The sequence below is a fragment of the Emys orbicularis genome, chromosome 2 (genome assembly GCF_028017835.1).
Source record: "Emys orbicularis isolate rEmyOrb1 chromosome 2, rEmyOrb1.hap1, whole genome shotgun sequence".
Lineage (NCBI taxonomy): Eukaryota > Metazoa > Chordata > Testudines > Emydidae > Emys > Emys orbicularis.
Genome location: NC_088684.1, coordinates 257,578,302 through 257,639,249, shown reverse-complemented (window position 1 = coordinate 257,639,249; position 60,948 = coordinate 257,578,302). Strand labels below are relative to the sequence as shown.

The 60,948-nt window shown below is 42.5% G+C and overlaps 2 protein-coding genes across 3 annotated transcripts; one reads left to right on the top strand and one right to left on the bottom strand.

Moving 5' to 3' along the window:
- The first annotated feature begins 9,474 nt into the window (after positions 1-9,474).
- On the top strand, positions 9,475-16,060 carry C1QL3 (complement C1q like 3). Its single transcript, XM_065399822.1, has 2 exons — positions 9,475-10,062; positions 15,881-16,060. The coding sequence occupies exons 1-2, from the start codon at positions 9,475-9,477 to the stop codon at positions 16,058-16,060; spliced, it is 768 nt and encodes a 255-aa protein (XP_065255894.1).
- Positions 16,061-18,537: 2,477 nt separating this feature from the next.
- On the bottom strand, positions 18,538-52,884 carry PTER (phosphotriesterase related). Of its 2 annotated transcripts, none has more exons than XM_065398900.1 (5): positions 52,846-52,884; positions 30,434-30,915; positions 27,879-28,144; positions 24,087-24,227; positions 18,538-19,939 (listed from the first exon to the last, which is right to left on the bottom strand). In XM_065398900.1, the coding sequence occupies exons 2-5, from the start codon at positions 30,863-30,865 to the stop codon at positions 19,729-19,731; spliced, it is 1,050 nt and encodes a 349-aa protein (XP_065254972.1). In that variant the 5' UTR covers positions 30,866-30,915; positions 52,846-52,884; the 3' UTR covers positions 18,538-19,728. The 2 variants fall into 2 exon arrangements, with proteins under 2 accessions (XP_065254972.1, XP_065254973.1); XM_065398901.1 differs by lacking the exon at positions 52,846-52,884 and adding an exon at positions 44,762-44,835.
- Between the last annotated feature and the right edge of the window lie 8,064 nt (positions 52,885-60,948).

Here is a 60,948-nt window from a genome sequence, read left to right as displayed (position 1 = left end):
GTGAGAGAGAAAAGGCCTGCTAAGTTCATCCCTGATGTACCTCAGCTGAAGTCAATGGAGTTATCTGAAGGAAGAATTTGGACCAAGCTATCTTGAAAGCACCAACAATCCACCTTTGCCTGCAGTACTGCCCCATACCCCAAAATACTAATGATCCCAGTGGCAGGCTGAATCTCTGCACTGTATTGTTCCTCACTTGGCAACTCCTCTCTAATAAATAAGTCGCAATCATCACCGCAACATCGTTCCTAGAAAAGCTGCTTTCCAGAGCCAGAACACCTGGCAGTGACCTAAGCTCAAAACATTTCTATCTCAACGAGGGAAAGGTCATGGAAATCATCATAACCTCCCTACCTGATGGTAACTGTTTAGAGGAGATACATTTCCTTCCCCAAGGTGCACTTGTTTCGGGGCTGAGACTTACAGTTGACAAAGAAAACTGGCATTTATCAGAACTTGTATGATCAATGAAAATTCTGCCCAGTTCATGCTTCCTCTGGCACACATTAAACTTGTCAAACAATTCTTGTCTGCTAAAGTTAGTTGAAGAATCACATAAGTGATTTAAAGCTAATGACATTGCAGAGTTCAGGTCATATTCTGTTCTTACTTACACCGGTGTAACGCTGTTGCACTAATTGATGGTGGTAAGACAAGACCTAGTGGGCTTCTATTAGAGTAGTAGACTTGCTCTTGTGCAAGTGGAAACAGAAACTGGCACACTATCAAGTAATTCAGTGAAGTGACTTCACATTCACACCAGTGTACCGGAAGGCAATCACAATAGTGTAGTTACTATATTGTACAGCTTGTTTTTGGTTATAAATAATACTACAAGACAAGGTGAGTAGCTATTTAAGATGACCACAAGCCACAGCCTTCTATTATGATTCAGGCAAAAACACTATGACTTAAAGCCATTGTATGAAGGGAAAATTCCAGTTGAGTATTTCCTGCATGAGGAGTATAATATAGAACCCTCATTGGCCAATCAAATGCCTCTTTTCATCCAGCTCATTTTGAAAGAGTATGTTAGATGTATGTGCTATATTTTAATGGTGTATCTGCCAATCTTAGGTTACATCCAAGCACTTGTTTAGGGTTGTATGAGATGGATTGTTTTATGTGATGTGTTCAGTGTACTTTGTTATATATTTATGTATTGGGATAAAAAGTCACAGTGCCAGCCATATGGTTAGTCAACAGCATTTACCACCTTATGAGGAGAACACGTGGGCCATTTTTGCTAATGTCGAACTTGAAATTTCCACCGGGCACCAAAGGAAAGTCCCTTTATTAATCAGAATACTGTATGTCTCGACCTTTGAATGAAATAGGCCTGTTTCAAGAATAAGATGATCCAAAGCATCTTTATATATTACTTTTGCCAAATAGAAAAAAATGATGAGACTGAACAGTTGTAAATGTACAGGTAGGTTAAGAATGTATACTATTTATCATAAAATGACAATGATGTTATCCCATATTCTAACTCCTTCTGCACCTTTTTTCTTTTTTGATGCTTGTATGAATGTAAATCAAAATACAGTTTTAAAAAACAAAGAAAGACACAGAAGAAACCATCCAATATCAGGTAGTCTATTAATGTGATTCCAGAAAAATATAATGATGAGAAATTAACACAATGATATTGTTGTATGACGCGATGCTTGGTGGTGAAAAGTGAGGTCCTGAAAACATCCTAGTTAAATGAATATGGGATCAGTCCCTTTCAAGGGCAGAAGGAGTTTTTCAGCTGTGTTTATGTGGGTTTTGTCTGTGTGTACAATACTGAATCCCCCTCTGTACTTCATATTTGTCTAAATTCCATGTAAGGACTTCTGGTCCTGATTCTAATCTCATTTGCACTGAGATGTAACTGCACTGAGTTCAGCAGAGCTACTCCTGATTTACTATCAATTAGTCCCTATGAATCCATATTGTAATGCAGAAAGACAGGGCCTGATCCTGCAGAGCGTTGATCATGCTCGACTCTCATTGGACTCAGATGCTCAGTACTTTGAAGAATCGGGCCAAATGGCCACTGTACGGATGAGCTGCACATCTTTATTTTCAAGGGGCTGTTTAGGTTCAAATACTGTCTGCTTGAATTTTTACAAATATTAGACAAACAAGTAGTTAGAAATAATTGCAATTTACGGAATAAATTACACCATTAGTGACTCTGAAATTAATAATCAAGGAACAAAGGGAAGAATATATTGAGTAGGTGACAGAAAAAAAATAAACCTCTCGGGCAACTTGCCACTCTTAGGATTTTAATTTTGAGCTTCCACTCCCAGCTATCCATTCTTATTGCCCATCCATCAAACTCCTGATGAATATAAAGGACCATAGTATGCAGTATATCACTCCACAAGATTGCTAGGCTGGGATAACAATGGAAAGAGAGTCTTGCAGGTTTTGAGGAGGTAGAAGGAAACAGCAGATGACAGTATGGAGAAGCTTGTCTTTCCTTTTGCTTTTCCTTTTCTTCTGTTTAATTGTGCTAGCCTTCTAATCACCATTTCAAAGATACCCAAATTCTTACTCATGATCAAATCATCTGAAAATCTCCCCTCAACTGCCTTTAACAACTGATGTAACTTTTAATAGAAGTGCAGCATGATTTATACCTCTGCTTATTCGTACGATTTTAGGTTTTTGGTTTAATTTTAGTACCACGTAAGAAGTATTTATCTTCTACTTACTATTTACAGAGTTATAAAAAATGTTGCAATTGTTACTTTCACTGCTAGCAATATGGTACCACTTGAATTAATGCTGGCTGGGAGAACTGGGAAATATCAGTATTATTTTTGTATGAATATTGTGCCTGTCTCTGTGTGTTTGTTTATTGGATTATTGATGTGGAGTTTGATCAAAAGGGGGCTGTTAGGGAAGGCTACACAATGGTCCAGATAAGGGGTCTCCGAAACACAATAGCCAGGTTAATAGCTGTGAAGAGGTGACCTCCTCCACCCCAACCTGGGGACACAGCTGTATTGCCAAGGCTGAGAACCTGGAGAGCAAAAGCCACTGATCAGTTAAAAGGTCTGCCCTGCAGAAAGGGAGGACAGAAGATGTCAGCCGCTGCAGGCAGACACAGACTGCTTGAGAGTCAGAGGTTGCAGCAAGAAAGCTGTATCTTGGTTACCAAGAGAATGAGGGGTGGCACCAAGGCTAAGTCATGTCTATCTAGGGCCCCACCCCAAAGAGAAGTGGGGGCACAGGTCTGTCACTTTAAGGGTGCACGTGGAGGACTAGAAAAGGGACTCAGCAGGGGCAGCCAGCCCAGGGACTGTGACACTGGCTTTAGGCAATGAATACAACTATTGCAGTTACAACAGTCTAAGTGTTGCAGGATCAATCATGCTATACAGAAAATGATTTAATAATTGGATGCATACTTGGAAAGTGTGTATTATTGTTTTTAAAACATATTTAATATGTTCACTGGTTTTAAAAATATTCCAGTGGCTCACTGTAATTTTCATGTGCCTCACGTCAACATTATATTGTACACATTAGAGAGTTATGGGTGGGAATTAATTTAAGAGGAGAATATAGCTTGTTGACTTCCATTTTAGAGTAAAAGCAGAGATGGAAGCACGTAGGAAAATAAGTACAAATTTAAATGGGGAGGGGAGATCTACAAGAACTGACTTTTATGTTTGCAATTAGCAATTTAATTTTTGCAATACATGAGCACAGATGTGGTTATGAATGTTTTTATATGGTTAGTTACTGATCTTTATGTGTGCAATTATCAAGTTATATGTGATCATTTAATATCCTTAAACTTGGCCAGTTAAATGTTCACTCTTTAACTTCTTATTTGATTAAGACTGATTTTATATGTGCAGTAATCATTTTATATCTGCAATAATTCATCAGTCAAAATACTATATACATGACTTGAATATAGATCTTTCAGTTTAAAAATTCTTCCCACTCCTAACTAGTAATATTTTACTGATCTTTTCAGATTAAAAGATAAAAAGGAAGAGAGATGTTGAATTTATTTGCAATTTCCCCTCGCTGAGCCCTGTCAGTTGAGTGACAGCCCTCTTTGAACTCAACCCTGATTTTGATTTGAAAACTGGTTGTAATCCTTTCAAGATTAAACTTAATTTTTTGCAGATTATTCTGATACATACATTCTTCTGGTACCAAACCCACCCTCATCGATGTGTCAAAGGTCATTTTTCATTGTGGTAAGATTTAATCTGGAGGATTCTTGACCACAAAAAAGTGGCTCAAATCTTAGAAAATATCCTGCCGACAGAAATGCTAAATTAAAAAGTTTGGGGGAAATGATGAGCAGAGCACCAGGATTCCTAAACACAGAAACTGAGTATCTTTGGTATACAGAAAATCTAGTACGGTTAAAAAATCCAGCGCATGACTTGCATCACTACAAATATATTATCCACTCAGATGAGCTGATTACTGATTTTCCACCAACATTCAGCTAAACAGTTCTTTATCCACCAGATGATGCTGTTGAGTGGCACTGGGCCTTCCAGACTCAGGATACCACAAATCTGCCAGTGCTGAGATTTTACAATGATGGGTGAAGCATAAGAATGTAGCAAGAATAGAAAAGCCCAGAAAGCAGAACTCAGGTGCCACATGTGATAGTTTGTAGTGGTACCTCTAGGCCAGCCATTCAGATGTACTCCTTTCCCCTATTCATATTGTATTTCAAAGTACATATTTTGAACCCGGTTCACTGTTAGTGTAAGTGCATGTAACTCTTTGGGATACCCCAGCACTGACTTTGGCTCCTAACTTTAAGATTGAAATGTATCCCATTAAACCAGCAATTGAAAGATACAAACCAACACACCTTTATTTTCTATATGTTTTTTTTCTTACCAGCTGTAACCTAAAATGCTTTTTATGGTTTTTAAAGCAGCAAGTGTTAAAAATAATATCTGAACAAAAGAGAAGCAGCTGTGGACAAGGAAGAAAAGCTGTGGCTTCACAGGCAATTTCAAATATAATCATGGTGCTCGGTACAACATCAAATCAACCCCTTGTTTGGCATATGCCTCATTCTTACTAACTCTACAGTGTGCAGGGCTGCCTTATTATCAGAACTTTTTCCTAGCGTGCTCTTCTGGGCCTAAGACTTTACATTTAGCAACAAGGAGGCAGTTGTAGTCCTAAAGTAGCCATTTTATTGCTGGCCATATTTCCCTGTCTTCTAGCTAGTGAGTACCTAGTCTGTTTTCCCCTTTCTTATTACCGAGGTGTTGGTATATCCTCACAAAGCGATGTAACACTCAGATTATGCTTTACACCTTCGAGACTATATCAACGTTAACCAACTAGTCAGTAAGGAAAAGAGCTGTAGGTAGGTTGTTGCAAATGGCAGGAGCTTGGGGGTGAGGGGTGTGTGTCCAAGTTCAAGCACCAGCAGCAGTATCCTTGTGTGAACAGTAGGCATCTTATACCGAAACAGAGAGATGGGGGGGAAGTGGTTAAAAAGGTGAGAACAAGGCCACGGGAGGTTGAAAAAATACACCTCTACCCCTATATAACCCTGTCCTCAGGAGCCAAAAAATCTTACCGCATTATAGGTGAAACTGCGTTATATTGAACTTGCTTTGATCTCCCCGAGTGCACAGCCCCGCCCTCCCCCCGGAGCGATGCTTTACCGCGCTATATCCGAATTCGTGTTATATCGGGTCACGTTATATCGGGGTAGAGGTGTACCTAGACAAAGAAATGTAAGAACGATCACTGTTATAAGACTAGCAACATCTAATGTAGGTGTAATGGAATAAATTAAAAATGGGCTGTCAACCCAGACTTTACCTTGGAAGAGGGGCTAATAAAGTAAGCACTACTCAAGCCTTAACTACAGCATATCAGTGCTCAAAAGTACCACGACAGGAACACAAATGCCCAGTTTTTTTAGCCAAAGGATAAGTGAGCCCAAAACATCTGATTTTTCACAGTGCCTTGACTTTGTTCTAGTCTCAGATTGTTGGATCCTTCAGGGTAACGTTTGGCCCCTTTGGCTCAGTCTTACCTCTCTTATATGTGTGCATTTTTCTATTAGAAAGGAAGGATGGTCTTGTGGTTAAGGTACTGGGCTAGGGTTTGGGCTCAGGATATCTGGGTTGAATGCCCAGCTCTGCACAAAGTTTCTTTGTGTTCTTGGACAAGATTTCTCTGTGTCGCAGCTGAAAAATAGAGGTTAATAACACTTTTAGCTCACAGACGTTCTGAGCACAAACTCCCTTATAATATTTTGGAAGTAGTTAGGTACAGTGGTGAGGTGGGCTATCTGAACAGATTATTCGCCATATGCAGTACTTTGTCTTGTTTGGGTTTTATTCATTTTCCCTCCTAATATGAAAAACTGCCATTTGTCAACTACTGTAGTTTGAAATAGGCCTGTTGCCTGTCTCTTCAGTGCCTCTTCCCATCAAGCCCGAACTGTTCTCTCTCTGACTTTGATATCCCTTCTTTGGGCGAACTGTTGCTGTGCCAAGCAGACCAGGAAGAGGGCTTCAAAAACACTAGGAAAGACTACAGGAATCCGAGAGCTGAATCAGTATCAGAAAGCCTTGATTAGCAGGAAGGATGAGTAAACCTTTTCCATTTGTATAATCTTTCGTCCTAACGGCTAGGGAGAAGCACTGATGGGTGTGTGGACAATATTAAATGGGGGTGGCCAGTATAGACAAGGACAAGGAGGATCAGCGACTGTGTAACCTAATAATAATAATAATGAAGAGATTTGAAACATTTCATTACTTGATAAACAGGACTAAATTCTGACCTCAGCTACAACTGTGCAACCAACCCCTCCAGAAGCCAGTAACATATCAAACACACACACACCCCTTAAACATGTTGTGGAAGTGCTGAGCTAGGAGTAACTTTCCAGATGGAAGGATTGGGGCCTCTATGTATCCAGGGCTGTTCTAATCCAGAGGAAGGTGATCATTGTTATGTGCAAAACTTTTTTTTACACATACCCACCAAGATCACTGAATGGTCCCTGACGAACCACACATAGGCAGGATGAGCATTTAAGATTGTTTATTTATTTATTTTGCAGCCTGATGCACTTGAAGTGGGGCTTTACAAGCAGCCCTGATCATGATGCTACTGGGGCTGGGGAAGAATGAAGCTGAGGATGCAGGGCCTGGAATAGTTTCACACTGCCCTATAGCTCCTACCAGAACTTTTCCTTGCAAAGAAGAAAAAGCAGACTTGTATGGCTTGTCCTTTGGGAGGAGGCGAACGATGTGTTCTAAACAAGTGGGCTGAAGCTGACTTCCAAAGGGCTGGGGTGGAAGCTCAGAGCTAAGGGAACTGACTAGCTTGTGTCTTTGCCAGATAAAGATTTTTTTTTTTAAAAAGTAGAACGGTAACAAAAAAACAGAAAAGGGGGAACTATTTACAAGGGCGGGAAGCGGAAGCTTTATCAGCAGCCTGCTGGGGAGATAAGCAGCTGGGCTGGCCCATCTCTGCGCCGCTTGGACTCACTCGTTGCCTTCGAGTCTCCCAGGAAAGAGCAAAAGGAGCTGCTGACATTTCTGCTTAAAAGGAAGAATCGATGAATCTTTGTTTCCCACCGCCTGCCTGTTTGACCTTATTGTGTTGCGGAGTAGAAAAGAAAGAAAAGGGAAGGGGGGGGGGAGGCGATTCGTGCTAACAAAATCCCAGACAAGATCGCAGCCCCTCTGATCGTCGCTGGAGATGTTATTATTTGGTTGTTGTCTTAGTTGCTGCTGGGGCTCATTTCGGATTCTCGCCCCGCTGTAATAAGTCACACGCTTTCCAGCTATCATCCCCGTATTGACAGGCAAATGTCACCCGCCTTTGATTGACGTCCATTGCTCTTGCATGCAGAAGTATGATTTAGGAATCAATTCTGCTTATTTATTTATTTAAAGAGCGCTTTGTGCAGCTTGTAGCTTTGTTAAGTGGGTAACTTGCTTAACAGCCTCTGTGGGGAGTTGGCCCCAATGTAACATGCAGGCTGGTCTTTCACCTACCCACTCAGACCAGAGGTGCCCACCAGCCCCCAGTGGGAAGAGGAGGGGAGGAAGGACCCTCCCATCAAAACTTATTTCCTGTCCCTATCTTTACCCGGGGCAGTCCCTATCTTTACCCTAGTCCTGGACTAGGCTGATCTGCATGAGCGGGAGCCCTTTTCACTGGCTTGGTTTCTTAAACTTCTTTATCACAACGCCATATTCTGAACAAAACGGGAGCTGGCTACAATATGAAGCAGCCTTGGACAAGTCACCAGTAGATGGTTTAATTTTAATTCCAAGAGCGAGACATTTCCCACGAGCTATTTCTAGGGGTGTCATAAGGAACATGCCCGTGCTCTAAAATCCGTGGGAGCAGCTTTCGCCTGAGCGGAGGGAGGTGTGGTTTCACATAACTTTCACTCGGACAATCAGGTGAAGTGAGAAGCCTGGTCCTGAGATGAAAAGTGATATTTCCAACCCCATGTTAATGTGGCTGGGGAGAGCTCGGGGACCCATTAACCAGGAGGTGGGGGTGACCTTTCCGTCCTAGCTCGGTGACCCGTCAGGTATCCAAACCCTGCTCTTCCCCTCGGGCTGCTCCGGAGAGACTCTCAGCGCCAGGGAGTGCTCACGATTTCACTGTTCATCCGTTTGCAGGGAGGGAAAAATCCCCACACTGGCAGGGTGATGCCAAACTCGGTGTGAGTGGGAAGAGCGGAGCAGCTGCTGGAATGAGATGCCAAAGCAGCTCCCCTTTCCCCTGCGCTTTTGGGTGCCTATAAATTGCTTCGGCGCCTTTGTCAGTCTCCTCTTCTCCTGGCAGGTGGCAGGCGGGCAGGCTCCAGCGCTCACTCTGTCGGCGGCTCCGCACCCAGCCAGCAGCCCCGCAGAGCGCCCGCGGGTGCGCGTTGCAGGAAGAAAGCAGGAACCGGCGAGGAGGGGACGGGGCAGCTGCCGCGAGGGGGGATTTTTCGTGCGCTCTTGCAAGTTTCACCAGCCGGCGCTGCCTTGGGAGACTTCTTGTCGCTGCAGAAAAAAAAAGGAGGGGGGGCAGGAAAGCGGGGCGATCGCGAGGGGCGCGAAGAAGCCGGCGCGAGGGAAAGTTGATTCGAAGTGGCACCGTATGCAAAAAAAAAAAAAGTCGATCGCCAGCAGGAGCATAAAAGTGTGAGCGGCTCCGGCGCGGGGCGGCAGCTCCCTGCGCGCTAGAGCAGCGGCAGCCACAGGTGCCCGGGGCTCAGACTTTGCCTTGTGGAGCGGCCGCGGGCACTTTCCTCGCCCCATCGCCGCAGGAGCGGAGCCGGGGGGCTCGGGCTCGCCAGGGGCTTCGGGGTGTTTTCGGCTCTGAGGAGGTCCCCGCCCAACCAGCAAGATTTTGTCCAAAAGCAGGCAGGAGGATCGCCCTGCGCTGAGCCGGCTGGTGGGCAGCAGGCGGCGGCTGATCGCGGCCGGCGCCCTGGGGGTGGTCATGGTGCTGCTGCTGGTCATCCTCATCCCGGTGCTGGTGAGCTCGGCCGGCACCTCGGCCCACTACGAGATGCTGGGCACCTGCCGCATGGTCTGCGACCCCTACGGCGGCACCAAGGCGCCCAGCACGGCGGCCACGCCCGACCGCGGCCTCATGCAGTCCCTGCCCACCTTCATCCAGGGACCCAAGGGCGAGGCCGGCCGGCCGGGCAAGGCGGGGCCCCGCGGGCCGCCCGGGGAGCCGGGGCCGCCCGGGCCGGTGGGGCCCCCGGGGGAGAAGGGCGAGCCCGGGCGCCAGGGCCTGCCGGGTCCCCCCGGGGCGCCGGGGCTGAACGCGGCCGGGGCCATCAGCGCCGCCACCTACAGCACCGTGCCCAAGATCGCCTTCTACGCCGGCCTCAAGCGCCAGCACGAGGGCTACGAGGTGCTCAAGTTCGACGACGTGGTCACCAACCTGGGCAACCACTACGACCCCACCACGGGCAAGTTCACGTGCTCCATCCCCGGCATCTACTTCTTCACCTACCACGTGCTGATGCGGGGGGGCGACGGCACCAGCATGTGGGCAGATCTCTGCAAGAACAACCAGGTGAGGGGCCGGGGCCCGGGGGTGGGGAGCCCGGGGGCGTCAGGGGCCGTGGGGGAGCCCGGGGGTACCAGGGGCCTGGGGAGGAGCCCGGGGCGGGGTCACCAGGTGCCGGGGGAGTCCGGGGTGGATATGGGGTGGGGGGAGCCGGGCAGACCTGGATGGGACATAGAGGGGGGCCCGAAGGCAGAGGAACCAGATGTGGGGGATCACGGAGAGGGGAGACGCGGGGAAGCACCGGCGGGAGAGGAGAGGAGGCAGTGGGAGCCCGGGGAGAGGTGGGCCCGGGAGGGTGGAGAGGAGCACACGGTGGTGTGCAGGGGGTACGCAAGGGCAGGTCCCCGGGGGAGGGGTGGTGTCGGGCAGCCGGGGGGAAGGAGGTGACGGGCCCCGAGAGGACGCCTGGCGGGGAGGTGACGGACACGGGACTGGGGGCGTTAGGAGCTAGGCAGCCCCGGGCTGGGCCTGTCCCGCCCCCTTAAGGCCGATGGGGAAACTCCCCGTTGGCTTCCGGGGAGGAGGCTCGGAGCCCTGCGGTGACCTCGGGGGAAAGGGATTACGTCCCTTCTCTCCCAGCGAGTCAATCCGGCTTTGCTCTGGGGAGCCGGGACCCGGCCGGGCGGGGCAGAGCGGGGGCTCCGGGGGCCCTGCAGTGGGAGCAGGGCGGTGCCAAACCTGGGCGCTGCTGTCTGGCTCCTTTTGCCCTCGTGTTCCCCACCCTCTCCGGTCCAGCCCGGGCTGCCCTGGGCACGTCTGCACAGGAAGGGGGGGAGGCCGCCGCCCCGGCCCAGCGATGCTCAGTAACACCCCGTAGGGTGCTGAAGTGACAGCGCTTGCAGGGGAGTGAGCTGGAAAGCACCGCGGGGCACCCGGAGACAGCGCCGTGCACAGCTGAGAGACTCAGACAAGCACGTGGGGGGAAGCGATTCCCCTCTGCGCTCCCCTCCTCCTCCCCCCCCCCCCGGGGGCGGCTGTGGCCGGGTTTGCTCCTTTCCCTGAGCAGCACGGCCTCAAAATGGGGGTCGACGCGGGGAAGCGGATCTGAACTGTACCCTGGAGGGCTGCGGTTAACCCCCCGCTGCCTACACGGGATGCTCCTTTCTCAAACGCCCAGGCCGGGAGGCACAGAAAGGCGGGGCCCAATGGGGTGGCCAGAGAAGCCAGACGCCCTGAGAGTTTCTGTAAGATTACACTGGGCAAGGGGTTGAGGGAGACGCGAAATACACGGGAAGCCAACGCGCAGTAAGAGTGTAATGGGAACATGGCCCAGCTGGGGACTAGAAGGGGCAGAACTCCCATCAGCAGGAGGCATGGCCACTTACTCATTCTACTAAGAGCTAAGTAACCAAGAGGCAATCCGAATCTCCCGTGTGAAACATGCAATAAATAGAAACTACTGGACACAATATCGGGGTGATAGGCTGGCAGCTAGGGGCTTTTAAGGCACTGTTGACAGAACGGGTAATTTATTATTCTGGCATAATTCCCCTGTTAAAGAACTTTTATAACTAAGAACATGAATATTATCTACAGACTCCCTATTAGTACTTTCTTAGGTACAGATAGAGCAAGAATTGTGGATTTCTTCCAAAATGTAACAGCCAAACCAAACATGAAAGAGCCCTGGTTTTTAGGGCTCAGAGTCTGAGATTCGCCATCTTTTTCGCAGCAACACCGAAATATTCGACATAATGAAAGATCTTGAGATGTTACAGTATGCAAGACAGAGGAATAATCCATTTTAATTAGTCTAAATGCTGCTACTGCTGAGTTTGTGGAAATGTTCCCTGTAACTTTGCACCTCTTTCCTATACGCCACACACACACACACACACACTCTCTCTCTCTCTCTCGTACTAACTACTACAGCATTTCGCTATGCTGGTTAATGGACAGTGGGTAGAAGACGCTTGTCATGCTTTCTGAAATGATCAGAGACGCTTGGAATGTGGCCAGAATTACCGGTGGCTGCTGAAGCTTTAAATTGGTCAGATACGAAGATTCTACTATAGTTTCTAAATACTATTTATATGAACTAACGCACAGGGAAACTTACAAGCGTTACTACTGTTCTACAAGTAATTCAATAACTATAAACTGTTTCCTACCTCAGGACTATTCTGGGACTAGAAAGCCAACCGACACCGTACCTGAAAAATTCTATACCACTATGTAAAGAATTTCCCTCTAGTAAATTGAAAATGTTGCCAGGTTGATGCTGTCAGCTAACAGAAAGCGCACACTGCAGTCTAACCCATGTGCTGGGCAGGTTTTCTTGGGCTGACAGGGATAGGGATTGTTCTCATAAAGCTGAAATTTGGGATTCCATGTCACTATGCCATGGTCACTATTCCGTGTCGCTTTTCGGATTAACGTTCCCCCTCCCCCCTCTGAAAGGCACAAAAATGAAGTTTAAAAATGCTTAAACTCCTGTACAGCGCAATTTCACTGTACTGTAACCAGACGCGAGCCATTTCACTTAGGCGCTGTGTTGAATGCAGGCGCACAGATGGAAGCAGTAAAGGCCAGTAAATTAATCTGATATGCCACTTAACCTTTTGTTGATGGTTTCTCAGAAGTACTGTGGAATGGAGTTATGAGGACGTCAGCGGCAATTAATTAAATTAGCAAATGTCGACCATAAATACTGCGTCTGCAGCTGAGCCTGCACTATTAAAACAGTGTTAAATTGTAGTACAACCGCGCTGACTTCTTCCTATAAAAGCAATGCTGTGTAGTGAGTCTACCGTATCTGCGATTCAATCATCAGCCTATATTTGGGTATTAAAACGTATTAAGTATTTCTCCCACTACCTGCTAGAAATAAAATAAAATACCACTACAAAGTAAGTGAGGCATGCATTGAGAAAACCTAATTATAAATATTAAATTGAGCCTGAGACTAACCGAAAAGATCCCAACAATTAATAAACTGCTTCAACCCCCTCGAATGACTACACATACACAGCTCACGCTGAATGAAAGGAGAGTCTTGTGTACAAGGGATGTCAATTTTTTTTATCTTTATATGTAAGATGAGACGTGGTGGTTAAGCTTAAATAGCAGGACTCAGTTTATTTGAAATTAATTAGTAGTTTTAGTGCACGGGTGCCTTTTTTAAAAGTGTGATTTGTTCGTGAAACACTGGTGGGTGATGCAATGTGATAGTAGTTAACTTTCTATGGTATTTGTGAAAAAGCCTGGACATTATAAAATGAAATCGTTAAAAAGGGGTCTGTGTCTGCCCTAGATGGTGTTATATATTCAATAGTATTCTCTAAGGGAGGAAATTACTACGGGGGAGAGGGCATGATTTATAGGAAAAATCATCCCAAAGCAATGTATATTAGGAAGTTCATGGTCTCCAGTGTAACACATTGCCTTCCTTAATAGTTATAGAGCTTAAACACAAGAAGTGCTGAGATCACATTGCTTAGCCGGTATGTGTTTGCAATTTCAGTGTCCCAATGTACCTGTATAAAATGATGAGGTGGGCAGTCATGCAACTTATAAAATAGATACTACATTAATGGTTTAATTTTGAAATACATTTACACTCTTAGGACAGTACACTTAGGAGTCTTCTGAGACTATTTTCATAGGCTTTAAAAAGAAATTACATTGGCTTTCCCAAACAAAGGAAGAAAAACCCTTAAGGGTAACACACTGGACTGTGGGACCAAGTTAATGCATTTACAGGGCTTTGTGGCTATACACAAATTAATACAATCTGCTAGATTATTTTTAGGTTCTCAGTGTCTAAATCAGTCTCTCAGTACAGCCAATAAGTACTCCTAGAGTCTTAGCAATGAAATGTCCATTGCTGTAGCGAATGTTCATCACCCATAAAGTCTTCATAATGAACACCTTTAATGGTAAAGCCAATAGCCCAAATAGTTTGTTAATGTACAGCAGATATACTTATTCGTAACAACACAGGTATAAATATTAGATATATCCAACAAGTAGAATTTAATTGTGGCATGAATTGAATTTGTCTGTGTGTGTGTGTGTGTGGGGGGGGGGGGTTGTGGTAATTTAAACAATTCAATTTACCAATGTGCAGGGCATTAATTCCCTAGAAAAATCATTTTGTTTCACAGATATTAAAAAACAAACTAACCATGGCCACATATTTATTCCCTCTTCCTCCATTTATAGTAGCAATAACAACCTCTATTTTCTATGGAGGCGTATTTCTGGAGTTAATGGCCCAAAGCCATCAATTCTGCCCTGATGGTCATTAATCCCTAAGAAATGTCCCGTGCCTTGATAGTTATTGCTGAAATAATGGTCAAAACAGATCATCTCAATAAACAATTATACATGTGAACCAATGACTCCTATATTAATGTATTCCTTTAAATTTGCACTTTGTTATGCAATTATAAACCTTGTAAGCCAGTCTCACTCCTGCTAGGTGATGCACAGAGAATTTTTGCTGCTTAAGCTTCATAATGAAATACCTTGAGATCTGGAGTGCTAAAGAGCCTTTCTTTTTAACATTTCAGTATTAACATGGGATCATGCCACATGAAAATTTAATCTGAAAACCTATCATTTAAACTTTAAAAGGAATGCATGGAAATTCTAGACTTACAGATTTTTTTTTTCAATTCTGAAGATAAAAATCCCACATATTGTAAGTCAAGTCATGCATTATTACTTACTTCTGGTTTGCAAAACCACTAAATCACTTACTGCTCTGTATAACTATTCTAGAATAGGGCCAAGCAACAAAGATGATGTGCTATACTAAAATAAATCACATAGAAATCAGTTTAAATATTTTACAAAGCAGAACTGAATTATAGTGAAATGATTTGAAGGATTACCTTTACTTGAGGATGCGACAGAATATTCGTAGCTCAAAACTGACATACAATTTGATATTGATTATAAATTCCTTTCAGTTTGCTAATAAATTCCTTTTTCTTTGCTAATAATGTCAAACTCAATTAGTAGCCAAACAGTAAGAAGGGAAAAATGTTTGCGTTAAAGTAGTATATTCAGTTTTTTAAAAAAAATCAAATATCTGAAATCTCCATAATTCATCTTAAAGTACATGCTGATGTAATTTTAAAATTTATATCTTTTAGACTGTATAGAAGTTAAATGATTAAGTGAAATATGTGGCAATAACAGGATTTCCTAATTTGGATTGGATTGTTTACCCACTAGTATTTTTTTGTTCTTCAGCATTTCATTTAGATTTTGATTACTTATTTGGAGATAAATCAACTACAAGGGTTTAAAGTTCATTGGCAGAAAGATATTTTATTTCTGTGTTTTTGCAACACGATCTGGTAACTATTATGATCAGAACATTTCTGAAAAACTCTACCTTAATACCTGGGGCTGATAGTGATCTCATGCCACTGTAAATCAGGAGTAGTTCCACTGGAGTTAGAGTTACATGAATCTAAAACTTGAGTGAGCCCATAATCAGGTCCCTGGAGTCTAGCTATTTTTTGTAAAAAAAAAAAAAAAAAAAGTCCGTAGGAGCAAAATGGCTGGAGATGTGAGAGTGAGCAGTTTCGTATTACTCAGAGGCAAACAAGCCATGTGATAATGATTTGAGTTAAAATATTTAGCCTACTTCTGGGAGAACTTGCTGCTACACTGTAAACCATTTCTAGCAACGGCAGAAATAGTGATGATATTGTTAGGGGGAAAAACTACAGCTGAGAAGTGTATAGGCATATTTAAAGTGGCACTGAATGTGTGCAACTCCTTTTTACGACATGTTTTAATTACACCATGCAGGAGGAATGTCCAAGTTTCATAACCAAACATTTATGTTTGTTTTTGTTTTACATAGGTTCGAGCTAGTGCAATTGCTCAGGATGCTGATCAGAACTACGACTATGCCAGTAACAGCGTGGTTCTTCATTTGGAGCCAGGAGATGAAGTTTACATAAAATTGGATGGAGGAAAAGCACATGGAGGAAACAACAACAAATACAGCACATTTTCTGGATTTATTATTTATGCTGACTGATTATGAGTCAAAAACTAAGCTTGTTCTTCTAAGACATGGATTCACGTGGCAAAAGTCAATGAATCAAGAATCCAGCGGATACTGACCGTGGGACACCTCAGTAGTGGGGGAAAATCAAATGCTACCTGACTCACATCTGTATGACACAAAGAAACCTTATATTAAAATATATATATATATATATAAAGCAAGTTAACAGATGTGTGATCCACTACCGCCAAAGCAAATACTTATTGTTAGTGTCGATGTGAATGAAGTCCTATATAGATCACAAATTTTTATAGGAAAATCTAAAGACACTGAATTATTTCTTCAGTATATAAGATACTTCGATGTATTATGATCTTGCTGCTTTATCCATACGTCAGCTTTGGTTCTTGTGACTTACCCGCTAACTATGATGCTTGGAATCCACTCATAGTGAGGAATGAGTTTACAATAAAAGGAAGAGGTAACTGAAATGCTTCTTCTCTCCAAAGGAATTGTTTGCCTTGTACTTTTGTTATCCTTCTATCTAGAACTAGAAACTAATAAGTTTCAAGCCTTAACTCTTAATTTCCCTGCTTTGTGAGTGTAGGTCAGGCCTTTTAAATTATTTCCACCTGTTTGTTTAGTTTAAATTTCCTTTCCCTCCCCTTAATTGTATTCTAAGAGAGAAAGACAGAAGAAACAATTCAATAAAAATATAAGAGATGATATAACAAACTGCCTATATTTGGACCAAATCCTGGGTCCACTGAAGCCAATTGCAAAACTCCTATTTGGCCTTTAATATGTAAACAGATTTGGCTCTTAATTTGTAAACATGTGTAAATACATATATTTAGACAATTTAACAAACCCATTCTTGATGGTTTGTTGTGTAAATACTGTTTTAGCAAATCTAACATCCACACTGCCAGGCCAGAATAATTTTTTTGCTGCAATTAGTCTTCAGTGTAAATCTGTAGTTACTACTTTTGTTTAACAAAAGATTATTTATGATTTGACATACTACAAAGAGTCAACTGAAGTAATTACATAGAACATTGTGAGAAAACCACTGGTCAAAATCCTGCTCCGCTTATTTATGCAACCAGTCTTGCTGAAGTCCGTGTGGATACTTGCATGAGAGTGGGATTTGGACCCCATGTAATGATGCCATCACACAGTACCTGTTACAAGGTATTGCATTCATTTGTAGTATGGTGTGACTGAAATTAACAGATAAGCATATTACCAAATATGAAAACCAGTTATGCAAAGCTAGAAACAGATTTTCAAATGCAAAAAACTGTGTACTAAAACCTATTTTTCTTATCTATCTATCTATCTATCTATCTATCTATCTATCTATCTATCTATCTATCTATCTATCTATCTATATCTCAAAAAGGCTTACTCAGTATAATAGACTAATGGCCTGGAGAATTACATTGTAAAAACATGCTTTTCAGTTATAGTTCTACAAAAATCTTTTACAATCAGTAATAGCAGCAATACCAGTAATACCTCTATAAAAAGGATTTTTATTTAGAAATTATGTTTTTGTTTTTTTAATTGCTCCCACATCGATACTTGCAAGTTTAAGTCTAAAGCAAAATTATAGCAGGAATACATAACAGAACCTTTACGGCAGGGTCAAAATAATTACATAGCTTCCTGTTGTAATGCTGATGCAGTATAGGTCTTAGGTTACATTCATGGCAGAATAAAAATACTATTTGTATAAATTGCTATGGAGTAGTGAGAGGCCAGACCTAGTTTTTCTGTTTTACATAATCTGCAGGGCCGGCTCCAGGCACCAGCGGAGGAAGCACGTGCCTGGGGCGGCACATGCTAAGGGGCGGCATTCCGTCCATTCTTGGGGCGGCACAGTCCGAGTGGCTTTTTTTCTTTGCTTTGGCAGTTCGGGCGGCTTTTTTTTTTTTTTTCCTTGGGGCGGCAAAAATGGTAGAGCGGGCCCTGATAATCTGCCACATGCAACCTTCTCTAATCTACCAAGGGAATGGGACAAACTGAGATTTGTCATATACTAAAGTGTCAAATATCTGCCATAATTAAAGAAAAATATTTTCCCCTTTGATTTTTTGATAACTTTAAGATAGAGATTTTAAAGATAGAAAAATCCCCCTAAAAAGCATTTATTTACATGGTTAAGGCATTTCTTACACAGACCATATCATTCTTCTGGTCTGTTCCTCCTTTGGACAGCTGTTCAATTCAAAAGACATGATGTGCCATCAGTCTATGCTCAAAAGAGAATCTCATATGTAACAAATCTTGGTTCTCAAGAGGGAGATTGTGCTTCATAACTGCCTTTTTTTTTCCTGTTTCCTCATTACATCACATCAGTTTGGTTAAACATTACTACTCTTCTTGTAAAAAAGACAACAACCCATATTCATGGACTGTACTGATTATATGCAATATATTTTATAATAGACACATAGTTGACTTAACATCTACTCATATCACAATTGCTTTTATTGCAGATGACCACCGCTACAGAGTGGTTGGCAGCAAAGCCTTGGAGATTTCTCATGTAGGTATTAAATAACAAGGTTTCAAGCAAAAAATCATTTATAACTAGCAATGCACATTCACCAAGAAGTGACCAGGAATACTTCATTGCCACAGGACATCAAAAGCTGGACATGTGAAAGAATAAGCTGTTGAAATGAGATTGGCATTGCTAACACACAATCTTTTCTTTGGATAAATAAATATTTACCCCTGTTTTGGTCTAGAGGAAAGAACAAATATTTAAATGAAAAACATATATAAGGCAAACATTTCTTTTTTGAATCACATCTTGACAAACTGATTTGTAAACTGATTAAATCATGGCCTTTGTTATAATTGTAACAACTCATTAAATTGTATTATGTAATATATTTGGCCTTGTGGATTTTCATCTTTTCAACATCAAGCTGATTTGCATGACATTTCATATTTTCACTTGCAAGTTTCCAAAAGTTCAACTCAAAATTTAACATAATTAAAAAAAAAGACTTCTAAAACATAAAGTTGTTAGTGGTCTACAAATTGCTTTATTAAAAATATATTTTCCATGTATTCTTTTATATTTTCATTTAAAAATAATCTCTACAAGTTGTTAATCATGAGAGATACAGTACCTTTTTTGAAATCACGTTGTCTTCCTTCTGTTATTCTGTTTTCTACAGTAGCTATTTAAAAATGCCATATTCTTTTTCAAGCATTAATTAAAGAACAGCAGGATAATTAACAGGATCATCAATATTACAAGGAACATCAAATCGCTCCAGAAGGGGCTATTTAACTGGAAACATTTTAAATTTCCTCAAGTAGTTAAGCTGATGCATCTTTAAAAAAATAATAATCCTGAATGATAACTAACTTTAGTATTAAATCTGCTCTTTGGAAGCAGTTATTTCAATATTTACTTGGAAAGATTCTGTAGTTGTGCTCAAAACAAATAACTCATTCAGGACCAGATTATTAGAGGTAATCAGATGGAGAGATAATACACAATATTTTTTGTTCTAATTAAAAAGGGAAGTGATTACCTGCTCTTTGGGGGTCTTATGAACATCACACAAGTTTTCCTCAAAAGAACCTAGCTTTAAAATGACCATTCTATTGAAACAAATCTGACTTTTCTCAGCAAGCTTCACATACAAGATGTGAATATCTAATCATGAGCCCTATTTAAAAGTCAGCCACTGTTTTGGGTTCTCGATCAATATCTTATCAATTATAGTTTGGGGTATGCCTCTTATTAGCAATTTAGGAACAATGTTTTTGAGGATATGTGAATATCCATGACCTCCATATTTCATCAATCGATTCTTAGTGTGCACATCATGAGCAATTACAATTCTGTCTTCATAGCCTTCGTCAATTAACATCCGAATCCTGTATAAAAGTAAATACGAAGTATGTCTGTCAGTTAAGAGTTCATACAATTCTGGAAGTAATACAGAAATAATTAGTATTTAAATATTTTACAGGGCCATACCTCTAGTCTGCATTATAAATGAAACGAACTATTTCAGCATCTTTAAAAGAAACAAGCAGGCTTGTTTCTTAAATATACACAAAAGATTAAACTCTCCTAGATCCATTTTAGAGAGAAGAAATCCCTTTGGAAGCAAGACAGTGTGACACATCTGGAGTGATGAGTGGGGAAAATCCACTTTGCCAGGATTTATTACACTGTTTTGCAGTCCTGCTCCATCAGTGTCAATGGCAAAATTCATGGATTTCAACATGAGTAGGCCTGGCCCACAAGGCTAAACAATCACTTCCTAGATACACTGTTCTTCAAATGATCATTTAACAGGATTAATGCTTGCCTCTAACCTAATATAAACCATTTCCACACCTGTACTGCTAAGTAGTTCAGTTGCATTTACACACTTTTTTTGAGGGATTTCCACAAACAAAGAACATGGTAATGCACAGGGATTAGATAACTTCCAACCATGGGTCTTTCATCTGAAGAAGCAAATCTCCTGGAGGATTTTTGCTCACTCTACACAGCCTTTCTTAACAATACTGGTTTATTATTTTGCAATCACACAAGGAAAAGCAAAACCACGGGTGTAAATGGCTGTAGCCCTGCTGAAGTCAATCAAGCTTCTGAGGATCTGACCCAGATTGTTGAAGTTTATTCAAAGAATAAAGTATGGGTGGATTATGCAAATATTAACATTTCTTTAGTGAATTTCCATCTGGAATAACTGGGCTATAGACATTTCAAGTCTTTGAGAGTCACCAATTTCCACGAAGACAAAATCACACAGATAACATCCCACCCTCAGCAGTTTATCTATGGAGAAAGTTAATTAAAATGGCTAGTCTAGCAGCAGCTGTCTTTGCTAGTGCTGTACAAATAAAAAGTAATGTCAGCAATATCACAGGTGTAAAGGGCTAATTCCACAGTCCCTGTAAACAGATTTTGCACAATCAGAGAGAGGGCCAAGTTGGGACAGATGATAAGCCGGTGGCTAATGTCTTTCCCTCTGAGGGTGAAGTTTGACTGGTGGATCTGCAAAGATCACCTCTTCTGTGGCAGTGCAGAAGCAGCTTCATGAACCTTCCTGCATCCTGCCACCCTCTTCCAGTCAGCAGAACCACTTTGGTTCCACTCCTTTCAGCGTGTTCCTTCCACGCTTGCAAAATGTGGAGGGGTGGGGCATGATTTGCCCCCTAAGAGAACAAAGGTAGAATTCTGCTGGCTGATATACCTTCATGATAAGAGCCTACTACATCTGAAGGTTGTTCAACATGCTTCTCTGACAGCATCTACTGGCACAGAAGTGACTGTCAATGTGTTTTGGCCAGGTGTACGTCTTGCTGCATTAAGAGGTGACAATGTTAACAAGAGTCCTGAGCTCCCAATAGCTTGCAACATTAAAGTGGAAGAGATGAATATTAGCAAAACTGGTGTTTGTTCATTGCTTATCACTCACATAAACCTTTCGATTCCACCATTTTTACTAGCACTTTGCAATTTTGATTTTTTCATTATTTGAGCGTGCTTTGATCCCGGACAAGGAACATTATATTATTTTGTCATCAGCAATATGAAAGTTCTTACTGTCAGCTTGGGGTGGGGGAGGGCAGGATTTATACAGAAGATTGGTTATAGGGAGATATGTGCATGCAGCTGGGCAAAAATCATAATCAGCCTAAATCTGGTAAATAAGGGGACTTAGTGCCAAACTGGAGGTTTTCCATAAAATACACATGCTAACGTTGTAAATACTGTAGGTCTGCCACAGTGAAAGTACGTCCTCCTTCCCAAAACTACATGCCAGTGCCAGATTGTGTACTTGGTAGAGGATAAGATGACAGTGGCTGGGTCTGTAAATCAAAATTTAGTACTAACCAAACCACCAGATCTGAGCAAGGAAAACCAGATAAAAGAAAAAGTAGGTAAGATGTGCCATAAAAAAACCCCCAAACCAATGAATAAACACAAATTTTGAAGGAGATTATGTCAGAGATGATGACTGGGTCAGCCTAAGATCCAGGCAGTCCCAGAAATACAACTTCCCCCACTCCATAACTCTCCTAAAAATTTACAATAAATCTACACGCCTGCTCATTAAAAAAATAATTTTCAACATACCCTTTGCATAGACATATATTATATGTACATACACATACATATTTATAGCTGTATTTGTGTGACTAGACATACACATGTTTGTAAGTTAATTCATACATAAGTATTGGATCTGAACATGAATATGCTTGAAAATGTTCTTCTCTTTGAATACTTGTACAAACAAATGTAGGGGTCAAGTTGATATGTATTACTTTGTGTGGAACACAAATCAAATGTCAGCCTATTAGGAATCTGCAGAAAAACAGGAGGCTGCCATTGTCATGGTGTTTCCAACGTGAACACACTGAAAGTACAAGGAACAGTTTAATGGCGTTTCCAACCCAAATACACACACACACACAACCAAAACAAAAGGCAATCTTGTAGTATTTCTTTTTGTAAAAAGCCTGCTGCCACACTCATTCAATGCCAGGGAGCTAAGGAGGAACAGCTGTGGCTGGGGGGGCGGGTGGAAGGGGGAATATTATGGATGAGACAAAAAATATTACCATGATTAAGGAGAGACACATTACCCCAGGCCCAGTAGAGCAATCCTTTTGGATGCATAGCTCCCAGTGTTTTCAATAAGAGTTCTTATTGCAAACATGCAAAACAACTGCAGCACTGGGTGAATGTTTTGCAAGCCTATGTTAGAAAGGCCAAGTGTGGAAAAACTGTTGTTACAACAGAACACGATTTGAGATAGTGCGTGCAAGACTGAAAAGCAATATAAATAGAGAGAAGATTTCCTATTGTGTAAAACCAGAGATCTTTCAGGCACAGAGAAAGTCAAGTGCAGAATCAGATAAAAACTTGGCAGAAAGAAAAGAGATAATAGTCTGAAACCAGACAAGAGAGATTGTGCAGCCAATGTAACAGAGGCAGCCCAGGCAGAAAAGTAATGTCCGCAATAGGAGTTAAAGCTAGAAAGATCTTTCCTATATTTCGTCAAATGATCGGGAATCGTAAAAACCTTCTCATCAAAAAGTGAGGAGAAAAAAGTGTTTCTGTCCCTGGGAGAAAGAAGGGATGGCATCTTGCCACTCGATTAGGAATGACACTGCTGACAAGTTGACACAGGGGATCCCACTCCAAATATAGCAGGAAGCCCCAGCCTGGGCAGATCGTACCCACCTCAGACACATACCTCATGGGTCTGTCTCTTTTGTAACCTCTGGCAACACTTGTACAATGTGCTATGCTAATAAATCTCATTGAACTGAACTGGTATTGGAGACGCTGATTAGAAGCAGGGAAGAGGACAAGAAGAAGTGAACATGAAGATCATTAAAGAGTTTTGAAGAGAAAAGAATGTTATCCCTTGGATAGGGAATGTGGTGGTGGTGGGAGAAGTGATAGAGGGCCTAGCAGATAAACAGATCATGCTGCACAGTGGAAGCAAAGGGGCAAATGCACCTTTCATGTAAGTGGCTGCAGCTCCATTAATGCCAGTGGTGAATTTGGGCCAAAGTCTTTTACCCATTTATCAGACATTACAATTAGACTGGACAATGGATAGTAATAACACCTAATACAGGGATGACTATAAACAAAGGCCAGACCTTTATGTAATCACATTTAATCCCTCACTTTGGAGACCAGGATGCTAAAAAAAGAGCAACCACTCTACATGGTGATATTCAACTAAATGAACAAATAATTATGAATAAACATCTTTAAAATATTCTACTTGCTTAGGTTTTCATAGTTGCGTTTTCTGTAGGAAGAAATATTTGTATTATACATACCTAGCTAGGTAAGAGACAGAGTTATATTTATTGTACTAGATAGAAGTACCAGCAACAGTAAACTACCATCATTTAGCATATCGGTATGAGCAGTGAGCAGGACCATTCTGTGATGCATTTGAAACCTGCATACCAATAATTTTCATTTTCAGTAGCTAGCAGTGTTATTGTTTATACTTCATTGCATTGCACTAGGTACCTTGCAATTCTTTCATTGTCACTTGGCATATCAATATCGGGATGGAAGTGGTAATGAAGCAATTCTGTACCAAAGAGGTCATACTCTAAGTAGCATCCAAGTTTAGCGAACTCCAGCAGTTTCTTCTCATCAAATATAGTCCTGCAGAAAACACAAAGCACAGTGTAAATGTGCATAAACAAGTCATCATCATAACACATGTTGGAAATGGTTCCAGGGCACCATGTTATATGGACTACAGCATTTAAATATATCACTGGGGGAAATCTTACTTCCAAGGAACTAAAAATATTTGATCAGGTTTACTGAGAAATTGAGCTACTGTTTGAGAAATTTAAGTTGTTAAATAATAATAAACCAACGTATTATTCAGTCTTTTCCCACGTCATTTGGAGATTCCATGCCTTTTAAAATATGTTAACATGTAGCATAACAAGTGCAATTATAATGAACTTCAATGAGAAAAAAGAACCAAGACACACATGCTTAATATCAGAAACTGTCCTGTCACACTCATGAGGAAGGAAGGTTTTGCTGTTTGTTTGTTTTTAAATTCAGAGGGACGTTTATTTAAAGCCAACAGACTATTTATGTGAATAAGGACTACTTGCCCAAAAAAGAGGTATCAGATCAGGCACTACATATAGGGCTCATTTCATCCACTACTGAAAGACAGACATATTTTGGGGTCTTCTTCTTAGCATATGTGCAACATGCCTCAGGTAACACGTGACCAGGATTCATCACTGAATTTGGTCTGCTGGTTGGCTTCCCCGGCCAGGACTGGGTACTGATGGGGAGTGTGACGTGAATGCTGATCCACCCCCTTCCCTTTGGGGTAAAATGCTGCAAATGTTTAACACACAACACTACACACTGGTTTAGGACTGAAAACCCTACCCAACAGAGACAAAAGATAAGGTAGGCAGAGTGTAACGGCTCATACTGGAATTTCACCAAGATTCCCTAAGTTAACATCCCTATTCTTGCAAAACAATGTAATGGCATCTTGAAATAGTCAGGACCACAACTAAAACACAGCACATCGGTGGAGCACCAGTTCAGGGGGAAGAGTGACAATTGGTGAACTAACGACTTCTGGCAGCAAGCAAGTCCTCCTTGGAAATGTCCTCTCTGAAGACCTCGGAGTAGGTTCTTCCATCTGTGAGAAATTCCTCTGAATGATGCAATGTAAATCTATCGATACACCCATAACGTGAACTTTCTCACATGGAGGAAGCTTTTTTGGAGGGATAGGGAAAAGAGGGGAGGGGCGGAAGAGAAAACATTTAACAAAAAGCAAAAACAAAAAGTAAAACAACAATTTACTTTGCAAACAACGTGCTCTGTTCCTTTATTATAAGCACAGATATTTGCATTTAAATAAGAATGTTCACCTACAGCTTCTCCCTTTTTGATGCCACAAAGTCATTTTTCTCAGTTTAATTACATCATAGTCTGTTGCTATGGAAATGACTGATGTCACAAATTCAATATTATGACTTAACAGCAGAATCAAGTAGGAGGAACAGATGGGCTGAGAGAGAGAAAACCCTTGTTCAGACAAGCCTGTCACCAGCAGGAGTCTCAGCATTGTCAACTGTAATTAAAAACAAATTCTTTGTAAATACATTTCACAGTTTACACAAGATAAGAGCTTGTGACCAAATGGGCTTTCAAAGTGCAGTGCAGAAGAAGGAGTGGCTTACAGTGCCAGCCCTGCATAGTCCAAGGGGCTGCAGTAGCCAAGAGAATGAAGCTAGTTCCAGCGCAATGCCAAATTTCATAGGAGTAATGTCACAGGCATGAAAAATTATTTAAAAACAACTGTTAGTGGTGGGCTCACAGGGGACTATATATGTTATGCTTATTAACATATAAAGCATTATCCATTACATACCTTCATGACATATACACCATGGATACTGTAACAGTAGCCATAGGTACCAGTGAATGCTCACCCCTGTTATGACAGGGCACCTTTGTAACCTTAATCCCTCTTGGGTGACAGGGGCCAGGAAATAAAAAGTTGACTCTTCCCAGCCCTCCTGTGTATCACACTTTTATTACAGAGCCCTAAGATAGAATGTAATAAAAAGCTGTACTGGAAAACATGATGTAACTAGCAGTATAGAGTTAACCATTATAGTCCGTTCCTGACATCTAAATAGTACTGTTATGTGTTGAATGAAGACAAGCATGAAGTTTAAATCTACATACAAACTTCTAAATTTAGGGGATCTGGATACTCCAGTATAGAGATGGGCCTAAGATGCTAAATTCACTTGTAGATGCTGAACTGTACTTCAAAATTCGAGGTCATTCAGATCCTGTGTTCCGGTGAGGGCCCATCTCCAAGTGTGTAATGTAAGGATATAATAAATATCAGAACATGTCATGAGTTGTATCAATGGCTGTTCAGCTGATGCTGCACTTAGAACTTTGTGGCCCTGATTCTCCTCTTGCTTATACTGTTGTCGTTTTTTTCACCAGTGTAACTCTGTTCAATTAAATGGAATCATGTATAATTCACACCAGTGTAAGTGAGAGGAGAGGCAAGCACTATGTTTAAAAACAATTTGTTTTGCTACATTCTATCGAAGTGGTTACAAAAGTCCCTGGCACTGCCTGTGCAAGTTGCTGAGCACTCTTGTATCCACAGATTAGGGGGTTAATATGTTTTTTAGAAAGTCCAAGAAATAAATCTACAGAAGATTAATCACATATTAATCCATGAAGAGAGATTGTGTGATGTATATAATTGATTTTTCATTTATTTTTATAGCATTAAAGCATTATTTTAAAAATTAATCAAATGTACCCAAAATGTACATGAATAATTTGGGGTTCTGGTATATATACAAACAATCTGTACTTGAATTGCAATGCTGTGGAACATGTAGTCAACAGGAATCTTCAATAAATGTAACAGAGTTGGGTATAATTTATATGTCTATATTACACCCTTGATGGGGACAAACAATTGAATTGCTGAGAGTCATATGACCACAAATAGTTTCCATTATTCAGCAGCTAGCCACATTAATCAATACTTGGACATTTGCCAAATGATCGCCAGTTACACAAGGTCACATAAACCTGCTGTGCACCAAATGGCCTGTGTTTCTCAATTCAAGGAGCAGGATACTATCTCTTCCCCGCCATGTCTGTGTTGTGCTGTTTTTGTTTTAAAGGGGGCTAACATATTGCTCTCTGTAATAAGACAGGACCTATCTAAAATCTAACTGGAATTTTTTTAAGCTGTATTGCTTTAAATTGGTTGCAGAGTCTGAAGAACCTGGTTTGGGGTCTGATCCAGAGTCCAGTGGAGTCAAAGGAAGTCTTTCCATTGGCATCAATGAGCTCTGAATCGGGTCCTTGGAGAGCAACCTGATTTTTAAAAGGGATGAACACCTAGGAGCTCCCACTGAAATCAGTGGGACCTGCTGAATGTCCAGCACTTTTGAAAACAAGGCTACTTATTCAGGTGTCTATGTATCGACATAGGATCTGACTTTTTAAAATCTTGGCCAAGATTGCTTGTAGACTAGAAGCCTGATCCAGAACCTCTTGGACTGCATAAGAATAAGCATTATTGTGTTCTTGAATTCTACATAAGCATGATTGTATTCTTGAAATCACTAACCACAAAGCAATGCTTCTTGTAGTGATATCTGATCACTGGATAAACCCAGCTGTCTGAAGCTGCCATGTAATTCCCCGAAATTCCACTATTTCTAGACAGCACATCTAGGAAAACCATAGACATATGATACCAGGGTAGCCTATTACCTGTCAAGGTGAGACATGACTGTTTTTGAGATATCAGCCCCAGTCTCCTGCAGAATGCGAATAATCTGGAAAGGGGCATCACTATTCCTGCCAGGATGGATTATAATGGGGCAGCCCAGCTGTGACTGAGCATGGGCTGTTGCCTGCAGTACTTTGTTTTCACTCTCAGTCAGAGGCCATGAGCAGCCAATTTCTCCTACAACACCACACTTGATGTTGGTTCCATCAGCTCCACTGAGTATCTCGTTGACGATAACGTCTGTAAGCTAACAAAAATAAAAAGGAAATCCTTTTGTTATTGATACTCTTTGTGTTGCAAAGTATCAGCTCTGGTCTACACACAAAGTTGCACGGGGTCTAACTAATGGTGTTATTTTAAATCTGTTTAGACAAATATATCCAGCTTTGTGTACACACTCTTACACTGGTTTAAGCTTGGTTTACATGAGGGTACCTTGTGCCAAGTGCAACCTAAACCAATATAAGCCAGGTTTAAACCAATACCAGAGCATCCACACAAAAGCTTGCACTGGCTTAACTAAGGGCTGGTCTACACCCAATATTTGTAACGATTTAAACCTATGCAACGTCTGTGCTTAAACAAGAATTTTTTTTAAAGCAGCCTGTAATTCTGCAGGCACAGATGATGGCATGTAGACACCTGCAAATATGGTCAGGTAGTTAAACTTCTTGATGCTGTTATTTGCCCCCACAAAAACAGGCGCACACTTGTGTGTGCAAAACCGAGGTTGAGAACGTTTAAATATCTGGCCCTGAATGTTTAATATGGAATCATGATTTCAGGGCACACTAACAATTAAGTAAACAAGGAAAGAAAAAGGTTGGCAAGGCTAATTTACTGTATTAACCTAGAAGCTAGTACCTTAAAACTAGAACATCAGCAAACAAACAAACTCCATGTCTGTCATTCATTCTTACTCATTCTCTCCCCCGGACATGGACACACAACACAACGGGGTAGATCCTCAGCTGGTGTAAACTGAAGTTAATAGAGCTATAACAACTGAGACTAGCTGAGCATCTGCCCCAATACTTCTGCACAGTAATTGTAAACCTTCCAATTCATGGATACAACTGAGCAGTTAACAGGAATGGGTAACGGGCAACAGAATACAGTTCTTAGAATTCCTTATGGCTGTCTGAAGAATACCATTTGTGTTGCAATGTTCCCAACACGGGGCTTACCTAAATCATATCCAGTTTAAGCAATCATGGCATGGATTGCTGGAGACACTAAATCCCTCCCTTGTTTAACTAATGCTAGTGTCAAAACTTTCCATTTACTTAGCTGTATCCTAACAAAAAGATAGACCACAATGTCCATATAAATGTCTCTATGGAATCATTGAACATTTTTCATTGATCAGTCACTGCAGACATCTACATTCAACCAGGTACCTGCCAATATCCTGGACTGGATTAAGCATTGATGGAATGGACTGCAGACTACACTGCACTCTGAAGAACAGCTTGAAAGCTTGTCTCTCTCACTAACACAAGTTGGTCCAATACAAGATATTACCTCACCCACCTTGTCTCTAATATCATGGGACCAACACAGCTTCAACAACACTGCACACACTGCACTCTGTAAGTCACCAGTGGTCCATGGACCACAGTTAGAGAACTTTTACCCTATGGATCCATTCAATTTGGCCCACCTATTGAGAAATGGCACCACTGCGAACGATTTCGGGCTGCTCCTCAGTTGACATAAATCATTAAGGTCAATGATGCTAACCTCAATGGAAGTATGCCAGTCAACACCTGCTGAGTATCTATCTCTGTGCTTTTAAGATTAATTTTACTCTTTTGTAAATATAGCAGATGTTTTTAGTTTCAGCTCAGATCAGTACATTCACACTCTTTGGGCTGCTCAGTTCTCTTCTGCCTCGGAGAGTTCCCCTCTCCCTTCATCATATCATCTTAAAGACAGCTGAGTGGATATTTATTATGGTGAGGTGTAGGGATCCCGGCCATGCTCAGGACCCCATTGTCCTAGGCATGTACAAACACAGAGATGGTCCCTGCTCCAAAGACCTTAGTCAGACAAAGGGTAGGGAAAAAGGATATAATATACAGGCAGAGTGAACAGAGGGATGGTTTGCAAATAGCCTGTCAGTGCCACAATTATTTATTTACTTCCTTTTAAAAAACCTTTTGGGTGTTTAGTTGGGATGGATTAGCTGAAAAGAGGGACAAGGAAAGTAGAGGGGACATTAGACTATTTCCATCCCAATATTTTGTAAAAAGGAAAAATTTTCACAGCTGTGCCAGGATGCTGTACACATGTAGCCATTTTTCACTGTTAGGTCATAATAAACCCCTAAAAGAAAATGGAAATGCTGAGAGATCAGAGTGGCAATACTGGGTGCAGATACAATTTACACAAACACAATTATCATTGTTTGCACAGGTTTTCAAGAAGAGTATATTTAGATTTTTATCAAGTTGTGCTTGACCTGTCACTGATCTCCTGTCATCTGTACATTATCAGTCGGGCAGAATTTTACTATTTACTTGTTAGTACTTACCTGCTCCACTGACATAGCTTGTGTCTCGGAAGAATGAGTGGCATGCACATAAAACCCAGCACCGGCAATAATGTGGACCCCGGTTTCCTCAGCAAGCTTCTTTAAAGTCTTTACATCTCGGCTGATACCCATGGTTGTGTTTTCCACTATAGTCCCACCACCTGCTGCCTTATAATGTAATAGCTCTTCCTTTACAGCATCTGTTTCCTGATACAGAAGAAGGTTCTCTTTATGGCTGTAGGGATTCTGTTTAATCCAAAACAAGTTCTTCATCTCAATGGGCCCATCAGACAAAGCTTCTTGGCCTGAAGAAGGCGGGACATAACAGCAGCTGTAGTTCATTGTCAAGTGTTCATGGGTCATGGTGCAGCCAAGCTGACTTGGCTCCACAAGGCCCAACACGGTCTGCACTTTACCACACAGGGAAGGCATTTTTCTTCTTATTTTAAAAGGAAAGAATCCAGATTCTAAACAAGCATTTGCTGGAAAAGAGGAAGGGAAATAAAACATGAAAAAAGTTGTATAAAAAGCAATAAAGTGCATATAAAATATAGGAATTTCACTCCCAATGCAGATTGTTCCTTACAATATATTTTTAAACGCTTTGTCCAGTCTAGTTTTAAGATGGAGTTTCGTTTACTCCCTTGTGGGAAACTATCCCACAGTTTAGCAGACTTCCCTAGCAGGGAATTTTCCCTGATATTCAGCCTACATTTTCCTTTTGAACTGTTACTCCCAGTTATCTTCCCCTGGCTCACTCTTATTGTTAATATTTAGGACAGCTGTTTGGAAAGTGGGGGGGGGAAATCACAAACATGCTTTGCTTGCTTGTAAGGAAAAAAAAAGATTAATAAATGTCTTTGCACACTAACATCCTACAGGAACAGTGATAGATAGAACTTGTAAGGAGTGTTTCAAACAAGGAAAAGATAGCAGCCTTGCCTACTAGCTCAGAAAGGGGGTGGCTCTCAAAAGAGCAAAGAGATGGTAGTAGGAAAGGAAGAAAAAGGGAGCATGGTTGCTGGCACTGTTGTGCTGGCTGAGGTTATGTCTACACTACCAGCTAGGGGTGTGATTCCCTGCTCACGTAGACATACTTGTGCTAGCTCTCATCCGAGCTTGCATGCTAAAAATAGTAGTCACGGTAGCACGGGCAGCGACAGCACATGCTAGCAGCCCCAAGTTCAAACCCATTTGAACCCAATGGGTATGTACTCTGGGCTTCGAGTACGTGTCGCCGCTGTCCGTACTACCACAGCTATACTACTGTTTTTAGAGTGCTAGCGCAATGAGTGCTAACATGAGTACGTCTATGCGAGCTGGAAATCACACCCCTAGCTCATAGTGTAGATGCAGCCTAAGTGAAGAAAGAGCTGTGTGATGGTGGGGAGAACCAATACGAAACAAGATCAGATACGTAGGGAGGGGCACAGATACGTAGGGACCTGAGGGCAAGGAAAATAAGTTTAAACTTAATGGAGCTGATAAAAGGGAACCCTAAACAATTCCTCTTTGACTTTGGCATTTACACCCCATAGCAGTTATTGTAGTTCCATTTGGCCCAGTTCTTTCACTCTTTCTTCATTAGTCCATGTCCCCTCCAGACCCTTTTGTGGCTGTGAATTTCATCGAATATTTGCCAAAACCTTTCCGGTGTTCTGAGCCACTTTAGGCAAGGCCCTGTGTAACTGGCAGAAAGCTGGACCTGAATTCTGCCGGAAGGACCCCTAGATTCTACAGCAGGCTGGAAATTCAATGGCAGATCCAAATACATTTCAGAATGGAAATTTTTATCAGATTATGTAGGGAAATGAAAAATGCAATTGGCACAACTATGTTTATTTTCTCGTTAACGTCAATTATTTAAAACTGTTTACACACGTTCGGTTTTCAGTGTGGTGCAGATTTTCACATTGACAAAAAGCAGCAGCATTATAGAAGTTGTCAGGGGAAAAGCTGGAGGTTCTGTCAATTAGGAAGGAGACAGTTGGGGCTTTTGGCACCAAACGTGTGAAAGGAGTTTTGGAGTTGTGATGGAGTCCACTAGTTGCGCTAGAGGAGAAAGGTGACATTTCCATTACTCACCCCCTGAGCCATCCAGTACCCCCGCAGCATTTCTACCATATTTAGCACCCTGTCATGTCATTGTCTGACACTATTTGTGAGTTCTGACCCTTGTGTCCTAGTCCCCTTGCTCTTTGATTGTCATTTCTAGTATGGTGGTTGACATTAGAAATAATGCTAAATTCGAAGTTAAATTTATATCAAGATATTTACAATGTAAAAAATTCTCATTCCAATTAAAGGAAAACATCACAATTTATTGTGGTAACGCAATATCCCATTACGACAAATGTTTCCTTTTTAATAGCAACCACTGTATGTTCATTTAGGATTCTCTGCTCCCCAGCAGCTGTCACATTTTGTCAGCTTGAGCCACCAGCTGAACATACTTGGCATCAAGGCTGAATATTACTTGCCTGATACTTTCCATTTTTTAAAAAAAATATTATCCTCCAAGATTGAATATACCCTTTCCAAACCCAGGAATCTGCTTATGTTTGGACACCTTGTTTGCCCTACTGTGTGAAGATTTTGAGGGGACAATCTCCACCTATTTTAGTAACCTGAGGTCAAATTCTGATCTCAGTTACACTGGTTTAAATGTGGAATAACTCCATTGCAGTTCCTCTGGATTTACATTAGTGTAACTGAGAGTGGAATTTGGCTCCTGAACAGCAGGGATTCCAACAGCAGAAATTCAGATCCAGTTCTACTTCTCCCAAGCCTCACTGGGAAAATATTGTTACCTGAGGTGATTAGACTAGCATTTCTTTTATATGGCTGAACCGACAATATTATTTTTCTTCAGCTAATTTGGATTAAACAATGTCATGTTATTCCTTTAGACATTAAATGGGCAGTGATTATGATATTCTTTAAGGCTACTACCTACAATTGCACCACATCAAAGGTTTCCAATCTGTAAAAATGTAGCCTGAATCTCTACAGGTTAGAATTAGCACAACTCTCTCTCTCCCTCCCTCCCTCTCTTTTTAAGTTTACTTCCCGTATTAACACTAAACAAGGCTGACTACCCAGTTCAGGTTAGATCTGCCTGATGCTAGCTGCAAAGGCTTGAGGATATGTAGTTATAATTCCTAGTCAAATAAAATCATGAGTTATGAAACAAAATACATGTTTAATGATGTCCAGAGGATAGGACTAACTGGAGCACACATTATTGATTAAAGAGAGAGGTCTTTCCCTTTCTATCTCCCTTTTAGTGAATAATATCATAAACATGGGTCTGTTACTGGTAAAGCCCTAAGAGCAGATTTTTTATGTTTAATTTTCTATCTATTAATGCGACAGAAGAACAAAGTCAAAAGGGCATTGAGCCCTAGATATCAAAGGGGTTAATAATGTCTAGATCTCTGATCTTTAGGGCTAAACAAAGTACAACAGTAATCCCATTTCATAGCGACAAAGAGTTCCAATAGCTACCCATAGTGTTCCAATCTAAGCATAAAATACCAGCTTCCTCAGATTAGAGACTGACACTGTATAGTAAAGAGTTTTCAGTGACTGTGGTTAATCTATTTATGAAACTTGGCCAACCTTAAGAGACAGATATAGTTGATTTACTGTATTTGTGTGTCCTGTGTATAAGCAGACACTGTATGAAAATCCCAATTAGAAAGGACTGTTCTGTTATGGATTTAAAGAGTAAATGCCAGCAGAAGTGGTTGTGCTGTATATGGTAGACTTAATATAAAACATTACTTGGGGACATTTCCATAACATGGGATTACAATAATAGTGCTCCACGTGGGTCATTGTGTTGACTTGTTTGCGACAGTACAGGAAGGGTCACTTTGCTAAGAGAGACTCCTAATTTATTAATATAATGAGCTGGTATTTGTCAAATAAAGTCACAAGGGCTAAGATTTCGAAGAGGACTGCACTTGTGTGAATCATTAGAAGCAAAACACCTTTCTCTTTCAGTAACTGTGGTTGGTTGTGATTAAAATCAAGTTGTCTGACCTCATCATTAACTGAATGTTCTTGATTAGAGTTGGTGTTCTGTAGACCAGCCCGCCATTTTGGAAAAGATTCAATGATCTGAGTCATTCTTGTCATTCCTATAGTCCAGGCAAAGAGAGTAAGATGATTGTCTTAAATATTTAGTCCTTTTCTTGCTGTTTTTTTCTTCCCACTAAAAAACTATACTCTCACACTCAACCTAAAACTGGCAGCATAACCAGTGGTATTTACACTCCATATAAAACCATACTGTCAAATTATTTTTTTTGCACAGCCTCTTTTCAAAATGCACTTTTTAGCCTGATGAAACTACCTTTTATAAATATGTTTGAACAAGTACACCTCTACCCCGATATAACGCTGTCCTCGGGAGCCAAAAAATCTTACCGCGTTATAGGTGAAACCGCGTTATATCAAACTTGCTTTGATCCGCTGGAGTGCGCAGCCCCACCCCCCTGGAGCACTGCTTTACCGTGTTATATCCAAATTCATGTTAGATCGGGTCGCATTATATCAGGGTAGAGGTGTAATTATAATGTAATCAGGGATGGCCTTAGGGAAAATAGTGCCCTGGGTGAACTTGTATTTTGGCACCCCTGGGCCCACTGCCTCCCCTGGTCCCCCACCCATCACCCGCAGGATCCCCACTCCCCAATTGCCCCTGGACCCCACTACCTCCTTGGGCTCCCCCCCATTGTCCCTGGCCCCCACCCCATCGCCTCTGGTCCCTGCTGCCTCCCCCAACCCCTCCCCCATCGCCCCTGCTGCCTCCGCATCCATCCCCTCTGGGCTCCGCTGCCTCCCTGGGCTACCTTCCCTTCCTCCCACCCCCCATTGCCCCAAGCTCCCTTCTGCAGCCTCGCACCCTAGCCCACCCCTCTCCTTGCCTCTTGACCATGGCACCCCGGGTGGTTGTGCACCCATAAGGCTGACCCTGAGTATAATGGAAAAAGCAGCTCTTATGGTAAAACTAGATATTGCTAATTAACAATTAGAGTGTGGTATTTTCCTGTTATTTTCTACATTTTTCTATTTTATTTTTACTCATGTTATAATATATTACTCAGCAAATGCCATTCTCGTTGAATCAGGCTTTCTGCTTGCTTTCAGACAGCTATTTTGATATGTATGTAGATTTTCAAGATGAATTTTCTGCTAATTCCTTTCTGGCACAGATACATTAGATTAATCTCAACTAATCTGGCCTGACCTCTGTGAAGACCCATGTTTATGTGTGTGATCCACTTATAGCCTGTGGGTGCTGTCCTCTGATTTCTGCCAGACAAAACCTAGAATTATCTGCTCCAATGTTGGATTCTTTTTGTAGCAGGGATTAATCTGTTGACTTTTAAGATTTTGTATTACTGCATATATGCAAACCTAAAAGAAATAAAAGTACACGCTTCTATAGCATCTTTTGTCTGATGCTCTATAATTACTTTACAAATTCACACTTTAAATGAAGTATTCACATTTTAAGTGACTTGCCCAAGCTCATACAGTGGGCTCTCTTCCTGCAAGATATAAGTAACTCTCATTGACGTCAGTTAATTGCTAGCTAAAGCCGTTTTAGAAACCCACAATCCTCAATTAAGAATTGTGGAAAATATAATTAACTTAATATTCTGATTGGGATGAGATCTTAATCACCATCCTGTTACCTTCTGTATTGACTTTCATAAATACCATAATTCTAGCATGCTATAATGATATACTCGCCTTGATAACACCTGATGGTACCATAGCTAATTCATATATATAAACTAACCCTACAAACAGCAATTAAGACCACAATTCAGCAAAGAGCATGTGCTTAACTTTAAACTGTTAGCAGTCCCAATGAAGTCAATGGGACCACTCACAGACTTTAAGTTAAGCTTCTGCTTATGTGCTTTGCTGAATGGGGGCTTAATTAACTAAATTCCATGTCTTAGATACATACAGTTCATTTCTGTGAAAACATGTTTCTTCTCTTAGGTAAGACAATGAGATTTATATACACAGTCATGCATAGTCTGAACATCAGTAAAAGTATTAATGAATGCAATCACAACCTGTACTTTTCTAGGGCTTGGCCTACACTACAGAGTTAGGTCAGCAGTTCATGTTGGCCTAACTATGTCAGTGTCTACACTACAGCTTTGCTCCCGCTGTTGTAAGTGCCCTACGACATAGTAACTGCACCTCCACGAGAGGCGTAGGGCTTATGTTGGTGTAGTTAGGGTGACGCAGTGTCTGTATAGACTGCACTACTTACATCAGATGTTGGCTAAACTCTTGTCCGTTTCACAGCTCCCTGCACCTGACTCAGCTTGGGCTGTCACCCTGGGGCGGATGGGGGACTCCCCCCCAGATTCCAGCTCCTGGTGGGCTGCTGCCCAGGCTCCCCTCTTCCTGCTAGGAGCTCTGCTGCCCCCCCCCAGGCCCCTGACTCCCAGTGAGCTGCTGCCCAGGCTCCCAGCCGAGATGCTGCCCAGGCTCTCTGCTCCAAGCCTGGCTGCCAGGCGCTGAGAGCCTGGGCTCCCAGTTCCCCACAGAGATCTTAGAGTGTGGTTGCTCTGAGTGGAAACAATAGCAGCGTGAAATTGACAAGGGGGGGCTGCAACTGTGAGACCCGTGTGGCTGTCAGTGCCCCACAATGCCCCTCTTCAGCCAGTGCAAGCACTCCTGGAGAGGACGCGCTTCACTGGCTGGAGGGTAGTGTGGCCATCAACAGCTGATTGAATTACTGCGGTGGCTGTAGCTTGACCTAAATTAAGTAGGCCTAATTTTATAGTGTACATAAGCCATAGCACTCCCTGCAAAGGAATAACTTTCTTTCCTAGCTTGACCTGCCTTTCCAACTGACAGTAAGGACCCTCTTCTGCAGCCTGACTCATGATGAGTAGCACTTACTCCCTTGATTTCAATGGGTCTACTCCCAGGAGTATGTACTACTCAATGAGAATAGAGGATGAAGAATCTGATCCAAGTGTTGGCCAATGCTCAGGCGTTACTAAGGAATGTATATGTACATAATCTTCCTAGCCTAAAATGAAAGTCATTTTAGTTACATTATATTACATTGTGAGATACATACACACACACACACACACACACACACACACACACACACACACACACACACACACACACACACACAAATACTGTGAAGAATGGAATTGGGTGATAGAAGGAGAAAAATGCTGTTGAATATTCAAGGGACTGCAGCTATTGACTTCTCAAGTTCTGACAAATATTCCAGGTTTTTTGGCATGTTAGAAACCAGAATGGAAACAACTCTGAATAGAAGTGTCTGTCTTTTGAGGACTCAATTCTAAGGCTGGTTGGAACATTTTCAGAAAAATATCATTTCATCAAAGTTTTCATCAGGGGAGAGAAAGACATTCCCTCACACTCGGTAGCCTAGGGGATAGAGCACTGGCCTGGGATGTTGGAGATCCTTGCTATCCCTGATTCAGAGTGATATAGGATGAAAAATTCAACTCTGAATTAAGCAGAAGAGGGACTTGCACTTGGGTCTTCCACATCCCAGGCCAACGCCCTGACCACCAGGCCCACATCTCCCCCCACCCTCCTTCCTGAATTGAAAAGCTCAAATTTTGGTCTGAAAATGGACATTTCAATACAAACGTTTTTTCCAAAACATTCAAAATGTGTTGATTTTGTTCCAATGCGGAATGAAAACAAATTTTGAAAGTTTGAAAGTTGCCACAAAACAGAACTGTCATCCTTTGGTCAGCTCTACTCAATTCATTGTAGGTTTTCCCAACCTAGATAAGAAGACTAGAGGACACTCCCTGAGCTCCCCATCCCCTACAATGGATGGAGTCCTCGAAGACAAACAGAGACACTTCCATTCCCTGAGCCCTAGTGTCGAAGAGGAGTTGGGGAAGGAAATAGATAGATCTAAAAATCAAATATCTCCCAAGTGCCTCTTTGAGGCTGCACTAACAGCCATGGAACAACTTAAATGCTGATCTGAAGTCTGGGGTAAAGGATTCCTTCCCCATCCCAGCTGGCATGGTTCTGCTGAGTACAGAGCCAGAAACAGCATTTGTGCCTCAGTGTAGAGAGCACTGAATTTCTGAAGGAAAACTACTTCATCATATCATTCTAATCACTACTACTAATTAGAAAGAAGAGTAAATCACTAAAGAAACAAGTTGTGTTACATAGAATGAAAAAGAATAATTTAAAATCAAATTTTGCAGAAAGCTGCCAACTTGTCAAACTGAGGGAGCAGGCACAGGAAATGAATGAATCAGAGCTTTGCCAAAATTATTAGGTTAGCTCTAATCTTTTTAAAAATACATATAGTTACTAGTATAGCAGCTAAAATAATACGACTTGAATGTGCACTTCCTACGGGTGCCAATGGCAGGCTGCATTTCCTGAATCCTAACTTGCTTTCAGAAAGCACCAGTAAAATGTCCACTCCCACGGAGAGAAAGAGAGAAGAGGCAAGCTCTGGTCTGGAGATATTGAAACAATGATGGGAATTCTAAAAACTGTTTTGAAATTATTCTTTGTACTACGGTAGCACCTAAGAGCCCTAGTCATGGGCCAGAATCCTATTGTGCTGCTGTATAAACACAGAAATGATGGTCTCTGAAAATTAAATGAGTGTATACACATTTTGATACAGCAACTATTATTTCTCTATATAACGTGCAACTAAGGACTGCAGTTTTTCATTATCGTCTTGAAACAGCTACCTAGAGTTTATTATAGTAACTCTAGGTGAACCTTTACAGCAATGGACTGTACAGTGCACAAAATATCACCCTCATGTTTAGTCTGCTACTAAACACTAGTGCAGTTGTTATTGTCCCTAGAGGTATGACTGAGTGCTATGGGACCCACTGGTAAAAAGACCAGGAATAAGTCCTGCAGTCCTTACCCAGGCAAAGCCTCCATTGAGTTCAACAGACATTTTGCCTGAATACCAATGGCAGGATTTGGACCTTTGCTGGTTTCCCATCTGGAACTTGCACTTCTGTCATTCTGTCGTTATAACAGTCTTCTAATGAGAAGTCTCCCTAGGCTGGAATTGGTTGTTTCCTGTGGTAATCTCATATTGCTAAAACATAGTAATTACATAAACATAGTCTCCACATGTCTTCAATCGTTTTGACTTAGTAAGCACATTTTAACAGTACTAGCACAGAGACTCTCTAGACTTGCACGGAAATCATTTTATTGTCATTACATTACAATGTGAGATTATAACAACACTAAATCCAGATTGCTGTGACAGAAAATGTATGAAATCTAATAGGCATGGCTCAGCAGCTATTTGTTACATTTTAAAAAAGATCAATTCACTTTCTGTTTTGGAAATAAGGGTTGCCTTGTTCCACCATGAGCATTATAATAGAATCTTTCCTTACATAATCATACAAACACAAGAAATGTGATGTAACACAGGTTACGTATTTATTTACAAATAGAGGTAAATGCTTTAAAGGTCCGATCCTGCACCTAATGATTTCAATGGAACAGGGAGAAGCCTAAATATATAGAAACATTTCATACATGAATAATAAATTAACCCAATAGATTTCTGGAAGAATTTAAGAGACATGCATACTAGTTAGCGCTAACACCAAGCAGCAGTTCTGTAATACTATTTGTTCTCACTGTGTTACTGGCACTTTTAAAAATATCATATGTGTGTATATAAACAAATTATGCAGCCCACCCTTGCTGTAGTAAACTATAAAAATAAAATGTAACAGCACAGAGAAGCATGCTATTGTTTGCATTACTGCAGAGTCTAGCAGAATCAATGAATCTCTTGTAGCTAGGAGTATGTATCTGATATCATTTAATCACCCCTAAATATTTGGCTCAGTACAGCAGAGTAATCTTAGAACATTAAGAAAATTACTGAAGTTATCACACATTCCAATATCTATCTTAGAGTTTTATACTGCTGCCTATCACTGTAGTATCTGAGTGCCTTCCACGTAAAATCAATAGCAACAGTGAAGTCCCTAGCAAACTTCATGGAGTCTTTGGTACTTTCCCCTTTTCAGGGTAACAAATCTGCTTGGGGTAGGGTTTGTATTTTTGATTTTTTTAATATACATTTTAATAATTCTCCCCATTCCCTATTTTTTCCCCTCTGGTTAGTAAAGGTTTATTGGGTTGAAGAGGGTGTCAGTATTGTGTCATTTTTATGGTTGAAAGGCTTTCTCAAAGAGGAAGTTTTTGCAGCAGTTCCTAAGGATAAACTCTGGATTTGCCTGTTCTCTTCAGGAAGTTTGTTCCTTAGCCAGATCCCCTTCGCCAACAATGCTTTGGCCCCAGCTCTCACATGCCTCATCCTGGGCTTTGTGTCCCAGAAGAACATAGCTGTCACTGTGGTTCACAGATTAAAATTCAGTCTTTAATGTATCTAGAACTTGATCCATTTATTGCTTTGAAAATGGGGACCTGATGCTAACTGGTCATGCAAGCTTAATGCAGAGTTCAGCAGGATCCAAAGACATCACACCATTTTGATGAATAGGGATGTGTGACACTGAGCTAGCGAGGGTTAGGCAACCAGCAGGCTAAAGTGACCTAAAGATCAACCTTTAAGAACATATTAGGAAAGTACTCAAATGGTAAACAGGACCATTCCTTGCAGATAGTTATCAAAGCCATGTTAAATGGACAAGAGTTCTGTATTGTTAGAGAGTTAGAGGTAAATACTAAGGGCTGGTCTACACTAAAGCTGTAAGTCCACCTAAGTTATGCAACTTCAGTTAAGTAAGTTATGTAACTGAAGTTGATGTAATTTAGTTGATTTACAGCTTTAGTGTAGGGAGAAGCTCTCCCACCGACTTCACCTCCGTGAGAGGCGGAGGGTGAGTACAGATGGCCACAGGAGAGTGCTCTGCCATCATAAGAACATAAGAATGGCCGTACTGGGTCAGACCAAAGGTCCATCCAGCCCAGTATCCTGTCTACCGACAGTGGCCAATGCCAGATGCCCCAGAGGGAGTGAACCTAAAAGGTAATGATCGAGTGATCTCTCTCCTGCCGTCCATCACCACCCTGTGACAAACAGAGGCTAGGGACACCATTCCTTACCCATCCTGGCTAATAGCCATTAATGGACTTAACCACCATGAATTTATCCAGTTCTCTTTTAAACGCTGTTATAGTCCTAGCCTTCACAACCTCCTCAGGTAAGGAGTTCCAGAAGTTGACTGTGCGCTGCGTGAAGAAGAACTTCCTTGTATTTGTTTTAAACCTGCTGCCTATTAATTTCATTTGGTGACCCCTAGTTCTTGTATTATGGGAATAAGTAAATAACTTTTCCTTATCCACTTTCTCCATATCACTCATGATTTTATATACCTCTATCATATCCCCCCTTAGTCTCCTCTTTTCCAAGCTGAAGAGTCCTAGCCTCTTTAATCTCTCCTCATATGGGACCCGTTCCAAACCCCTAATCATTTTAGTTGCCCTTTTCTGAACCTTTTCAAGTGCCAGTATATCTTTTTTTAGATGAGGAGACCACATCTGTACGCAGTAGTCGAGATGTGGACGTACCACCGATTTATATAAGGGCAATAATATATTCTCAGTCTTATTCTCTATCCCCTTTTTAATGATCCCTAACATCCTGTTTGCTTTTTTGACTGCCTCTGCACACTGCGCGGACATCTTCAGAGAACTATCCACGATGACTCCAAGATCTTTTTCCTGACTTGTTGAAGCTAAATTAGCCCCCATCATATTGTATGTATAGTTGGGGTTATTTTTTCCTATGTGCATTACTTTACATTTATCCACATTAAATTTCATTTGCCATTTTGTTGCCCAATCACTTAGTTTTGTGAGATCTTTTTGAAGTTCATCACAGTCTGCTTTGGTCTTAACTAACTTGAGCAGTTTAGTATCATCTGCAAACTTTGCCACCTCACTGTTTACCCCTTTCTCCAGATCATTTATAAATAAGTTGAATAGGATTGGTCCAAGGACTGACCCTTGGGGAACACCACTAGTTACCCCTCTCCATTATGAGAATTTACCATTAATTCCTACCCTTTGTTCCCTGTCTTTTAACCAGTTCTCAATCCATGAAAGGACCTTCCCTTTTATCCCATCACAACTTACTTTACTTAAGAGCCTTTGGTGAGGGACCTTATCAAAGGCTTTCTGGAAATCTAAGTACACTATGTCCACTGGATCCCCCTTGTCCACATGTTTGTTGACCCCTTCAAAGAACTCTAATAGATTAGTAAGACATGATTTCCCTTTACAGAAACCATGTTGACTATTGCTCAACAGTTTATGTTTTTCTATGTGTCTGACAATTTTATTCTTAACTATTGTTTCGATTAATTTGCCCGGTACCGACGTTAGACTTACCGGTCTGTAATTGCCGGGATCACCTCTAGAGCCCTTTTTAAATATTGGCGTTACATTAGCTAACTTCCAGTCATTGGGTACCGAAGCCGATTTAAAGGACAGGTTACAAACCTTAGTTAATAGTTCCGCAACTTCACATTTGAGTTCTTTCAGAACTCTTGGGTGAATGCCATCTGGTCCCGGTGACTTGTTAATGTTAAGTTTATCAATTAATTAATTCCAAAACCTCCACTAGTGACACTTCAGTCTGTGACAGTTCCTCAGATTTGTCACCTACAAAAGCCGGCTCAGGTTTGGGAATCTCCCTAACATCCTCAGCCGTGAAGACTGAAGCAAAGAATCCATTTAGTTTCTCCGCAATGACTTTATCGTCTTTAAGCGCTCCTTTTGTATCTCAATCATCAAGGGGCCCCACTGGTTGTTTAGCAGGCTTCCTGCTTCTGATATACTTAAAAAACATTTTATTACCACCTTTGGAGTTTTTGGCTAGCCGTTCTTCAAACTCCTCTTTGGCTTTTCTTATTACATTCTTGCACTTAATTTGGCAGCATTTATGCTCCTTTCTAATTGCCTTTCCTTTCTTGGGATTAGTAGAACTTTATATGTGGTGAACAAGATTTTCAGTAAGCCTCATCATATTTAACTTGGCTTCTGGGTGGAAGCCCAGGGCTGGATTGCTTTAAGGGAGCTGTATTTTTGGCTTCTGGGTATTTTGTAAGATATTGCAGAAGCTGCTTAGTTGCTGACTTGGTGAATCTACTTATTAGAATAACCACCAGTTTTGGGGTATGTCTGCCTCATTCTTTATAGTTTGCCCTGATTGAGCATTCCATGTGGCCCCTCCAGCAACCATGCCCACAGGATGTATGCTTTCACTGGAAGATGAAGGCTACATCTCGACTAGTTCTTCTGAGTGATTCCCCTTTCTGACCTGCATTGCTTCAGTCTTGCCTGGGTTCATCTTCAGTCAACCATTCTTCATCCAAAAGTTGATTTCTTCTAGACCTTCTGACACATCAGTAGTGGCAGTGGTTGCATCAGCTTAGAACAGGATATATAGCTGAGTATCATCAGCATTCTACTGGCAGCTGGGCCAAGGGCATCTTGCTAGCTCTCCCTCAGTCTCGTATAGGTACTGAAGAGAAGAAGGAATACTATGGATCCTTTTGGAGAGAAGGAGCAGTTATCCACCACCACTCCCTGAGTTCTGCTGGAGAGGAAGGATTGGAGCCAATATTGTGTTGGGCCATCTACAACTGCTACGTCATGTAGGCATGTTAATAATACCTTAGGGTACACTTTGTCAAAGGCTGCAGATAGGTTCAGCAGCCTGTGTTCACAGCCATAAGAAGGTTGTCTTTAAGCGCCACTATGTTGTACCCTGATCCGAAACCTTGGTAGCAGGCATCTGGAATGTTGGCTGACACTGGAGCTTGATGGTTACTATTTTCTCAGTTACTTTGTCCATGAATGGGAGGTTGGAGATGGGACAGTTAATGGTTGGCGTAGTTGGTCTTCACAGCCTTTTACCAGCCAGAAGGGGCATAGATCCATTTCACAGGTCATGGCTCTAATATTTTCAGGGTTTCTCGATCTTCAAAACATGTAATGGGGCCAAAATCAATAAAGGTGATGGGGTGAATAAAGTGATCTGGTCTGGGATGGAATTTTTATTTCCCAGTTATCAATCAAATACTTATGGAGCTCTTACCAGCAAAGTATGTTGACAGAGCTTCACAATGGTATGCAATAGTGGTCCCACTGCCTAGTGCAGCAGTGTGACAGCTCTACATGATTCTCTCTCGCTACAGAGAAATTCCTACTCTACATGATTTACACTGGAAAGGTTCACCATCCATTTAAAAATAGACTTCATGGTCATATGGCGAGAGCTAGTGGATTGTTTCTGACCTGATTCACCATGGTCACATCAGGCATGTGGCTTCCATTTCCCTTCTCAAGACCCACTTCTGCTCCAACAAGAAATCAGCCAACGGATAAATTGAGAGGCTAGATGGGGATAGAGGATATTTACTAATGTAATTACAAAACTACCTTTTAAAAAAACTGCCTCCCTGTCACCCACCCTTCATTATTATTATAGACCAGGGGAATTACAGACCAGTCATCTTAACTTCTGTACACGGAAAGATAATGACGTAAATAATTAAGTAATCAATTTGCAAACACCTAGAAGATAATAAGGGTACGTCTATACTTACCCGCTGGTTCGGCGGCCAGCAATCGATCTTCTGGGATCGATTTATCGCGTCTTGTCTAGAAGCGATAAATCGATCCCGGAAGTGCTCACCGTCGACGCCGGTAATCCTGCTCTGCGAGAGGAGTAGGCGGCGTCGATGGGGGAGCCTGCCTGCCACGTGTGGACCCGCGGTAAGTACCTTTAAGTTCGAACTAAGATACTTCGACTTCAGCTACGTTATTCACGTAGCTGAAGTTGCGTATCTTAGTTCGAACTGGGGGCTTAGTGTGGACCAGGCCTAAGGTGATAAGTAATAGTCAGCATGGATTTGACAAGAAGAAATTGTGCCAAAACAACCTAATAACTTTCTTTGAGAGGGTAACAAACTTGTGGATGGGGGGAAACATTGATTGGTATATCTTGACCTTAATAAGGCTTCTCATAACCTTCTCATCAGCGGCGTATTATCGCCTAGGCCAACAAGGCCTAGGCCTAGGGCAGCAAATTTGCCGGGGCGGCAAATTTGCTCTTGCCCCCTCCCCAACTCCGCCCCTTCCCCTAATCCCCAGCCCACCTCCTCCCCGAGGCGCACCGCGCTTCCCTCCTTCCACCTCCCTCCCAGGCTTGCCGCGCTGGGAGGGAGGGAGAAGCGAGTTGCAGCGTGCTCAGAGGAGGCGGAGCAGAGGTGAGCTAGGGCCCGCAGGCGCAGGGAGTAACAGGGGGCCGGGAACCGCTCCCCGGCCCACCCCAGCTCACCTCTGCTCCACCGCCGCTGCCATCCCCCGAGCGCGCCGCAACTCCCCTTCTCCCTCCTCCCTCCAAGGCTTGCCGCGCGAAAGCGCTGGGAGGGAGGGAGGAGAAGCGAGTAGCAGCGCGTTCAGGGGATAGCGGAGGTGAGCTGGGGCCGGTGGGCACAGGGAGTAACTCTTGGGGGGGCAGGGAACCACTCCCTGCCCCAGCTCACCCCTGCTCCACTGCCGCCATCCCCCGAGCGCGCCACAACTCCCCTTCTCTCCCCTCCCTCCCCGGCTTGCCGCGGGGGAGCGGAGGTGAGCTGGTGGGGGGGAAGGGCGGCAATTTTTTGACGGCCTAGGGGCGGCAAATTTGTTAATCCGCCCCTGCTTCTCATAAAGAAACTAGGGAAATACTACCTAGATAGAGCTATTATAGGGTGGGTGCATAACTGGATGGAAAACCGTTCTCAGAGAGTTGTTAACAGTGGTTCAGTCAAGTGGGGTCCCACAAGGATCAATTCTGGGTCCAGTTCTGTTCAATATCTTCATCAGTGATGTAGATACTGGCATAGAAAGTACACTTATAAAGTTTGCGGACGATACCAAGCTGGGAGGGGTTGCAAGTGCCTAGAGGATAGGATTAAAATTCAAAATGATCTGGACAAACTGGAGAAATGGTCTGAAGTAAATAGGAAGAAATTCAATAATGAAAAATGCAAAGTATTCCACTTAGGAAGGAACAATCAGTTGCACACATACAAAATGGGAAATGACTGCCTAGGAGTGAGTACTGCGGAAAGGGATCTGGAGGTCATAGAGAATCACAAGCCAAATATGAGTCAACAATGTAACACTGTTGCAAAAAAAGCAAACATCATTCAGGGATATATTATCAGGAGTGTTGTAAGCAAGACATGAGAAGTAATTTTTCTGCTCTACTCTGCGCTGATTAGGCCTCAACTGGAGTACTGTGTCCAGTTCTGGGTGCCACATTTCAGGAAAGATGTGGACAAACTGGAGAAAGTCCAGAGAAGAGCAACAAAAATTATTAAAGGTCTAGAAAACATGACCTATGAGGGAAGATTGAAAAAATTGGGTTTGTTTAGTCTGGAGAAGAGAAGACTGAGAGGGGACATGATAACAGTTTTCAAGTACATCAAAGGTTGTTAAAAGGAGGAGGGAGAAAAATTGTTCTCCTTAACCTTTGAGGCTAGGACAAGAAGCAATGGGCTTAAATTGCAGCAACGGCAGTTTAGGTTGAACATTAGGAAAAACTTCCTAACTGTCAGGGCGGTTAAGCACTGGAATAAATTGCCTAGGGAGGTTGTGGAATCTCCATCATTGGAGATTTTTAAGAGCAGATTAGAGAAACGCCTGTCAGGGATGGTCTAGCTAATCCTTAGTCCTGCCATGAGTGCAGGGGACTGGACTAGACGACCTCTCAAGATCCCTTCCAGTCCTACCATTCTATGATTATTCACTTTCTTATACCCTATTCCTGTAAGCTGTTTCACATGAGGAGGCCCTGTGTCTGTGCATAGCTCCATTGCCATCAATAGGGATCCACACAGGTGCAGAGATTCACCAACATGGAACAGCTTGCCAGATCTGGGCCTTAGGTTTTAAGCTTTTTCTGGGAAAGGATTACATCTACCTTCCCATGCTTGTACAATGCCCTGGTACTGGTTCCGTAATTTTGATTGGTGCACCAGGAATATAAATAGTACTAATAATAACAACAACTAATAATACCACTGCTTCTAAACAACAAGAGGCTGGTCTGATCAGGCTGCCAGCTGCTTTGCCATGTCTTCAGGCCTCTTTCCAGTTATTGTTGAATCCCTGATCCATCAGTATTCATGCAAGAACTGGCCAAGGAAACTTACTATTACTCCTTAGTTTCATACCACCGGAGGTTACTGCACTTTGCTTGGACACCCAAACTCCAGGATGGAAAAGGAAAGCAGTACAGAAGAACTGTGGTGGCCAAAACTTTGAGACAGGAAGAAAATGGGGGGTGGGGGGAAGGTAAGTTAAGAATTGAGCATCTCACGACACAGGCAAGTATTTTTCCAAGAGTACAGTAGCACAACCTCTGTGTCCTAGGCAGTGTTAATTTTCTGTGACAGACTAAGGTTCTTTAGAACCTCTTGCTCTCCAGGCCTACCTGAATAACATGTAGCCACCTCTTTCAGTAAGGGAAGATTACAGCTGTCAAGATCTACACCAGAGTTTTAATTGATGGTGGAGAGTTTTCAGCTTCCCATCTGTCATAGGGTGTACAGACCTTGACAAGAAAACGTTAACTGCCTTTCATTTTAGAATACTGCCTCAGCTGTCTCTAGTCCAGTGTTTCTCAAATGCGTCCACCGCTTGCGGCCAAAGCCTCCTGGGATGTTATGGGGTGTGGAAGGGAGGGGCAAAGTAGCAGTCCCTCCCTGTTTCTCCTGGATGTTGATTGCTGAGGCCACCAGCAGTGGTTGGGCCCTGCTCCCCCTGTGGAGACACCTGGGGCACAATGCTTGAGAACCAGGCAACCGGTGAGTTTCCCAAGTTCCCAGAGGCGGTGGAGTTCAGGCTTTGGACTTCAGCCCTGGGGTAGCGCAGCAGCAGGGCAGCAGACTCTGGCCACAGGGTTTCGGGCTCCAGCCCCCCACCCATCCCCATTGCGCTTGGCTCCCGCTGCCTCCCTCGATCCCCCATCCATGGCTTAATTTGTCCCCAGGCTTGACAGGGCTGAGTAGATCTGCTATGAAAAGCAATACTTGTATGCTTGTTAATATTACTTTTCACAAGACTTATTAGCTAGCAATAAATAAATTACAATAATTTGGACATGTATATGTACATATTTATTTGTTTTTCCTAAAGCTAATTAAGTATTTTAGGAAGAAGTGTGAGAGCGGCCACCAGCAAGAGTTGGTGGCCGCACTCTGAGGCCACCAAAAAATTTGTCCTGAGAACCCCTGAGACACTGCAGAGATACTCAGGAGAGAACAGAAACAGCTGGGGAAATTGAAAGGACCCTCTCCTTATACTTCCATATAAGGGATCAGATTCTGAAAAAGCAGAAGTAGGAAGTCACAGTTCCTTATAAGTCCTCAGCAGGGCTGAGACCAGGAAACAGCTTGGTTCTTTGGTCCACTTTCTCCAGAGAAGTTGGCTGAGAAATGCCACCCTATGGGCTAGTCTACACTACGGGGGGGATCGATCTAAGTTACGCAACTTCAGCTATGTGAATAATGTAGCTGAAGTTGATGTACTTAGATCTACTCACCGCGGTGTCTTCACTATGGTGTGTTGATGGGAGACACTCTCCCGTCGATTCCCCTTGGCTTCTTGTTGAGGTGGAGTACCGAAGGTGCCGCTAGAGTGATCAGCAGTCTTAGCGGTCAATTTATCGCATCTATAGTAGACACGATAAATCAACTCCCGCTGGATCGATCACAGCCCATCGATCTGGCCGGTAGTGTAGACAAGCCCTACGTATTAAACTCCCAATGAGAGTGAAATGTGGGAGTAGCATTAGGAGGAATGATTTTTCACATGCTTATCTCTTGAGATTTGGCTGAGCTTGAAACTATGAGCAAGGAAAAGTGGGGAAACTTTTCCCCCCTCTGTTTAACCCTAAAGAGGTGGGACTCTGTTAGACCCCAACATCTGGGATCAACTGATAAAACCTGCCCCTCTTAGACTACAAAATACCTACCTTGTGTTCTGACTGGTATTTGATCTTGCCCTATTGTATGGATACCATCTTAGTCCTAAATCAAAGGAGAAAAAATACTCATGCGGTCTGGAGACACCAATCCCCTTATAGTACACTACTCACTCAGTACTCTGTACCTCCAGTGTACTCTGGTTTTAGGTACCTTATAAGCAAGTGTCTCAACAGGTCTGGAAATTGATTGCTTTTTAACAACGAAGGAAGCAGTAATGCTAATTTCTGTTGCATTGGGCACTACATTTTGTTATAAATTAGCACTAGTCACCTTTATGAAATGTAATTAAGCATCTGAATGCCATTGTTGCCATCTCTGATTATAACAACAAAAGTGAATATGACAATGGTGACACTAGGGAGAACATTATGCCTGTTTAAATCCCCAAATGCAAGAGAGGCGTTAATAATAATAACTGACATTTATGTAGTGTCTTTAATTCCATGATCCCAAAGTACCTGACAGAATAATACAAAAATGCATATTACAGGGATCACTTCATCCGTCACTCAAATACAACCACCCCACAGGAAGAAGGCTGCAACCTTTTAACACCACAGAACAGATGAGGACAGAAAATGAAGTATGCCATATGTAACAAACTACTGGGGTAACTTTAGATAGGCAGAATACAATTGTCCAACAGAAATTCAGCCAAGGCTAAGATCCCTCCTCTTGCAAGAGGTGCCATGAGAATCTTTAATGACCACAAATAGCCAGAACCTTGCTTCTATCCAAAAGATGATATTTTCAACAGCAGACTGCCCTAAAACCATGCTGGGATACTCACTTAGTTAGCCCTAATAAAAGAGGAAGAACACTACTTCCCATAACACCTAAGGTTTCCTTTAAGAGCTTGCATTCATGTACCAGCTAGGCCCAGCCCTCCTTGCCTGAGTTCCCCACTGAGATGGCTTACTTACCTATGTTGATAGCCATGCATGTCAATAAGGGTCGCACATTATAATGTGGCCATTACCGATCACCTCCACTGCAGAGTCCTTGGGACTCTGAAGAACTGTCTTCTGCTTCCAAAGTAACCTTCTATAGGAAAGTTGGGAGATGCCCTCACCACTGTGGGAAGCTGGGAGCTACCAGATGCTACACTATCCATTTAATGGTCTAGACACACTCTTATCGCGATATTGAGATTTTTTTTTTTTAATTCCAGACTATTTAATGGGACCCACAGAGCTTTCACCTCTGCTCCTTGGCTTGCCATCTCCACATGGGAGTCACAGCAGGAATAATAATCCAGATCTTTGTATGCTGACTGTAATTTAACTGCATAATGGCCTTGCAAACCTGATGACAGCATTGACCATTAGCAGTGGTGCCTTGCCCAGGTTATCAACCAGACTACTGCTTGACCTGGAAGTCTAGGTTGTAAAAACTATCTGCTTCTCTGTGCCAAAGTTGAATACCTATTAGAGAGGGGGCATTCCTTCCTGATGCTTAGCTGGCCAGTGCTGCATGAGTAGCAAAGTGTCAAAACCCTAAGGACAGTGAGTCACTTTGATCACACAGTGCAGCAATTCCCTCTGATTGGTTTAACAATAATTCAACCACCGTTTCTCATTCTGTCACAACACTGCTACCACCCCATTGTCATTGATTTCCTGGGCAGAGGGGTACTCACATATGCCAACTCCCGGGTTGCAGTTAGTACCCTTTTCAGTTCCTCAAACACCTATGTACTCCACTCTCCAACAGAGCTGCGTCTCTCCTTTGTGTCTCTCCTGGCCAATTAGTTTTGGTTTGTGTGTTTGGCTTCTACTGCTCCAGTCATTTCCAATCCTTCTGTGTACTCCCAGCATGGTTCACTAATTCCCTTAAATGGCTTGTTTCTTAACACGTCAAAGTCCAACTGGCACGCACCTTCTTATGCCAGAATGAGAGGTATTTCCCGTTAGCCTATCAGACATGCCCGGTCCTCCTTTGTCCTCCTTAGGCCTGGTCTACACTGGGGGGGGGAGGGAGGAGGGGGAAATCAACCTAAGATAACGCAACTTCAGCTACGAGAATAGTGTAGCTGAAGTCGACGTATCTTAGTTCGACTTACCTCCCGTCCTCATGGCGTGGGATCGACGGCTGCCGCTCCCCCGCCGACTCTGCTTCCGCCTCTCGCCGCGGTGGAGTTCCGGAGTTGACGGCAGAGCGATCAGGGATCGATTTATCGCGTCTACACTACACTAGACGCGATAAATTGATCCCCAATAGATCGATCACTACCTGCCGATCCGGTGGGTAGTGAAGACGTACTCTTAACTTCCTCCCCACAGTTAGAGGGATATACACATTAATAAACTTCATGCAGAGAACCGTTAGAGGGATATACACATTAATAAACTTCATGCAGGGAACCGTTACTCTGCAGGCTGTGGTCCAAGCACAGGAGCGGGATCTAGGGGTACGTCTATACTTACTTCCTGGTCCGGATGTAAGCGATCGATCTTCTGGGATCGATCCCGGAAGTGCTTGCCGTCGACGCCGGTACTCCAGCTCAGCGAGAGGAGTACGCGGCATCGACGGGGGGAGCCTGCCTGCAGCGTCTGGACCCGCGGTAAGTTCGAACTAAGGTACTTCGAATTCAGCTACCTTATTAACGTAGCTGAATTTGCGTACCTTAGTTCGAAGTGGGGGGTTAGTGTGGACCAGGCCTAGGGGTACGTCCAGATCCGGATCGGCGGGTAGTGATCGATCTATCGGCGATTGATACATGGATCCCCGAACGCGCGCCCGTCGACTCCGGAACTCCACCAGGGCGAGCGGCGGTAGCGGAGTCGACAGGGGAGCCGCGGCCATCGATCCCGCGCCGTAAGGACAGGAGGTAAGTCGAAATAAGATATGTCGAATTCAGCTAGGCTATTCCTGTAGCTGAAGTTGCCTAACTTATATTGACCCCCCAGTGTAGACCAGGACAAACTCCTGATTGCTAATCTCCATTTTGCTACTGACTCACTGTGTGGGGCGGGACACGCGGGCTAATTTACTGCCTCGCTCACACCATTTGTGTGTGTGTGTGTGGGGGGGGCTTAAAAAACAAAACACAAAACCCGAGCTCAGCCGTGTTCCGACTGGGTGGCGGTGACCGCCGCAAGGCGCCCACGGCCCGACACCGGAACCACCCGGGTCCGGGCCTCAGCACCGGCTCCCGCCCCACGGCGGACGAAGCTGTCCCGGGCCGACCCCCTCGCTGCCCGGCGGGAGGGGCGGGCTGCTCCGACAGCCGCCCCCCGAGCTGGCTCCCGCTGGCGGGCGGGCCGGGCCCGCAGACACAGGGGCCCCCGGGCGCCCCGCTTCCTGGGGGGCGCTCACCCTCCCTCTACCGCCGCTTACCCCAGCCAGGGTTCCTGCGCCAGTCCGCCCGCCGACCTTCTGTTCCGCCTTCCCACCCGGGCGTGGCTTCCCCCTCCGCGCACCCGCCCCTCAGCTGGGGGCCCTGGGCAGGGGCGGCTGCGGAGCAGCCCGGCTGGTGACGATGGCTGCACAGCCGCCAAGGCCGGGTGTCCCCACCCGCAGCCAGCCACGGGCTCCCCACCCCCTGCAGGGTGCTCGCACTTCATGTGCCCCGGGCGTAGCAGTAGCGCATGGAGAGCCCACTGCACTGGGTGCCCTGCGACCTGTAGTGGCACTGCGCCGCCTGGGGCCGCTTCTCTGCCCCTTTCTCCTGGGTCTGAATTCAGTGTGCCTGCTGGCTGGGCCCTGTGGGCGATGACATTGTGTCTCTGCCTCTTCCTGGTGTGTCACCCACGGTATGGTGCTACCAACCTTGTGACAGTGGATTGCAGCGCCTTGCACGGCACGGGAATCATAGACGTGTAGGTCTGGAAGGGACTTCCAGAGGTCTTCTAGTCCGATCCCCTGCACTCACGGCAGGACTATGTAATAACCTTCCTGGCAGGTGTTTGTCTTAAAAATTTTCAGTGATGGAGATTCCACAACCTTCCTCTGTAATTTGTTCCAGTGCTTAACTACTCTGACAGGAAGTTTTTTCTAATATGCAACCTAAACCACCCTTGCAATTTAAGGCCATGCTTCTTGTCCTAGCCTCAGAGGTTAATGAAAACAATTTTTCTCCCTCCTCCTTGTAACAACCTTTTACGTACTTGAAAACTGTTATCATGTCCCCCCGTAGGCTTCTCTTTTCCAGACTAAACAGACCCATTTTTTTCAATCTTTCCTCATAGGTCATGTTTTCTAGATCTTTAACGGTTTTTGTTGCTCTCCTTTAGAAGGCAGGCCACGGGAGGGACCTTCCGGACAGATGACCTATTGAAATCCCTTCCATTCCTACATCTATGTGATTCTATGATATGGCACTTGCTTCATAAATAATTTTCCTTAATTTTCACCTTTTCTGAAAGGTAATGAAGAAGTATATGGGGGAGGGAATGCCCAGAAGGAGATGTTTTAAGGACATGGCTGGGAACAAGAGCTGGGCAGAGTTAGTAGAGAAAAAGAAAGGCTAGTTGTTGAATGATTTTTGAGAAAAAAATACAGAGAATAGGGCTAGTGCATAGTAATATCTGTCAAGAATCAGGAGGTAGCCATGTTAATCTGTATCCACAAAAACAGCAAGGAGTCCATTGGCATCTTAAAGACTAACAGATTTATTTGGGCATAAGTTTTTGTGAGTAAAAAAACCTCACTTCTTCAGATGCATGGAGTGAAAATTACAGATGCAGGCATTATATAATGACACATGAAGAGAAGGTCATTTCCTCACAAGTGGAGAACCAGTGTTGACCGGGCCAATTCGATCAGGGTGGATGTAGTCCACTCCCAATAATAGATGAGGAGGTCTCAATTCCAGGAGAGGCAAAGCTGCTTTTGTAATGAGCCAGCCACTCCCAGTCCCTATTCAAGCCCAAATTAATGGTGTTAAATTTGCAAATGAATTTTAGTTCTGCTGTTTCTCTTTGAAGTTAGTAATGTCTGTAGTGAATATAGACTGCTACAGATGAGGGAAAATCAGGAGGGCTTCCTTTTCATTGGCCACCAACCACACATAGATAACATGGAGTTATGGTAAAATGGTCAAAAATACAAATACATTGGTAAAGGTGGGCTTCTTGAATGGTTTCTACTCTCAATATCACTTGTTTTTATTTGCTGCAAGTATGAAATCCAGAGAGTAAGAGTTTACAAAGATTAAGTGAAAACCTGAAAGCCTAGCATTTATAGTGCTTTGTATTTTAACATGTTCATATTGCTAGGCAATCAGTGTGGGAGAAATTATGTATGAGAACCATGTTAAAAATAGTCATGCAGTGCTTTATGAAACTCTTTTCATTTATCACTGGCCATATTAAACCCGTTTTGAAGATTTGTGATGAATTTCACATAAGACCTGCACATCCACACACCTTTGGCATTTTAGAATTATAAAGGCAGTATTAACACTTTTGTAGATTCAAAGTAAAACTTTGTAAGAGCTGTATTTAAAAGCAGTCTTCACTATGTCCACATCAAATGATTATGCTGTAGTATTATTTTTATTTCCTTGTCTGCTGCAAAACAGGACTTGTAATCCTAAAACCATAGGGCTAGTTCATCCAAACCAATGTTTAGTAAATAAATGGGGAAAACAACTCAGTATCCAGCACTGTCTATACATGTAATTCTGTATTCACAATTTAGGTGGTATACAGCTTTCTGTAATGCTGTTGACTTTTGTTTCCTCTCCCCAGTCTGACAATCAGGCTATTAAAAATATTTGATTAGTTGCCAAATGTTATGCAACTTGAAACCAAATTCCAAAGAATTTTGAAGCATCAAAAAATCGGGTATATGGTATACCAACAGCCTGTGATAGCACGAGTTAAAGTTGTAACACGCACAAAAGGTTTTGCACGAGCTCCCTGTTTTAAAAAAAGACAAACTTTTTTTTTCATTTTGGCATAACTTTCAGAAACTCTGAGCTGAAGAAAATCTGGTACAGCTAAAATCCTCAAAGGGCTAAAGGAGGCTCCCCTCCCCCACTCCTTATCAATCCCCTATTGGAGCAGAAGGCATCCTCCTGTTGAAGTCAATGTGCAGGATGCGGTCTTCATTGTATTCAGGGCGCTGTTGTACCAGGTACATTATATAATCGGATGTGCAAACCAATGACATCTAAGTTGTAGGTATATTAGGAATCTTAGGGCTTGTCTATACTTACCGCGCTGGTTCGGCGGCAGGCAATCGAACTTCTGGGTTCGATTTATCGCGTCTTGTCTGGACGCGATAAATCGAACCCAGAAGTGCTCGCCGTCGACTCCGGTAATCCTGCTCGGCGTGAGGAGTACGCGGAGTCGACGGGGGAGCCTGCCTGCCGCGTCTGGACTGCGGTAAGTTCGAACTAAGGTACGTCGACTTCAGCTACGTTATTCACGTAGCTGAAGTTGCGTACCTTAGTTCGAATTGGGGGGTTAGTGTAGACCAGGCCTTAGATTCACCATGGTTCTGCAGCACAAGGGGGCAGGCCAGTAAAATGCTATGCACAGGGACTTCACATTTTTTCTTGAATACTACAGAACAGACACAGTTCTCTCCATCATGACCTGGAGGGTAATGGTGTGGTGGGGTCATGGCCAGTTGGTCTACAGCTATGCAGATTTTATACAATGGTTGTGACTGCTACTACAACACATGTAGCTAAGGTAACAGTTGAGTGCCAGTGCTCCATGCCCAGAGAGCAAGTTCCATTCTCCTGCAGCCTGTATGGAGAGCTTCTGCTCAAGGTTCAATTACCCACCCCAGGCTATACAAACGGGTGCAAAATTCTCCCATGAAGGCTGATCTGAATTCCTGGACAGCAATGGTGTTAGCCAATAATCTACAGGAGAGTTGAAAGCTAAAATACACATGACTAAGGAGATTCTTCTATCCAGTCTATAGCCTGGATATATCACCCAGTTCCGGTCACTTCAAGGAAATCAGATTTTGATATTAGGAACTTTCTGGCAGTCAGAATTAGTAAAACAACTGAAGACTCAAATCTGCAACCAGGAGTGTTCATCACAATGGAGTTATAGATCACTTGGGTTTTTTGCTATTTAATCCTTGCTCTTTATCCCTCAGGGATAGGAACAGTAATAACCAAAGGTCTTCACTTATTATTCTATGTCAAAGCAAAATGTAATTACAAATGGTATGTGTGCAAGTGCAACCACACACACAAACATTTGCACACATTTTTGTGCACTGTCACCTCAGTACAAAGCTATTCATTAACTGCACAAACAGCACACAGCTATTCATTAACTGCACAAACAGCACACAGCTATTCATTAACTGCAAGCATAAACGGATATCTCTGTGAAGAATGCTGAGCTACAATTTTCTGGGTGTAAGAAGTAGAACAATGTGGACTTGAGACAAACAAAAGTAAAGACTTACTTGAATTTATAATCTGAATAATTTGATTATTTTTGAGGTAGTGGAGCAGAGAGAGTAACTATTCAAAGCAGCAGAAATTTTCTATTTTGCTCATCAAAGAAGCTTAAACAGTTCAACTCTAATACTGTCTTCTGATCTAAATGTTATTTCTCTTCTCTCATTTCATTTGCATTTGAAATGTGTAAACTGCATAAACTACATGAAAAATAATATAGAGAAAAATAAATTACCACTTTCATACTTTTGAATCAATAGACATTGTAGGATCAAGAGTCTATAGAATATATTTCCAGTTGTTGAACCTGATTCTCTGGCAAGTCCCCATCTACTTTTTGTTCTGTCTGGCCGGGCAGGAAGCTATAAACCAGTAACTGCAGTGGTATCTCTCTTGCAGTTTTATTGATGATGATTAATATTTTTGGGAAAAGGGATTTGCAAACCTTTGTGTGTTATGAAGAATTTGTCTTTATCATTTTCTGCTTTTTTGAGAAGACTGTAAATGAGTATTCTCAGAGGTCCTTACACTTCTTGGATGCTAGCAGCAAATTAGTGTTAGTGCAAATTCTCTTAGCTGACTTGGGAGTTATTTTTTCAAGATGTGGATGTAAATCTGCTCCATCCTGGTGACAACTTACTATCACAGCCTCCCTTTAGGAACTGATGTAGGTTCACTAGTGCCATGTGATCGTCAAGTGAAAGTGCCTTAGCACTGCCTGTTTATACTCCTGCTAAGATGAAGGAGAGAAAGAGAGGCATAAAGAACTTGAGATAAGATTACAGTATTTGAAAATGGGATGACCATGCAGCTTGCTTCAATTATAATGGGCCTCTACTACAGGACAACAACAGGTTTCTTAAATGAGAAATTCAGTATATTTTTTAGTAAACCAAGATACACTATCCTATACAGAACCAAAATTATTGTTGTACCCACTAAAACATATACAGTTTCTCTCACTATTGTCTCTTACATTGTTTTATAGTACTAGGTGGAAGAATTTTGGAAAGTAAACTTTTTTTGCTTTTGTTGGTTTCTCGGCCCTGCGGCAGCTTGACTCAATAGCATAAAACTAAAAGTTTATTTCTATTAGTGATCAGAGAACACACAGTGAGAGCAAATAAATAGCAGTCATTTCAGCCTGGTCTTTTGGACATAATTCTTTAGATATACTCCAAGAACTGCACATAAATGAAATAAATTTGCTACCATCTGTGCTTACAATTAGCAACAAAGTTACAAATATCTTAACAGATTTTTGCATGTATGTAACTGGGAGCATCACTTGGATCCATTGTGTTTAAATTAACTGTAAAAGGAAATAAATCTTTTACAGTTACTTGCCACCTTTTAAACTTTGTATCTTTAATGAGAGAAACTGAGAACAAGAAAGCTCCTTAATGAGAGAAACTAAAATTGAGAAAGCCACTCCAAGAGCAGAACTAAAGCATAAAGGGAAGCTAAACTGGCCTTTTGGTGACTAAATCACTGGGCCAAATCATCTCTCCTTTTAAGTCAATTGCTAAACTCCCGCTACTTCTGTAGGAACAAGATATGTCCCTTGGGGCCTCAAACTACAATCCTTATTAAGGCAAAAACCCTTTGAAGTCCATGGGATTGCATAGTTTAATAGAGGGCAGAATTTGGTTCAGTGTATTTTTGTTTGTTTGTTTGCTTTAATTTAAAGCATGTTAAATCTCATTCATTTAAGATGGTGCTTTACTAAATCCTAACACCATTTTAGTCTAGAAAAGATACTGTAAGTAGTGTGCTTCTATATTTAAAGCAAAAAGTTTCTTAGCAACATGGGGCTAGAGCCTTCATGCATCATCCTGCAAACTAGGCCCGTTGAAATCTATGATCAGGATGAAGACTTCACTATATTCAGGACACTGTTGTATCAGGAACATTATTTAGTAGAACACACAATCTAATGGCACCTGAATTCCGTAGGTATTTTAGAGACAACTGATGTTAATATTAAACATACACTATATTGCCCAAAATGGAACAGATGGTTCTGAATTTGGTTAATGCTAAATCAAATGAAGCTCAAGTTTTAAACAGAAGGCATTTCTACTTACTAAGAGTACCCTAAATTGTATTTCCATTATCAAAGATGCATTGATGTGGGTCTTTGCTATACTACACTTTGCACTAAGGGCTTGTGCACATGGCAAGTTAGCACAGCAAGTCAGGGTGTGAGTCTATAGCACACTAGCTTGCTGCATGCTAACTCAATAACTCACCGTGTGGAGCCTGTTACCATGCCCTAAAATTTTCATAATGCACTTTGATGTAGATAGTGTGTTTGAAACAGCAGTATGTCAAAGCGTATTATGGAACCTTTAGTGCCTGTAGCAAGGTCCACATGGTGAGCTAGTGCATGGCAGGCTAGTGCATTGTTCATTCACATGCCTGGCTTGCAATGCACTAACTTGTCACGTAGATGATCCCTAAGATAACCCGATCCAGAGAGATACATAGAAAACAAATTTAGGAATTTATCATCACGTGTTAACTTTAGTCAATTCCCTGTGGGATAAAGTCTTGAACATCAGGTCTCCAATCATCTCTGTCTTGAGCATTTTATATGTGGTGACCTTAGCCCCACCTACTGTGCATTGGTCCATTTTCCCCCTCACAAATGTAGTCCTGTTTTTTCTCTTTGGCTTCTTGATCTCTCTTACTTTCACTTACCCATTATTTTACCTGTTTCTCTAAGTAATACTAAGCATACATCTTTCCATGCTTCAGTGTCCAGCTTTTAGGTCATGCTCCATCTTCTTGGCTTTTGCTCTATGTCATGGCTCATGAGTAGGATGACCAGACAGCAAATGTGAAAAATTGGGACAGGGGGTGGGGGGTAATAGGTGCCTATATAAGAAAAAGACCCAAAAATCGGGACTGTCCCTATAAAATCGGGACATCTGGTCCCCTACTCATGAGATACAGGGTTCAAAAACTTTCTTTTAAAGGAATTAGGGATCTTACCTTCTCCAGTCTCTCTCCAGCTCTCCATTGAACCTTGATCCTTTCCCTTCCCCCGCATTTTTTTTCCAGTTTGGAATATACAGTTACATATCAGCTGGTCTAGCAGACACTCTCAGATTGTTATTGCTCCCCATCCATAGCAATACACGTGTTTTCTTCCTCCTTTACTGAAACTATAAACTTGGATTATGCTCTTGGTAAACTGATTCAGCTTCAGGCTTATGTACATTAATAGAGAGTAGCATATGCGCCAATTTTTCCCGGCGCCAGTGGGTGCTCGCACCCCCGGCCCCGCCCCAACTCCACCCCTGCCCCGCCCCCATTCCAACCCCTTCCCCAAAGTCCCTGCCCCAACTCCACCCTCTCCCTGCCCCTATTTGACCCCTTCCCCAAATCCCCAACCCTGCACCGCCTCTTCCCCGAGTGCGCCGCTTTCCCCCTCCTTCCCCCTCCCTCCGAGCGCTTGCCGCTGCGAAACAAATGTTTCACGGCGTGAAGCGCTGGGAGCTAGAGGGGAAAAGTGGCGTGGTCAGGGAAGGAGGCAGAGCGGAGGCGGAGGAGAGCGGGGGCTGCCGGTGGATGCAGAGCACCCACCAATTTTTCCCCCGGTGCTCCAATCCCGGAGCACCCATGGAGTCGGCGCCTCTGGAGAGTAGGGGTGTCAAGCGATTAAAAAAATTAATCGTGATTAATCATGTGATTAATCACACTGTTAAACAATAATAGACTACCATTTATTTAAACATTTTTGGATGTTTTCTACATTTTCAAATATATTTATTTCAATTACAACACAGAATACAAAATGTACAGTGCTCACTTTATATTTATTTTAAATTAAAAAAATAGTATTTTTCAATTCACCTAATACAAGTACTGTAGTACAATGTCTTTATCATGAAAATTGAACTTACAAATGTTAAATTATGTAAAAAAAACTGCATTCAAAAATAAAACAATGTAAAATGTTATAGCTTGCAAGTCCACTCAGTCCTTCTTCTTGTTTAGCCTATCACTCAGACAAACAAGTTTGTTTACATTTGCAGGAGATAATGCTGCCCTCTTCT

Bases quoted from the DNA above. Each gene is read 5' to 3' on its own strand.
- C1QL3 (XM_065399822.1), top strand. From the start codon at position 9,475: ATGGTGCTGCTGCTGGTCATCCTCATCCCGGTGCTGGTGAGCTCGGCC. The intron at 10,063-15,880 runs GTGAGGGGCCGG...TGTTTTACATAG, and splicing joins ATCTCTGCAAGAACAACCAG to GTTCGAGCTAGTGCAATTGC.
- PTER (XM_065398900.1), bottom strand. From the start codon at position 30,865: ATGCCTTCCCTGTGTGGTAAAGTGCAGACCGTGTTGGGCCTTGTGGAG. The intron at 28,145-30,433 runs GTAAGTACTAAC...TATTTTTGTTAG, and splicing joins AAGCTATGTCAGTGGAGCAG to CTTACAGACGTTATCGTCAA. The intron at 19,940-24,086 runs GTACCTAGTGCA...ACTTTTATACAG, and splicing joins GACAATGAAAGAATTGCAAG to GATTCGGATGTTAATTGACG.